Raw genomic sequence first — 72,089 nt, 5'->3', positions numbered from 1 at the left:
AATTGAGATTCGTAGTCTGCGAAACAACTTCTGATACATCTATACGTGGTACTCGATGTATGTCTGTCCGTTGTGCCGCCCTTGGTAATCGGTCTTGTTCTCCAGAATCAATATGAGTTAGCCTTTAAAGGGGCCCTTTCACAGATTTTTGGCATTTTGGCCTTATACTGTAAGCTCATTATACAAGATTTTCCCGAAATTCAAACATGTGTTTATAATTATGAAGTTTATTCACAATAATTGGTTTACATGTATTTGATGATTTCTAATTCACTGTGGTCTTGTATTAACTTAGGCAAAGTAAGAAAGTATCGGGTTATTGTATTAAAATTAAGCAAAAATCTTGAAGTCTAACACATTTTGATGAAGCTTGATTATATTTATTTCAGATCTATAAATATGGGTAGCGTGCATATCAGGAGATTAATGGGCGAATTAATATAAATTATTGCAATTCCAGCTGATCTTATTGACAGTAAAACGTGCAGCGTTGCGACTGATAAGCTAAGCAAGGAGTTTGTGTTTACAATGTCAATTAACACAGTTCATATCATGACATCCTCTTGGCTGTAAAACTTGAGCAATCTTTTGTTATCCGAGGCAATGTTTAAAAAACATACACGGTAACTAAGTCTAAAACACACTTAAACCCTTTGTACGGTTCTGTCGGTACTCTCATGTTTGAAGTGTTATGATGTTCTCGTCTGGAAAACATCAGGTTTGTTGATAACAGTTTACGTAACCATGAGGCAGCGGTGTTGAAGAATTCGTGTCTTGCTTGTAAATATGTCTTATCTGGTTTGATAAAATTGTACTTGATTTTCTAATGGTCTCAGAGGTTCAAAAACAAATAAGAATTATTAAAACTTAAGAGTTGACGTAAGTTTGCTATTTTCAGTTTTCACGCATATTTAATTTTTAACAAACATTATTAAATAATTGTAGTATCGGATTTTCATCATTGAAAACTAAATCTACGTATGATATAATACATTGTTAGTGAACATATTTCACATTTTTTGCGTGCGTAATCAACTTACATTTGAATGCTCACATTTCCTTAACACAAGCCTGCTACTGTTTAACTACGAGACTTTTCTCTTTAATCATATCCGAATACAAATTAACCCATTTATGCCTAGTGGACTCTCCCATCCTTCTAAATTGGATCAATTTATTTCCAAAATTAGGGATGTCTGGTCTAGTTATTTCTATATTTAGAATATTTCTTACAGAAATTCCTTTAGTTTAAACCTATTTATTTTAGCTCGATTGCGTCGAAAGCCTTAGGCTTATATAAACGCTCTCGAGAAATTCCTTTAAGCGAACGGCGCAGACCCAGATGAGACGACGCATCATGCGGCGTCTCATCTGTGTCTACGCTGTTTGCCAAGGCCTTTTTTCTAGACGCTAGGTGTAAATGGGTTAAATGATAAATTCGATCCGATTTTCCAAAGAAGAACCATATGCCAGTTAAAGTCGAAACTTTTCCACTAATTCCATTTTCACATACAACAATAGGTTATCACGCTCGCATTTGACTCAAAGACGTGAATGCAATTATTTTATTCGAATTGTTTTTGAGCTGCAATCAAACACAATGGAACACTATCAAGCCGATACATTGACCCATGCTTTACAAACTATGTAAAATATAACAAGAGCACCGCATAACGGGTGCCAACGCTCGGCTGCGGGTGCAGTTTTTAATAACTGAAAGCTTGTCAGAATTTGTTTTAGAGGTCACAGTGACCTTGACTTTTGACCTAGTGACCCAAAAATGGGTGTGGCGTGTAGAACTCATCAAGATGCATCTACATATGAAGTTTCAAAGTTGTAGGTAAAAGCACTTTGATTTTAGAGCAAAATGTGCAAGTTTTAGCACGACGTCGGTGGACGGCGGACGACACGACACGACGAGCTGGCTATGACAATACCTCGGGTTTTCTCCGAAAACGCCGAGTTAAAAATTGTTACGTTTGAACTTACATTTAAGTGTACAATTCACAGGCTAAAGTAGTTGGCGTTCATGCAAACAGACAGGTTAAGGTTTATTAGATACGGTAATAACATGTCAGAGAGATTTGATCATTGGTATGAACAACGTTTGTCCTTTACAAAGTGTATTTAAATAATTGTACCGAGATATGATATGTTTCGTGTTCTGAGAAAACTGGGCATAATGCATGTTCGTGAAGTGTCTTCCCAGATTAGACTGTGCAATCCGCACAGGCTAATCAGGGACGACACTTTCCGCTTTATGGCATTTTTCGTTTAAATGAAGTCTCTTCTTAGCAAAAATCCAATTTCGGCGGAAAGTGTCGTCCCTGGTTAGCCTGTGTGGACTGCACAGGCTAATCTGGGACGACACTTTACGCACATGCATTATGCCCAGTTTTCTCAGAGCGCGACTCGTATCATCGCGCTACATGATCTGTCATAATGTGCATAGGAACTTAAAACTATTTTCAGCCAAAGCTGCGAGATATAAAATGTTTTGTGTAAAGTGGTTCTCTTAAAAGTGTGTTTAAATTATTATTGGATTGAAATAAACGACGCCCAATGGGGTAACATTATTTTTTTTACAGAATTTAATAGTTAAAGTATTTAAAAAATATTCTCTGACAGAACATGGAAATAAGATGCTATATTTGAAATGTGAAATGATTTAATGGTCCTCATTTTGTCATTATTCCCAAAACCTCCGCCGCCTGTGGTGTTATAATGCTTTATGTTATATTGTATTATATACCACAATACCTTAAAAGAAACCACAAAGAACACATGTCTGAAATTTAATATGCGTCATCATTATATGCTGGTATTTAAGGTTTTTAAATCTTTTTCTATGTAAACATATTGTGTGTGGTTATCCATCAGTCAAAGATAACTAAGTGTTTATTTATTATGACTTAGTTTGAATGTTTGAGATATTTTCTGATAAGTCGTGTTACCTAATTATGCAACATAAACAAACAATAAAACATTATAAAGCATTGCAGACCGTTTTTTTATAAATTGAGATTTTTTTTGTTTTTACAATCTTTTTAAGAGACTACAACTTTTTGTTTTAGAAAATCGAAAACTGTTGATTTAATGGACGATACCTGTTGATGTTCATTTCAAGAATTTCGATTGGACTTTATTACAATATTTTTATTTTAAAAGTTTCCGGAGTCAACGAATTTGATTTTTTGTAGAACGCGACAAATTTCCTATTGTCGTTTTTAATAATCTAAATGACAAGTTTTCAGAAAAAAAATGTTTTCTTGTTTGAAGCAACCATCGCACCATTAACAGCTTTATTGTTCATTTGAAATATAGTTAAGTGGCGTACTGTTCGTTATCTACACACGTTGATTTTGTTGTTGGTGTTCGCTTTTTAAATATTAAGAATATTTAAATGTTTTTTTTTAAAACTGTATTTAGGAGTGGTTTCTGTATCTATACGTGGTTTTGCTTTTTCGACAATACGTCAAATTTTACCCGCATTCCATCCATACAAAGATGTGAATACCCCGATCCCATCAATTAGTAGAACGATGACAGGTAATGCTATCTATAGCTTTTTGAACTACCATTAACTTCGCATATACAAATAACAAAAAGCCTTTTCGTTCAGTTATAGTTAACTCAGTTGATTAAAAAATACCAGTCACAAAAATGGATTTAGGTCTTTGGCTATTATCGCAAAAGTAGCTTTAATAGTTGGCCTGTTGTTTGGGAACTATTCGATGGTAGATTAGTTAATTGCTGTTGAGAACTCATACAATGATATCGAGTTAATGAGTTGTATTCAAGGTTTTTGTAGATTACGGTCGATTTTCGCTTGTTTGAAAGAATTATCAGAAAACACCACAGCTACAACTTGACCGTTATTTAACTGACCAATATATGTGTTAATCTGAAATGAAAGTACAGAATTGATAAAAATAAACGAACATATTTACGTATTCTATGTTAACTATTTACAGTCGAATCAACTTAGGTCCGGTATAATTTATATTACTTTATATTAGCAATATGCAATTTTAGGATATTGTAGGATGAATGGAAATACAATTTTATTATAATTTGCCATTTGATTTTAAAGACAACGAGTGAAATCACTTGCAAAATATAGCAGTCTTAAAGGTTTTGTTAAAATGATTATTTAATAAATGTTAATTTACGCCACATGATGTGTACTAAATAAAAGTGTGCAATTAAGAGTTGTACTAAAAGGGATACTTCCTACAAAAAATTGCTACTTGCTAAAATATATAACAAAACAGCATTAGTTCCAATTGTATACCATGCGAGATTATATTTGTGTAATTGGTGCGATTTTGAACTAATGGTTATCATAAACACCGGGCGTAAAATTAGATTATGATACAGGCTTCCTCCCGCTATGGCATTTATTATTGCATCCCAGACTCCTGTGTTACTCGGATGCCATATCACTGGGGAACGCATAATGTGAACATGATCATTATAATTAGATTAGTATTCATGAATCTATGGAGTTCCTAGATGTAATTAGCAATTAGTCATAACACTCATATAACATGTTACATGTCCAATCCTATTTATGAACACATGAGCGGAACATTTTATTATGACTTAAGCATATAATTTTCATCGTCATGAACATACAATTACAATAATGAAATGCTTTTGAAATGCATTCCACAGATACATTATTTCGAAGATAAATCGATGGTTATAAAACAACAAATGCACACATGTTTTGTGTTTTTGTTAAAGAAATTTAATACGTAGTTACCACATAATGTCAAACGAAGTTTAATAAATGAAACAATTATACATAATTGTGAACCTAATTTCTTCACTGAAAAAAGCAATAAAATACAAAAATTATGTATATGATATGTTTGTTAATACATTCAAACGTTGTTGCTATTGTTTAAAGCGAAACTATATTAATGAGAAGTCAGTAACCATATCATACCATAGATTCAGCTCTATAAGTGTACGTTGTTTTCATTTGTTGTTAAATACAACAACTGTAGATCACAGAATATTTAAATGCTCATAACTTTAAAGCTATAAAATGTATAAAAATCCATACTTCACGTAATGGTAAATAATTATTGTTTTTGTTAAGTATAATCCCACTGTTGATCACCTATACGAAAACGAAACTACAGTTGCTTTAACATTTTAAGCTATATTGTTCTACAGTGAAATAGTCACAGTATGCAGAAAGAAGTGTATATGGTCTAGATGTAATATCAACATATTTATTCTACATAACAAAAAATGCACTTGCTATACGTAAATAAATATATAAGATCTGAAATTAAATAGTATCGTTTGTTTAAATCAACAATTGCGACAAAGTTACTTCAAAAAAATAAAAACACCAGGAAATGCTATACATATAGTGTAGCAAATGAGATCCTAAATATGGGACCAGAGTAGTCTATGAAAGCCAACAGCAAGTTTTATATATCAAAATGTAGGTCTAAGTCTGAATTTTATTGAAATGGGTATTTTTTTTTCCATAAGTGTTGGAGTTGCCATGGAAACTAAATGGCGTCAAAGATGGCCGCAAAAACCAAAAACACACCTTAAGTTGAATAGTTGGCCATATTAAGCATTGTTTCATTACAATTTCTATATTTTATTCCATAAAACATAACATTATATATTAAAATAGACGTTTTTAGTGAAAACAGCAGTAAAATCCTTGTAATACATATTTGTTTACAATTTATTTGAAATAAAATGAATAACAAACACTCATGAGGGTTCTGTTTTTAATGATATATTGATATGTTATAAAATATATTGAAAAAAAAAACACAGTTTAAATTATGATTGGTTCAATTATCTAACTTTATTTTCAAATAGTCTTTTAAAGTATGTAAAGTATGCATTAACATCAGGATCTCGTTCAACCCCTTGTCCCCCCCCCCCCTAATTGATCAAATAATTGAATAAGATCACGCAAGCGAGACAATGGCATACATTACTCTGAGATATATTAACGGTATAGAGAAAATAATGTTTCAGTTTCTAAAATTAACTTTTAAATAGTAGCTTTTACCAGTAAGATATGTTAGTCTAGCTTAACATGTATTGAATAAGTCATAAAAAACTAGTTTACACAGACATGTTTTTTGCTTTGCTTTGTTTAATTTTGTTATGTCATTATAAATGTTGAAATCGTAATAAATGATGAGAAGTCTTTATATTAAAAAAAACAACAATTGCAAACTATTTTGTTTGCGTGGTCTAAGTTCAAACATAGCTGTTTTTCACCTCAGACAGTAAGTGTGTGATTGCTTTCCTTTGTTATTACTCAGACATGACATTGATGTCCTGTCTGCAGAAGATGAAACAAAAACAAACTTTGGTAAACATGTCATACAAAATGTATGTATATAGTTTGTTCTATTTTTTTAAGGCTAAGCCTTATATAATTAATACAATTTCTTTAAAAGTGTTGCATACATAGTATGATAGTACACCCTATCTCTGTACATAGGGAGCATTTATGCGTTGCTTTATCCGTCAAACCGAGTTATAGTTGCCATATATACAGAATACATGGCTAGTTTTCGGGACGAACGGAATAAACTTTCTCCATCTCGGCACTTACCATGTATTCGATTTATCCTGCTTCATTTTAAATTATGTCTTTAACATAGTGTCATTTTGTTAAATTTAATGATTTTTCATTGAAAAATAAAATCAATTGCAGATGACCGAAAATTATTGTGTATTAGTGGAGTGTAACCTTTCTATTTACATAAAGAAAAGCATTGTGTCACACCGGTCTTACTGACCTGTGTGAATGCGCGCTATGGATTGTGGGAAACGGACTTTTTTCCATCATGGCGTTGGTAAACATAATAAACACGGAAGTGAAAAATGGTAATTAATTATTATCAAAAACAGGCCCCATCAAACCGGGCCAGCTGTAATATATACATGGATGCAGTTTGTGCTTCAAAAGGAGCCACTTTTTATGTCAGTCTATTGTTTGTAAGAATCACTAAACACGTAACTTAGACTAACTAAACACGTTGCAAGACTGTATCTTCGAAATAGTAAATAAATCAAAATCATAAATAAATATTTATAATTAAATACCTGCTAAAATTTGAGAACGTGAACAATTTAAAATAAACGCTGTGAACATTACAAGGAATCTTACATGTAGGCCTCATGTGTGAGAGGATTAATCAGGGATAAAATAAATGGAGTTCAAAGGATCTAACATTTTGAGGAGGACGTCATGGTATCTTGGACATTTGGCACTTTCATATATTTATTTAGTAGATACTGAAAATGCTGAATGTGCTAATTGCAACATCAAAGACGAGCAGGTGAGATTTTTACAGCTTTATTTTTCTTGACAATGACATAATGTATGTTTTCCATTTAATTTATATGGCGCTCTAGTCTTATTTATAAGACGCGCAAAGAATTTAGAGATACTTTTTATATGGGCTAAATTCTTTGCTACAAATATTACCCATATAAAAAGTAGCTTAATATTTAATAGCGTCAAAAAATTGGACTAATGGCGCTCAATTTTAGCTCGGCTGTTTTCGGGGAAAACCCTAGGTATTGTCATAGACAGCTTGTCGTCAGACGTACGCGTCGTGCTAAAACCTTTACATTGGCTCAAAAATCAAAGTGCTTCCACCTAAAACATTGAAACCTCACATGTATATGCACCTTGATGTTTTCTACACACCACACCCATTTTGGGGTCACTCGGTCAAAGGTCAAGGTCACTAACCTCTAAAAATCCTTTTTATAAATTTCATTTATTCAAAACTGCACCGCAGCCTAGCTTGGCACCCATAATGTGGTGCTCTTGTTTATATATAATTTTAAAAATGTATTAATAACCAGAATAGTTGATGCATGTATAAATAAAAAGATACAGCCATGAACAGTGTGTTTTAATTTTTAATAAATATGCTTTGAATGCGTATATGCAAAACAATGAAGTCCATATATTGTTAACTGATTTTTTTAATGTTGAATGTCACACATTACGTACCAGTCCGTTTATGTACCGACACTTTATGTACCACTATCTGACACTTTATGTACCATAGTTATAATATAAAGAGATAACTAATTTAATATGAATGTGTGTTATTGATGAAATGTATTTTGTGTGATAGTATTTATGAATTTAGACTTATAGATCTATATTGGCCATAGATTTTATATTTTGTCAGATTGTCTAAGTGTCACTGAGTGTCTTAGTTTAATTTATTAGCCCAAGTACATGTAGTACTTAATAAATGATTTATTAGTCTTACCTGAAATTGAAGTAAATTATAAAAATTCATTTGTCTCTTATCTTATCCTGACTAAGGATTATAAAGTCTAAAATGTTTGTATTATATTTTATAATTGAAATGTGATACTTTGAAGAGAAGAGAGAATGATCTTAATGTTCAAACTGTAAAAAAATCAAATTATTTCCTTCTTTAGACTTTAAGCATGTTTAGAGAATGACCTTAATTCATTAGGACTGCTATGAATGAATGGAAATAACACCTATATTTTATGTAGGTGGTACGTAAAGTTTCAAAGTGCCGGTAGTACATAAAAGGTCTGGTACATGTACATAAGGTGTTACACCCTAAAATGTTCATGGTATCAGTGTTTCAATAATGTAGTGTTTCTTATTATGTATTGCTTAGGTTGTTTTGTTTCAAACTTCAAATTTGCATTTATTTTAAAGCATTTTCATTCATTTTGTGTATTCCATGTTTTCTGTAATAAGGTGAATTATGTTGTACATGGCATCAAATATTAATTCATGGTCGCTATGGTGTAAAAAATGATGTCCGCTGGGCGAGGGTTCGATCAATACTCTGGGAGTTCTCATTATCGTCTCCATGGACAACAAGTTCTGGTGTACCAAGTAGTAGTAGTAGTAGTAGTAGAAGTAGTAGTAGTAGTAGAAGTAGTAGTAGTAGTAGTAGTAGTAGTGGTGGTGGTGGTTGTGGTGGTGGTGGTGGTGGTAGTAGTAGTAGAAGTAGTAGTAGTAGTAGACTAGTAGTAGTAGAAGTAAGATCAGTAGTAGTAGTCGTAGTTGTTGTTCTTGTTGTAGTAGTAGATAATTAATTAATTAGTACATGTAGTAGTAGTAAGAGTTGTAATGGTTGTGTTTGTATTTGTATTGAATTCTGATAATACAACACAATGATGCTGCTGCTAACGATGATGATGATGAATATGATAATGCTGCTGCTGATTGTGATGATGATTATATGATGGGACTTTGGTATTATAAAATTTGTGAGGTTCAAACACAAAACCTGTTGGATAATAAAACTTCTCATTTTATGACAAAAGAGCTAGATTGTAGAGTAAAAAATAAGTATAAAATTCCCTAATAGGAAAGCTACCATTAAAGGACCATGACTTGTGGGCTTCAACAAAAGCAATTCATGAAACAGTAATATCTCTTTCAAATGCATTCAATATTGCTGTTCCAATTGATATGCTCAGAAATGCTTCTGGATGGGCATACACCAATAAGTACTTTCCTTCAGTTATTTCTTCTAAAGACACATTAACAACACTGTCGCCCTTAGCAGGAATTCCGGACGCCCGCCCTAAGATGTTCCCTCACCAGACATTTCCCCCATTTTAGTTTTAGTGCTTACATTACCCCCCCCCACCCCACAATAAATTTATAATGGTTTGGTTGAAGTATAATCTTGATTTATTATCAAAATGATTATTTTGCTTATGTAATCTTATGTAATAAACTTTTTATATGAAGCAGCTTGTTTGTTGTTTTCTTTGGATTAATCATTCATTATTTTTGTTAAACTGTTTAAGGAGTGCATGTAAATCATTAGAAAGACGTGCATGTTGGTGTACTAGAGGAATACATGGGATATTCTCAAAATCTTACACATGTTGTTTTTAATATAATTAAATAGGATCAATTGATGAATTAATTCAGTTTGAGTCAACTTGGGCTGGGTTGTAAAACTATAGTTTTTTGTTGTTTTTAATCCAATTAAATAGGGTACTATGTAACTGTCAAAGAAAATATGCATTCATACGCATATAAGCCAAGTTTTGGATGTCACTGATATTTTCAATTTTACTAGTACCTAATTAAGACTAATTAAAACAGAATTGGACTTTCCTTGCAAAGTATTTATTATTAATAATATAATAAGCTAATGTAATCAAAACATATTGATATTTTAATAATTTAACTCAATTATATTAATAATATTTAAATTTGCCCCAAAAAACTAGGGCAGGTAGATAGGAAGGATTTTTTTTTTGAAAACCAGCAGTGTTGTCAGTGTAAAATATTTGTAAAGCTTCTTCAATTTCAGTTTTACATTTTATGACCTGCAACATATTCTATGCTACTTTATTTTACTATGGTAAGTCATTAAAGTGTTATTTATTTTTCAACTATGTAATGTGCTAATCTCATATGATGAATTACTACCCCATTTAAAGATGACACCTAATCTAAATTCATTTATACAATAGTTATAATTGTTTTATTGTAACATACTATTCCACTAAAAAATGACCATCATAGAACATCAATGCTGTGCGTTTACTAAAATTTTCATTGATCTCAATTATTTAAAGAAAAAAATCTATCAGGCACTTATAAAAAAATATATAATTAGGGTGTCAAAATTTAACAAACTGAACGAGTCAATTTGAACTTCTCTTGCAATTCAAATGGAGCCACTTGAAATACCAAATTGTTCCCATACTAATCGGCAATATAGCTATGACATTGTGTGTCTATTCATAACATGCATCAGATACACCTTCTGAAACTTTTTTAGCGGTTTTGAAAACGCTATTTCATTGCAAACTTTCGTCAATAAAGGATACATGTTGTTATACAACCGAAAGTGAAAGTACAGTTTAAAAAAAAATGAATAAAGAGCGAAATTGTTGAAAACTTACGAAAATTTTAATTGATACTTACATAAGACCGTAAGACTGAACAAAATTATACTTAAATTTTAAATCATAACATGAAAGTTTACTTATAAAGCAAATTCTTCATTCATCCGCGGACTTCTTTGTGTCGTAGTCATAAATGCCTCCAAATGGAGGTGCGTGATGCGTCTAAGTATAGAGGTGATAATAACGTAGTGACGTCACCATCTATGTATAGAATGAAAGAAAAGCCGTATATTGAAGGTTATGAGTAAATAAATTTAAAGGCGAAATTGATTACTTCATTGCCATATGTTTGCTTAAATTAAATGCATATTTATTGCTTTAATTATCATTTTGTTTTGACAAAACATTTCGCAGGAACTTCGCATTTACATTTTGTAAAAGGTCAAATATTAGAACATGTTAATCGGCGCGAAGGATAACGAACTTAAGGTTTAATCGTGGTCACGCTAGGTACTTCCCTAGATCAACTAGTTTTTTCGACCCTGCTTTATTTGGTTAATGTTTGCAACAGAGGCAGGATAAAATGAAATTGAGATTCGTAGTCTGCGAAACAACTTCTGATACATCTATACGTGGTACTCGATGTCTGTCTGTCCGTTGTGCCGCCCTTGGTAATCGGTCTTGTTCTCCAGAATCAATATGAGTTAGCCTTTAAAGGGGCCCTTTCACAGATTTTTGGCATTTTTTAACTTATTCATTAAATGCTTTATATCGATAAATGTAAACATTGGATCGTAAAAGCTCCAGTAAAATATCAAGAATAAAATTAAAAAAAGGAAAAGAACATTGCCCTGACCAGGTTTCGAACCAGTGACCCCTGGAGTCCTGCCAGAGTCCTGAAGTAAAAACGCTTTAGCCTACTGAGCTATTCCGCCGAGTACATATTCTTAACGTATTTTATACCTTATATAAGCAATCTTCGTAGTTTCACAAAATTTAACGACAAAAACAGAACTCTCCAAATTATTCAATCGTTTCGCGTTGCAACGCTTTATAATTTTTAGGTTTTAAAATCGTCAAAAGATGCATATAATGGCTATATTAGACCATGGTAAATGTTCAGTATTACTGTTTTCTCACAAATATCATAACTAAAACGAAAATTTGCGAATCTGAAACAACTTTTTTCAATTTTGTCAGTTTACCAAAGCGTGAAAAGATCCCTTTAAGAGAGCAAACGCGCATAAAGTCACGTGGTGAGGCTAAATAAAATGCAAATTGGTTATTGGCGTCGCACTGAAGTGCGGCGACTCGTATTTAATACTTTTGTTTTCGCTCATGGGAGGAGAAGTTATTTTACGGATCAATGTAAATATTTTTGTTGTCAGAATATCTTGCATAGTGGTGATTTTTTGTGTAAATATGTGTAAATAAGCAACGCATTTGTGCCTATTACATTTACTACAACATTTATTGCCAATAATGCAAAGCTAATTCTTTTAATTAATAACTGATCACAGGGACTGGGCAATAATAAAAGATCACAGGGACTGGACAAATACGCGAAACGGTGAAACTTTCTGGTTTTGTATAAAAACAAAACATAATCAAAATATATTTATTTTGTGGTTTTTCTAACAATAGCGCAGACTTAGTTGTTCGAGTTTTGGTTAACGCGTATTTTCTCAATATTACAAGACGACAGCGATTACACAGTTTATTGCTTTATTGATAACCGTTACACTACAGTCACTTATTAATATCTTAGTTAGAAGGTGATTTTTCACGCGGTTCCATAGTGTAGTGGTTACACGCTCGCTTCATATGTGAGAGGCCGAAGGTTCGAGCCCCAGTAGAATCAAATTATTTTATTTGTGTTCTATGTTAACTTTTTGTTCTGATGTAGACATTTTAGTTTAAATAAAAATGCTGTTTTATTGTAACCATTTTTTTGTTTTTATTATGCCCATGAAATATATGTGTGAGAGGGTGGTGGGGGGGGGGGGGGGTTCGTAATCACATTAAAACTTTTACAGTGTTTTCATATCAATGAGTACTCAACCCCTATCGTAAATGAGCAACGTAAGAATAAGTTCAGAATCGTCTCCTCTTGAAGTTGAGAAAAATATGAAATTACGCTTTCAAGATGAAGCAGATTTTTTAAAACCTACACAGTTCTGTTCCATTAATGAAAACTGCACACGGATGCCAGTTCAAAAAAAAGAAACTAATGTTAATAAAATGAACTATGAAATATTTGGAGGTTACAATACAAGATCATAGATAAGGGTTATTTGGGGGTTATAACACAACATCATAGATAATGGTTATTTGGGGGTTATAACACAAAATTAAAGATAATAGTTATACCAGTACCTTTTTCTACTTTGTTTAAAATAATCGGCCAATATATTAATATTTACAGTAGAAAAAAATTGTTCCATGTAACTTCATTGAGTGCCTTTTACACTGAAATTCCCGACGCCCGTTGATGCTTTGCATCATTACTTATCTTGTTGTGTTTTATTTAATGACATCAACGACAGCTTTTCTATTCAGGACCATGCACATATTTAAAGGGGCCTTTCCACGTTTTGGTAAATAGACAAAATTTTAAAAAGTTGTTTCAGATTCGCAAATTTTCGATTTAGTTATGATATTTGTGAGTAAACAGTAATACTAAACAGTTACCATGCTCTTAAATATCCATTATATGCATCTTTTGACGATTTAAAAAAAATCTGAAAATTATAAAGTGTTGCGACGCGAAACGATTGAATAATATGACAGTTCTGTTGCTGTCGTTATATTTTGTGAAACTACCAGGATTGCTTATATATAGAATAAAATACATCTGACATTGTATGCGGAAGGATGGTCGAGTGTCTAATTAGGAGACATTTTACGCCAGAACTCCAGGGGTCAGTGGTTCGAGCCCTGTTGAGGGTTACTTTTTTTCTTTTATTTAATTTATTCTTGATTTTTTACTGGAGCTTTTTAGAGAAAATGTTTACATTTATCAATAGAAAGCATTTAATGAAAAACTTCAAAACATGCCAAAATCTGTGAAAAGGCCCCTTTAAGGGATCTATGGACAGCTCATCTGTCAAGAATTGATTGTCGATTTCGTTTGTTGCCACCCTTTAAATCATTCAATACATTAGTTTGACCATTTGTATTTACTAAATGTTAAAATTATGCATTTTAATTGGTAAAGTTTGATATTTTTTTAGTTATACTACATATATCCCGATTAAAATATCTCTTGACGGGTTATATACAAGCTCGTGTAAATACGTTTATATGTTAAATGTATGTATTTAGACAAGTATTTGAAACAGCAAACATTTAATATTTTTCTCCATCCGACGTCATTGCAAAACCAATTCATAGTATAACATACAATTCAACTTTAAATGATGAGTATGTCATTTTTCTAGTCAGTGGTTATTCCTGACGATCCGTTTAAAATTCATACTTTGATGGAAGTGTACCATTCTCCATAGAAGTGTAGCCGAAATGAAGTCCAGTGTGTTGTTGTCAAATAACATGCACTGTTGTTTACCGTATTTTTATTTCAGGATTGCGGCATCTCTGATAATAATTGAATAACCCAAATTTAATATGTTTCTTCTCATTTGTTGCCCTGCTTGCGTGAACTGATGTTAATATTTTTGGAAAAATAATCTGTATTTTCGTTGCTAAAATCCGTTTCGTTTAACAAAAATTGCTACTGTTAAAGTTAAAAATGTTTCAACTGAATTATATTAAGCTCCTAAAACATGCCTTTACGTTTACATTCAAGAATTAATCGTTTAAAAACAAAAAACTGCTCATTATTTATGTAACCATAGCCTAAAAATAACTTACCTTACTTAAAAATAATTTCGAGCAATTAGACGAAATGTGTGTGTATTATCTGATTATTTACCGGCTAAGTGGGAAGTACGGCGTGCCTAAATCCTGCAACAACTGCTTCAGTTCATCGACCGCTCCAATTCTACATGTACCTAGGTATTCAAGTACATTTTGTTTGGACAAGGTTTGTTATTGGTCGACAGGTATCTTAAGTGCAGTAACAACGAGTACAATACAATCAATCAAATAATGCCATCGCTTAAAATGTCTTTAAACACATCTCTTATCATCTACCTGACTGATTTCAAAGAATCCCCGTGAATAAAGGCTTAAACTATAAAAACACTTAAAATGATAAAGGTAAATCTAAATCGTTGAAAACCACTTATGTATGCGTGATATTATTGAAATGTTGGAATCTTGATTTAGTAGTACCCGATGTTTTGTTGTTTATTTGGCTGATTCAAACTGTCCATAAGATAAATAATCGGTTGCAGTTAAAACACTTTAAAAATTAAACACAGTATGTAAAAAATAACAATGATCTTTCTTATTTGCATTAAATTGTTTAAGACACATTACCATTAAACAGTAATGGATATCAATACAAACTAGTTATTGTTAAAATCGTGATATCGATGAAAAAGTCAATTATGGAGTAAACATTAACGACACTAATGACGTGTCAAGAAGAAAGTCACTGACATATTAAAAAGAAGTCATATATCCCTAAATATATCATGGACAAGCTAATTGTGATAAACTTATTTCCAAAACAATAACACTGCCTTTCAGAAAACAAGTATTTTGTAACACATGTCAACCATTTACTAAATTTCAAACCTGTTCTTCGTTGTATTAGATACTTACCAAGGCTTAAAAGTAATGGATTTCCAAATCCGTTAATTGTATGTATAAGATACTATATGTATTCTAAATTGTCAATACCATTTCACTCAAGAATATCACTTAAAAAGATATGCTTTTTGTAACGTCCAACCATTTTTATTTGTTTTATACATTGTAATTTAACTCGTTTAAATTAGCCGGAGAGCAGATAAATAAATTAAAGCTAAGCAAGTGAATATGCCAGTGTTTACAATCATATTGAAGGATACAACGAGAAATGTGTTCCACGTAAAGTACTTCACGCAGAAGGTGGTCTTGTCTATGTTGATGCGATAAGATTTAACAAAGCATTATACGCAGAACTACTGTACACTTTGTATATCTTGTATTACCGGTTTTATCTGCAATTTCAGCGTTTAAAGGGGTCTTTTCACGGTTTGGTAAATTGACAAAATTGAAAAAAGTTGTTTCACATTCGCAATTTTTCTTTTTAATTATGATATGTGTGAGGAAACCGTAATGCTGAACATTTACGATGCTCTAAAATAGCCTTTATATGTATCTTTTGACGATTTAAAATCCTGAAAATTATAAAGCGTTGCACACGAAACAATTGAATAATTTGGAGAGTTCTGTTGTTGGCGTTATATTTTGTGAAACTACCAGGACCGCTTATACGAAGTATAAAATACATCGTCAATTGCATAAGGAAGGATGGTCGAGTGGTCTAAAACGTAGGCTTTTTACTTCATGACTCCAGGGGTCAGTGGTTCGAGTCCTGCTGAGGGTTATCTTTTTTTTGTATTCTTGATTTTTTACTGGAGCTTTTTAGATCAAATGTTTACATTTATCAAAATAAAGCATTAAATGACAATCTTGAAAACATGACAAAATCTGTGAAAAGGCCCCTTTAAAAGCGTTCTCACATTTCTACATAAAACGTTAAAGAATAAGTTATAAAAACGAAAGGTTGGAAGAAAACTGTGTATAATTAATTCGTGTTTAATTATGAATATGGTATTTTATTTCGTAAAAAGAGCAAACGTCCAAGTAATTAGTGGCAAACTTCACGTGATATTTCATATAAATTGATCATGAACGATGAACATGTGATGTCTATATGCGATACTTTGATGCTAGTTCAAATCGATTTCAAAATAAATACCAAATGTGGATTCGTCTATTCTAATTGATATGTATTAAAGAAAGAATGGGAACGACAAGTGAAAGAAAAATAGATGTATACAGGGATGACCGATATTTTGAGAAGACCCTGCTGATTGCTGGTGCAATCAAAGGTTATTAATTTTAATGCTTTCTAAATCACAAACAAGATCTGCCGTTATACTATTGGTTGGTCAAATGGACCAGCATTGCTTGTTCCGAGGGATAAGTTTGGATTTGAAAACTGATTAAACCAGTCCGTTAAGATAATAAAAGTCGCTACATCACAGAAGCAGTGTTTCTTTAAATAACGACGTTCATTACATAATCACTCATACTTGGCAATAATGTCCAAACAAGACTGAGAAGAAATATGCGCCGAGAATTTGATGTTAAAAGAATTGTGGGCTTTTTTTTTCGGCTATCAAGCAGTGAGTGAAACCAGAGGGATATCGACAATTGTCTTAAGAAACAATATAAAATCGGTCGAGAAAAAATTTCAAGCAGTTGCCTCGCGCACCCAGTGGTTCATGAAGTCTGCTCATTTGTCAATTTAAGAGATTGGGGGCCATTTGAAATATATTATATAATTGGACTTATTAGTTTGCAAGTATACTGATGGAAAATTTAGACATCTTTTAAATACCTCGGAGATATTGTGCTCTGGTTAAGAGAGAAAAATATAAATTAATACCAGAACGTAACGTTCATCGCCAAATCTGCTGGAGAGCGCGTGGTGCTGCAATTTTAAATCTATCGGGGAAAGAGTTCGGGTTTAGAGAGTGTCGTTTTTTTAAATTCATTATTGAGGACGATTCACGAATAGTGCAAAGACAATCTTTCATTTAAAACCAACGTCAATAAATATTTCTGAGCAATTATATATTGGCGTTACATAGACTATACTGATAAAAAAAGGTAAGTAAAATTATATATTTGTTAGTAAATATAAATAATGTTATTTAATTTACTTTCACTGAAATATGAAATTAAACTTTTGTTGGACACATGGGTAATCATGTGACCGTTATTTACGCAAAGTTTAAGTTTATGATTAATATATTTAATCAATTCTGCTAACCAAATGTTTACTTTATTCGTATTGATGTATTTTTAATGTTAAATGTATACAACGTGAACTTAGATGTAATAGTGTTTCTTGATGTTAATGCATTAAAGCAAAATGTTTCCATTTTTTTTCGACAATAAGATCTTACCAGAAGGCATTTTCTTTAAAGTTTCGATATAAGAAACTAACAGTGTTTGCATGAAATAAAAAATACAAATTGAACATTTATAAAAACAGAAATGTGCATATAAGTTTCTTTATTATTTTCTATTGTGTCGCACATATTACAAATCTAATTACATAATCTATAGTATTTTACTGTTAAAACTACACCAATAAAACAAATGTTCAAGGCTAATTGTATAGTCAGTACAGTCCAAAGCGTCGCGTTTCAAGCGTATATATCTTTAACTATTATTCGTTAATTTTAAATTTAGTATTTACAGACATTAAAGGTCACCGACATCGCTAAAGATATTTTAAATCAATATATTTCTTGTTTTATGTTAGTTAAAATATACAGTATATATATATATATATATATATATATATATATATATATATTATATATATATATACACAAAGGTAAATTTTCCTTTCACTTTAGCGAAACGGATTTGTACCATAGTTTCGAATGATACACTTAAACAAACACGTTTAAAAGAACTTGAGCATTCACTTATACAAAGAAAATATCCAAAATCTATTATAAATACAGGTATTTAAAAGGCTCTTTCCATCCCTAAACATGAATTACTTTCAAAATCAACACAAAAAGATAAGAGTAATATAATTCCATTTATTTCAACACAAAATCCAAAAAATAAAGAACTGTTTGGCGTATTAAAAAAACAACATTGACATTTTAAAAACGGACCCGGTTATGAATAAAATAATTTCGGATCAGAAGATAATAAAATGTAAGCGACAGCCACCTAATTTAAAACGTCTGTTAACCAAATCTTACTTTACATCTCAAGAACCAAGAGTATCCAAATGTAATGACCCTAGATGCGCCCTTTGTGGTTATATAATTGAAGGAAATTCTTTTGATTTTAATCGCAAAGTGTTCAAAATAAAAACGAATATGTCAGAAATATGTCATGTGATATACAAAATGTGATTTATGTATTAGTATGCATTGGATGCAAAAAATATTATATAGGCCAAACTGGCGATAAACTTAGAAATAGACCATATGTCCATGAACAACAAATTCGAGACCCCTCAACAAGACAGATGCCTTTAAGTAAACATTTAGATGAATGTTCACATTATGAACCAAAATTTAAAATATTTCTATTTTATAAGCTATTTTCGAACAATATTTCAGCTAGGTTAGCCAAAGAACAACATTTTATACATTTATTTAAACCCCAATTAAATTTCATTTGAATATTTATTGACGTTATGACGTCATAATTGATATGACGTTATCTCAATGACATTTTGACATTGTAATATATTGTATTATGCCCTGATGAGCGATGCGAAACGCGTTGGTTATATCAGTATATATTTAAAATCCCAGACACGTGTTTTACTGTTATTATATATATATATATATAAGCATACACTATCTTCTGCTTATATGTGACAATTTTCTGTACGATTAAATCTAAATTACAATCTTTTCTAAATACTTAAATCTTAACCTCTCAGAGAAAAAAAAAGACACTTATTCGAACATCTTATACTTTCAAACACAAATGGAAATAATGAAACAAGTGCTTATAAACGAGAAGTTCTTCCTATAAAAGTCTCGGGTTTTTTATTTAACTTTTGTTTTACAAAAGCACTACAAAAGTCAGACACTAAAATTACAATATCATAATTGCACAAAACAAACATCGACGTTCAAAATCATCGACAACATACAATAGGTTTCTCATTGAGCTTGATTATCGCGTACGGAACTAATAACAGCTAAACTCAAAGTTAAAGGCTACGTATGAGTCATAATAAAATTGCTCTTAAAGCCTGTACGATACATTTTGTAGAATAATTTGAGATAAATTAATCGTAAAGCATCATATTGTCATCTTACACGTTAAGTAGGTTTCATAATAGATATGCTATGTGTGTAACCATTATTTGAACATTTTCATTAAAAAATCTGTCACACCACATAACTGACCGCTTCTGACAAGATGTTTAGATTGGTTTGGATATTGATTACATTATTGTTTCTCTATAATGGTTTAAGATCCGCTACCTGTCACTGTGGACATTAAACGAATTGTAAGAAACTCCACATGTTTTTTCTGACGCTGTTCCTCATCCGACGTATTTGAAGGCTGTCCAATCCACTTGACATATTAAGTGTCACATGCCTGACGTTTAAGTCAATAACGCCCAAAAGTATTTGATGATACTGTAATATAATAATGCGACAAAAATGATAGTTTGCATCATGATTGGTCGAGAATACCAAAGAAATGCACGCACGTCTCACGCACACAAATTGTACCACGTAACACCAATTTGTAAACTAGAGCTTTGTAAAAAACTAGACGAATACCCCACATGCCACATTGATACAGCATATTTTGCATGTTGTCTTCACAAAAAGTGACCCCGTGATCTATTTTTTGACCCGGCATGACCCATATCCAAACTTGACCTAGACATCATCTAGATACAACATCTGACCAAGTGTGGTTAATATGGGATTAAAACTACTTGAAATAGACAGCGGACACCATACTCAATGTTAAAAACGCACTTAGTGACCCCATGACCTAGTTTTTGACCCGGCATGACCCATATTCAAACTCGACCTAGACATCATTAAGATACATTAAGATACAAAATCTGACCAAGTTTGGTGAAGATCGGATGAAAACAACTTGAATTACAGAGCGGACACTTAATACGGACCGACCGACAGACCGACCGACAAGCTCACTCCTATATACCCCCCCCCCCGAAACTTCGTTTGAGGGGTATAATAATGTCTAAAGAGAAGTTGTCAATCTCCTTAATGGACATTTTAACAATATCAATGCTACGATTTTACTTAAAGCATGTGCTCCGAGTAAAAGACCCGCATTTAGACAGATAAACGACGATTTTCAGAATCTTAAAAATAAAAAAACAAGTATTGTCTTAAAAATGAAATGTATCATACCACCACATTGCTATCTGCCTGTACTCTTCCCATTCGTATTGCAAACAACTTTTTTCTCTATACGATGTGTAAAATAAGCGATTATTCGTGTCGTCTTTCGAACGCCGTTGCTACATGTATGTCAACGTGTAAAAGCCGGTTCAGCAACATCATCGGGGATCCATAGATTTTAAATATAAAACATGGATTGTTTTGCAGATTTGTAGGAAAATGTGGATTGGTAAAAAAGAAAATTAGGTTACTGTCCCATCGTTTTGTAATATATCAGGCTCGGCACATATAAAATAACGGCTCGGCAAGCCTCGCCGTTATATAATTCTAAGCCGCGCCTGATATATTATAAAACGATGAAACAGTAACCTGTTAGTCTCTATGTAACACTGAAACACCAAATTATTGACATCTAACGGTTTCAGAAAGTATTTCTACAGTTGGTTGAAATTGACCCTCTTTATGTATCCCTATGATGGTTCAATATCAGTTATGAACTTGTCTATGCTGCAATTATTAGAATGGTAAGACACAGCAAATATGTTATACGGTGATGTCCGATATAAGGCGGATGTGAGGGCTTTCCAATCCACTTGACAGATTCACTGTCACACCGCTGACGTTAAAGACGATAAAGCCTGACAGCTGTTTTATAAGACTTAAAGAAAACAGCTTAAATGATCGATGCTATTTTTGTTAATAATCTGTCTCCTTAATGGAGTTGTTCAATATTCAGATTGTTATCAAATAAGTGCTCTGAGAAACACGTCTACATTCAGGCACAAACAAAAACACAGGCACTAGACAATGATTTTCAGAATCTTAAGAATAATAGATGAATACAACATAATAGTAGCAACATCTTTGTATTAAGAATGATAAATATGATCAGTATATTTGTTATATATTTTTAGCGATTACACAAGACTTATATTGTGTTATCAGTCTTAACAGCTTTAGTTTGTCTAAATGTTATTAGATTGCAAACCTTGGAGTATTGTAGCTGGGAACAAACATGTCATTAGGCCACTCCAAATTGATCTGTTGGTCGACGGATTTGCCGCACCTATTTTTTCAAAATGAAAATAAAACATTTACCGCTCGCACTCATTTTTTTGTCATTCTGTAACCATAGCGCATGTTTATTTTTAATTTGTGAAAAAAACGCGATCTAGCAGAAACGATTTTGACGCTGAATACGAAATGCCAAATAAGGTGTTTCGTAACCTTTTTAATCGATAACTGCAGACGCTAAAAAATTCGATCGAGACGACTTGCAAAAATGGCTTCCTGCGCGAGCAGTACATGTTTCGCTGTCGTGGCCGTTTTAACAAATTGCGATGAAAAGTTGCTGCAGCAAACCTTTAAAAATATAAACACATCTTCTACGTTCTGTAACTTATTTGAATTTGTTTGTTTACGTTAGAACATGCAACTATCAGCAGATACCGGTGAAGCATGTTCAATTTCAAACAACATCGGGAAACATGACGTAAGATTTTTTATACTTTTTCTTCATTTAATGGGCATATGGACGGTTTTTCCCTATATGAAGGCACATTTTTCCTAAAACACAATTTTAAGTGAACATAAAATAAACATATAATCATTAAATTCTGGTTCTAAAAAATTCACAGGGACAATGTTTTATAATTTTTTAAATACATGGTTGACGGAGCATGTTTAACAGCAAGGTCTGGTATTTCATAAACATCAAATAAAATCTTTGTTATGTATAAATTTACTTCAAAATACAATACCGTACTAGCCATCGATATGCTCCTTTTAAAATAAGGTAGCGACAAGGGATTATATGCATGGCCTTTGTCCGACTGTCTGCCATTATCATTTTGATGATTGTCCCTCTTCAAGTGCTATTGCAACATGGTATACCTTTTCACAGCTTGCAACATGGTATACATCTCACTGTTTAAAATTTCAAACAAATATAAGCAGCAGTAGGTAGGCATGTGTCCCTCACTTAAATGATATGGTTACATGTATATTTCGTGGTCAAAGGTCATATGCTACTTACTCCTATAAATACAAGGTCGATATATATTCTTTGTAATAGAATTGATTTAAATGTAAAATATAGCTGTTTAAACCTGTATCTCTTGATAATGCAATATTTTTCTATCTAAATGTGATTTTTTTTTATTCTTCGCTCTTCGCTCGCTCGAGAATTTTCCTGTTTTCAAACAAAATTTATGTTTTTTCGCTCGCCTCTTCAACTTTTTTTTTAAATCTGTAGACCAACAAATCAATTTGGAGTGGCCTTAGATTGATCTACAGGTTGTGTCCGTAGTCAATACATATGTGTTTCCAAAAGTTTATTACACACATTGAATGGTAACAATCATACAGTTTCTTTTAAGAATGCAGTGGTTACACACTCTGTCAAGTGATTTGTTTTGGTTTGATGCTTTTTTAACAAAATAATTGTGTATATAGCGTTGTCGTTAACGCAATTGTTAAAATCCATACATATGAGATGCATACACACATATACACCGTGTTTTATGTGCAATATAATCAGGTGTGTAATAATTAGTAAGAACGTATACAAAAATAGAAGACGATGGTAATAGTTTGCAAAACATTTTTCGCATAAGATAACAAAACAAATGAAACTGTTTCGGTCTTTCAAACATATTCGAAGCGCACTTCATTCAGTTTGTTACATGACAACAAAATATATGGCCAAAGAAATCTGCCGACCAAATGTATGTAGTGTGTCATATTAGTCCGGCAGAAAATGACATATATACGAAATTGAGGTGTTAGTAAAGGTTAAATTGTTTTAGTTTGGGGACATGTTACTGATGAAGAATCCAAATGATGCCGGGCTGGTATATTTGGGTTTAAAAAAAATCCAAGATGGCGTCCAAAATGGCCGCCGTTGTCAGCATTTTGACGTATGTGGTGATATTATCGTGTTTTTATCTATTATTTTGATTCTGTGCAGCCTAAGTTAGAATGACTTCATGATGGTTAATAATTTGGAAGTGAAGTAATCGAAATCAAATTTCAGATTATACGCAAGATGGCTGTCACAACGGTCGCTTATGCAAATAATTGCAGTTAAAATTTCATTGCACTACTTTGATTCGGACTTTCATGCTTAATGGAATTGTGTAAAGACCATTCAATATTATCCACTATAATCTCATAAATGTATTATTTTACATATACATGAAGATATTACAGACAAGGAAACTACGAAACCATAATTAACATACAAATGTACTGCATAATACAGTAAGTACAAACCTCATGTACACATACTCGTTGAGCACAAATGATTAACACCCGTTTTATTTACATCGTGCAAGCATGGGCTAAACAAATAAATAAATTATATCTCTTAATTTTGTTTCTTATACAATATATAACAGCTTTTACAAGCTAGTTCCCTTTGATAAGTGAAACGTGTTTAAAGATTAGTTCATTCCCGTATTGCTGCTTTTACCATTATTTATTCAGTTGAAATATGTAATTTTCAGACATTTGATGATCAGAAATATATCATAACAACAAAGCATATGCCAATCGTACGTCTAAAGTGTGTGCTAATTGTTTGATTAAGTCAGAATTTCTTAAATTGTAGTTACTTCCTTTGTTGTTGCTTACGCCATTATTGTTTTAGTCGAAATGTGTAATTTCAGACATCTGATGATCTAGAATGTATTTTAACAACATATCATCCGCCAGACGTACGTCTTAATTATGGGTTGATTGTTTGATTAAGGCAGTATTTCTTATAATGATGTATGTTCGAGCAAAAAGAGAAGATGATTGGCCGCTGCACTTGGCATCCGTTAAGCTCCTAATACCAAGCTTCTTTGCATACCCAAACAATGCGGGATACGGCCTCTGATACTAGTATCTAAGGTCAATGAAGAAAATGCATGAAAGCGCAAAAGACGAGTTCTCAAAGGGTGAGTATGTCACGAGACATGTTCTAGGGGTATTGAATGGCCTATGGAGCGACATGTTCATTTAAACAACTTAAATGAGATATTGCCATGGCCAGAAGGGAATTAAAAGTTCAACACTTAAACATAGAACTATGAGGGTTTAAGTTTGAGCCTGCATATTGGCAGCAGCATGGAAGAAGATCTGAGAGATAGGACGCCTTATTCATGGGATTTTGTGAATATAACACACATTTGCACTTCTGTATTCATATTTTACATGTATAATAATAATATCAACATAACGTTAAAATAATATAATAATGCATATCTATATGTTTATACAAATAAGAGAAAACATGGCCGCCATCTTGGACACCGTCTTTAATTTCTCAAATCCACAAAAGACACCAGTTCGGCATCATTTGTATTCTTCATCAGTAACATATCCCCTAACAAAAAACACTTTAATATTTACTATACACCTCAATTTAGGGTTACGTGAAAAATGGCCACTTTTCTGCCGACACTATATTTCTAAGGAAACACTATATAATCCTGTATATTATCGTAAAGGAATAATTTATATTTGCCTTACGTTTATTTTGGCTGCGTTTACTACCAATAAGCGTCGATTTAATGTCAAAATACCCTCACCATAACCGATTTGCATAAGCCAGTAGCTTTGTTTTCATTTGTCTACAGACAAACGTATAGTTTTCATCGGCAAAACATTAAGCCGACGTTTAACATTGTTAATTTTATTTTACGCTAGAAACATATGTCTTATGCATTATTTTTCCTTACGAACAAGAATAATATTTTGCTTGATGTTTTACCCAATATTGTTCTAATTAACAAAATCATTTACTAACTTGTTAAAAGCAAGAATTTAAACATACACTTATTTATTTGCTAGTATCTCTACATGCACTTATTGCATTTATTTTACAAAAACTGATACGGGTAGTTGGGAACAGAAATCCCGCACCACTGTCATGAAATCCGTAATGTGGATTTTAGAAAAACCTAAACAAAACCACAGACAAACACGATATTAACCATCTTTTGGATTTACTTTACTGCGTAATACTTTACAGACAGTGTAGTCGACAGAAAAAAAATACTGTAAATGTAAACAAACCCCGAACATCCACTGAGATTGCATTACAGCTTCACCTGTGGTCCGAGTCACTCAGCATCTGAGCCGTAATGAGATAATACTAAACATATATTCATATGCTATATGGTTATATATTTAAAAAGATCGTTTTTATTTTCTAGTTTGGTTGATTAACGGCTTGAGCTTATGTTTTTGTAGATAATAATGTCGTAACACAAATTTAAGTTGCGATGATCCGTGAACAAAATATGGTGATGTCGTACGCACCCAAAATATGTCTAATAGATATGGAAGCGATGGGAAAAGAGGCTTACACATAATGTAAAACGACTTAATTTGATATACTGAGAGATAATGAAATAAATTACAGACAGACAGACAGACAGACAGACAGACAGACAGACAGACAGACAGACAGACAGACAGACAGACAGACAGACAGACAGACAGACAGACAGACAGACAGACAGACAGACAGACAGACAGACAGACAGACAGACAGACAGACAGACAGACAGACAGACAGACAGACAGACAGACAGACAGACAGACAGACAGACAGACAGACAGACAGACAGACAGACAGACAGACAGACAGACAGACAGACAGACAGACAGACAGACAGACAGACAGACAGACAGACAGACAGACAGAATGTTTTATTGACGTAAATTTTAAACATTTCTAAACATCTGTAAATGAAAATGTTTGTTTTATTGCTCTCAATTAAGTTGTTGTTACAAATTACTCAAAATCACCTATATTATATTAATTTTGCTACATATACAGATGAAAAATTAATTAAGTCAATATTATCTTGTACAGAGTAAATGGAGGAATAAAAAAAACATAAACATAGGACAGTTGTTAAAACGTTATATTATACCAGTTGATATGAATGTGCTACATAACGAAGATAAATGAATCAAGTAATATCAGTGGAACTATATATCGGATTATTTAAATTTGATTATGCATTGATAATGAATTATTTAAGTTTTAAATTGAACAACAATTTGATTTTGCTACACAAAATAAAATAAAAAAATATGCAAATAAAGTTATATGAGCTTTGTGATACAATCATATATAGATGATGAATTTCATATTGAGCTTGTACAGTATCATTTAAAGGAATGGGGCTAGAGACACAGTACAGTCGTTAAAAAGAGACGAGATTATATAAAAAAATGATGAAGGGAAACTAGTTAGTTAATATTTGAACAAGTATATCCGAGATAAGTTAAATTTGAACTTGCGTTATGACTTGACATGTGAACTGGCTCAGGTGTTTACCTATTTTGTTGTTCGAAGTTCCCATTTATTCAACAAATGTAAACATACTTGGTCTTTTATAATAATACGCTTTGAAATTTCTTTTCGAAGTGAAGTGAAGGATGGACATATCATAATGAAATGGAACTCCTCTTATATATCACTGATTACATTTTTTTTAAAGCGCTGATATCATTCTATATTTATATGTCTACTTGGTTCAATGGCATATTTAAGAGATTAATCGTTATTTTGAAAGGCAAATTTGCTATTTAATTTGCAAAAATCAGGATAAGGTTTAAACGCGAACGTGAATTTGTTTAAAACAAAAGATGTATTTGTCAGAAACACAATGACCCCTACTGCGCCGCTTTGATTTTTCTTTATCATTTGGCAGGTACAGATAATTTTTAAAAGAGAAGAAATATTTTTTAAAGGGATATAATAGAAAATATTACCTTCCTTGTAAAATAATCTGTACCTGCCAAATGAAAAAATAGAAATTATCTCCCTTTAAAGCTTGTTACTTCCCTTGGATTATGTTTTTGACCTTTGAACCTTGAAGGATGAACTTGCATGCATGCCAAATATCATGTTTAATATTGCAAAAGTGATGGGCAATGTTAAAGTTTTCGGACGGACGGACAAACAGTTCAAATGCTATATGCCACCATACCGGGGGCATAAAAAGATATTGCCCTTTACTAAAAACCAATATAGAAGGTATCGAGAATACCTGTTATTAAATACAAGCCCCCAAAGATCACACTATTCACTTAAGTTTTCAATACATTTTTGAATGTCAGTAAAAAAAATTGCCGATTATTACCATATCATTAGCAACAAGCAAACGTAAAAAATATCAGGTCATCATTTGATGTATTTTTCTAAAAATAGTTTAAGATCATCTCAAATTAGAGGGGAAAAAAGCACCGGCTACCTCTCCCTGTTTGAGACCAATCACATTATTAAAGAAATCTGAGTATGAATTAAACTTTTTTACACAGCATTTAACTTCAGAATACATGTCTCCAACAATTTTTAATAATTTACCGAAAATAACTGCGTTATAAAGCATATACCAAAGTCCACATAAAAAGACCGAATCAAATGCACGTTTAATGTCGATAAAACTACAGTTTAAGCGTCCGTTAGAATTGAAGACATTTTGAATAAAAGCATTAAGTACAAATATTGCGTCAATAGTCGAACGGCCTTTCGGAAGCCGAATCGTGCGTCACTTAAAATGTTTTCATTTTTAATCCAATTATTTAAACGATTATTTATAAAAACAGAAACAATTAAACCCTTGGCCTGATTTGTAGGGAAGTGCCCTACATTAATAACAGCATTAAATATCTGTAACATATATGATGTTACTGTATCAAAACTTTCGATGACGTATTCGTTTAACAAATTGTCACATCCAAACGATTTTCCTGCGCGTTCAAGTCGATAAGCGGCCTTTTCTATTTCGTCTATTTTTTTGTAATTGGGCCATCTAGTTCTTCTAAAAAGCCGTTATCAGTGTTAAAATAATATAAACTGAAATAGTGTTCTGCTTGAGTACAATGTACGGTTATGAAATCATTCTGGAGAGAAGACAAATAATCATAAAAATCATCGACGGATAACGAATCATTCTGGAAAGAAGACAAATAATCATAAAAATCATCGACGGATAACGAATCATTCTGGAAAGAAGACAAATAATCATAAAAATCATCGACGGATAAGGAATCATTCTGGAGAGAAGACAAATAATCATAAAAATCATCGACGGATAACGAATCATTCTGGAGAGAAGACAAATAATCATAAAAATCATCGACGGATAACGAATCATTCTGGAAAGAAGACAAATAATCATAAAAATCATCGACGGATAACGAATCATTCTGGAAAGAAGACAAATAATCATAAAAATCATCGACGGATTACGAATCATTCTGGAAAGAAGACAAATAATCATAAAAATCATCGACGGATAACGAATCACTTGTGTTGGTTTTATTAGGCTTTGAGAGTCTAAGATGTACGATATCTTTTACGTTCATGCTTTTGTATTGTTTTGTTTTGATTTAATATACTTTTCTGTAACGTTTTCTAATTGTTCATAACCACTCTATTTGATCTGTAGTATTGTGCTATTAGTGTATTCCATTAGAGCTTTAAAATAAGAAGATTTTGTTAGATGACACTCGTTATCAAACCACTCTACTATCTTTAAGGATGTGATATAAGGGTTAGATTGCCGACATTAAACGATCTTAGAAAATTAAATCTCATCAGCTTCGTTCAGTACTTTCGCAAATCTCGCCACGTATTAATCAATACTGGCAACGTTATTACAATCGAGATCATCGCGTATACTGTATAATACATGTAAGGTTGACATTAATTTTTGTCGAAATTCGTATTAATGCTAATTCCACCTGATAATGCGTGTTGTAATCGATTCCTTATTACTTCTCGCTATTACAGTATTACATATGATATTTAATAATAACGGTCACTTATTCAACATTAAAATATTTTAAAAGATTAAAGTAACGAGTAATCAATGACACTAGAACCACGTTAATTCGTGAAAATAAAAGCGCCTTAACAATCGTCGTTAATATGCCATATGTTAAATTACAATGAGTGCGATTTGCACTTTTTGATTAACATCGTACCAAATCAATTAGTATGCGAATTCATTGAATTTCTCGGAAGTTGAGTATCACTCATGTAACGTTGGTCATTTAAAAGATTAAGTGATCGGTCACAAATATTACTATAAATGGCGCGGCAGAGGCCGACGCGTATCCCCACTCCGCATGTTTGACCCAGGGGCCACCCCAGAGTTGGTAATGGGGCCATGCATAGTTGAGATTAACCGTATTGTCATAAGAGATGCTCAGTATCAATTGGAAGTGAATCGGTGTAGAAATGAAGAAGTTACTGTAAAATAACATAAAACAAGAGATGTGTTTGGCATGCGCCGCTTTAATTTATTTAAAAAAATCATTTGGCAGGTTCATTGCTTATTTCCCTTTAAAGCACATTACTTCCATTGGATTTGTTTATTTTTTACCTTTGACCTTATATGATGACATTGACCTTTCACAACTCAAAATGTGCAGCTCCATGAGATATACATGCATGCCAAATATCAAGTTGCAATCTTTAATATTGCAAAAGTTATGGCCATTGCACCATAGGGCATACAAATGAGTGAAAATCTCTGACCCGGCCCCTCTCCAACGGTAACCCACATTACTCTTGACCCAGGGGTCAGATCAACATATCAAATAGTGCAGGGTCGCACATATGCTCATAGCTACCATGTGTGCTAGTTTCAAGGTTCTAGTTCTTATAGTGTAGGAGGAGAAAGAGGCCAGGACGGACAGACGGACAGACGGCAGATATAACCACAAATATCTTGCTTTTTTCCTTCTCCAGCGGTCCCATTTCAAACTACAACACTTAACCATTCGTTTAAAATTGATTAATTACATGTCGAAAGATTATAAATAAATTAACATTTAAAATAGTATACATAGGATAATGCTCGGGCCAACTTTACACACTAGCCAGAAATATGTATTTCGATTGATTAAAAAATAGTTTATCTAATTTAAGTCACACAATTGCATCATGATAACTTTTAACAATAAACAATTCATTTGCAGTCGATTGCTTAACATAAATATCATAGCAATATAAGATAGTTGCCCATGTTTGAAACAAAAAAAATCATATTTAGATTAAAGATAACATAGTCGTCATCTTTAAGTTTGATATAAGTGAGTCCTTGAACATTTTAAGAAAGCACTACCGCTACAGATGTTTGTTGGTGTCCTGTCGGGTCGAACCGGTACACCGTCAACATACAGTGTGTTGTAGCTAAGCCTCGTCATTTTGCCATCAGCGCGTGATTTCCGGAAGACAGGCATTAAGCTTTTACGCCGGTCGGCAACGTCGTTTTGGAATTGCCTACTAACGCAGTATTTGGTTTTCTTTAAGGTTCCATGTTTTACTCATAATTTCAGAGTTGGGGGGTTGTCTGACCTGTGGCACATTTCCGGTCTCTCATTTTCTTGGTTCGAACACTGAGTTTTCCATCATAGAATCACATAGCACATAATAAGCACCATGAATAACGTCACGTACACTTTAATTCGCGTTGCATGTATCACTATACACTCCTTTTGTTGAATCTTTAGCTCCCCGAGAGCTACCATTGTTGTTATCCAATTGTTACTACTAGAGTTTTTAATACTGCTTCTACGTTTGCGTAATTTTCTCGTGGACTGTTTGCTCAAATATTAAGACAAATTTAAGACAGGTGAAAATTAACAAAAGAAAATATTAAGACAATTGCAAAAGAAACACAATTACTATATATTATTTATTTATAATATATTTTATATTAAAATTAATATTTGATATATTATATCAAAATTGAAATCCGAACGAAAAAAAATATTTTTCTTAATGTTTCTTAAAGCTAAATCCATATTAAAGCTTTACAACTTTAATGTGTTGTTAATGGTGTATATGCTTCAAGAAGTATTGTTAAGACAATTAAAATAGAAACATACTATTTATATATAAAATATTTTATATTACAATCCGTTTTCAAAATTGAACTCCGCACGTGAAAAAAACTATAAAATTGTCTTAATGTTTCTTTAAGCTAAATCAATATTAAAGCTTTACAACTTGAATGTGTTGTTAATTGTGTATATGCTTCAAGAAGTATTGTTCAATATCAGAATAACCCATATGACGACACACTTGATAAACTGCATTTCCCGTGTATTAAGTTATGCATCAGGACACAGCTAAACGTTTGTAAGAGGTAATAGAACACGATTATAAACCCTAGAGTTTTGCCTTCATTTCATGTTTGGTTTGGCACGCAAGCGACATTCAACAATTAACCCACTCAAAAACAAATTCAAAATTTAATAGCATATACTCAAAATATAATCAAAACGATTCGTTCTCTGTCATCATATAAATTAAATTCATTTGCATTAAATTGTAATTTGTATGCAGACACTCGGAACCTTTGAATCAAGATGAACGAGGCTGTTTATTTGTGCAATATCACCTGAAATCTCGTTGAGACATCTTGATTCAAAAGCACAATACTTGAGAATAACATTTAGTTAGCACGTTGTGATGCCTTATCAAAACATCGCAACCAGGTGTGGCATGTTGCAAGGCGCGCCCTGATAAAGAGGCGCATTTTTTTTGTCCCAACGGGTGTCACGCTTTTTCAATGAACCTCATCAACCTAGAAATTAAAATTACTAATATTTAACCTTATTGTACTAATTTTTATTTGAAAGTGATGTTAACGAGGCATGTATAGATTTAATACTAGAATTAGATTTTGATTGTCGTAATCTGATGTTCTAACTAAGATATGTGATGTAGGAATATAAGAACCAAAAAACACCGTAAGTTAAGCAGATGAACCTGCGAGGTTAATGCGTGTAAAACATTAACATAGTTTGGGTTAAGTTCGTTTAATTTCAAACATATATCAAACTTTTAATAATGTAGAAACAAACACGGATTTGAATTTAAGAAGAATAAAGTAAAACATTTCATTTAGTTTTCTTCTTCTTTTATTGTGAAGGTTGATTCTACCGTTTACCCGCCAGGGGACTGCGAAAAGTTTAGTGGTACTTAAACAGGTGAATGCCATTTTTGAAATTCGCAATGCATGATTATGCAAATATAAACGTAGTTTTATCTTATGGCTATTTTTATTTACAATACAGGAAGGGGTTGTCTCCCCTTAATGTTAGACGATAACACTTGCGACAACAAATAAGGGTTTCAAAATTAACAATTCTTATTTCATAGAAATAAATAAAATTTCATACAGAATTTGACATGTTCTTTAGGGTTTTAGTCCAAATATGGATGCCAGTGAAAGCAACTTATAAACAAACATACAAAATAAAACACATAATTGAACCAAAACTTCTAATAGGCTAAATGACACAATTAAGCATATATTATACTTAAAAAAACATATTGGAATAAAGAAACAATTTTTTAAAAATAAGTTTTTTCTACAAAATCGTGTTATTAAGATTTGGACGTTAAAGTTAGTTCCTTTCATCGGATCATAAACGTTTTTTACAAATTGCCCCAAAATTCATTAACCAAAATTTACAATATCATAATTATACAACACAAACATAGACAAAATTTTAACACGTTGTATATGCATCTAATTGAGATTGATTATTTCACAAGTAAATAATACCAACTAAACCCCATTATTCAGTCTTTGTTCAATTTAATTGTCTTCATATTTGAATGATACATTTTTTCAAGAAAAAATGTAGATAACTAAACCGTAAAGCATCAGTCTTTATTCGTAGACATTTTGGTTGGTTTTGTTCTATGTGCGATGTTTGCAACAAATATTTCAAAATGTTCATGACAAAATAGTCACACCAAAGTTTTACCACTTCGGACAAGATGTCTACATTGGTTTTGATATTCATTCTTCTTTTGTTTCTCTATGATGGTTCAAGAATCCGTTATTAACCTGTCACTGCGGCAATTATACGAATGGGAAGAAACTGACGCTATCCCATATCAGACGTATTTGAGGGCTGTCCAATCCACTTGACAGATTCACTGTCACACGGCGGGCGTTGAAGTTATGCGGCGGATTTGACGGCTCTTCAATTCACTTGACTGATTCACTGTCACACGCATGACGTGAAAGAAGATAAAGCCTTACAGATGTTTAATGAGACTTCAAAGAAAACAGCTTAAATGATCGTTGTGGCTTTTGATCGAGGGTGTTTTTAATACCAGTTTAATGCCCGTTCGTCGTACACCAACACACATGTCATTATACCATTACATTTTTATAGAAATAATAACTTCAGCTCAAATCTGTCAATACAGTATTTTTCTATTAATTATTTGTCGTAGTGACACATTCCGCTTTAACTTGACTTTCGGTAAAAAGGGACTTCCTTTAAACGAAAAGTACCATTAAGCGGAAAGTGTCGTCCATGATAAGCCTGCGCGGACTGCACATGCTAATCTGGGACGACACTTCACGCACATGCATTTTGCCAAATTTTCACAGAACAAAACACATTTGTTAATTCATCTGCAATTTATCATAGTTTGTATATAGACGCTTAGAACCTTTTTATCCAGATGAACGAGTCTGCTCCTGGATACAAAATCACCTGAAATCTATCTGATAAATCTTGATTTAAAAGCCCGTTACTTGAGCATAATATCATATAACCTACGATTTAATGTCTTATCAAACATTGGCAATCACTTTTGGCATGGTGCAAGTATCGCCCCTGATAAAAAGGAGCAAGTTTTTACCAACGTGTGTCACGCTATTGCAATGAACTCTGTACCAGCTAGCAATGATAGCTATGCATGTATGGACTAGAAATAAAATTCGTTTATCTTCGCCCGAATTTCTTATCAAGATAGATGGTATAAGCATCTATTTGATAATCACAAAAAACCATAAGCTACGCAAATGAACCGGAAATTAAAATTGGCTTTATGTGTGGCAATGATGAGTTTCGGTCAAACCTTTTCATTTAAAACGTATTCAAAACTAAAAAAAAAAGTATATTTGTATGAAGGAATCATCATGAAAATATATGTCTTTATATTGCTTGTTATCTTTAAAAAAAAATACATTATTTATTCTCCATAACTTCATATCTCCAATGAAGAACGAATGGATCCCACGAAACGTTATCTGCAGAGTAATTATAATTTTATCAACAGCTTGGATTGTATTAATATGTAACAAGTGTTACAACTAAAACAATAAAACATGTTACACAAAGTACATAATAGGACTTACTTTGTAGTGCACTCTTTCCTCTTACATTTAGCAATAAACAACAATTGAAACATAAATCTGGGAATCTGGTATTTCAGCTTTCATTCATTTGTTAGACAATGTAAGTACACGTTAAACTTGTCAACATCATAAACATATATAAAATTAAAAACTAAGTATATTTGTGTAAATTTAAATTGGTGTGACAAGTGGTGTGTTTTTCCGGTAAGTTTACACAGTAAAACTCCAACAATTTTGCACACTGAATAAGTTATTCAAGTAAAACTATTCGGAAGCATGCTACCTATCCTCATTTTTCACAATATGTTTATGTTCAGTGTGTACACTAACCATTTTCTTTGATTAAGATGCCGTACAGTACAACATTATTTTGTAAAACAATCCAATTTTAAGAAAAGCTGTCGACTTTTGTTGGGCTACATTAACATGAGCAACAAATAGGTATTCAAACGTCATGTCTTATCAAAATATTATTAAAAAGATAATCGTTTATTGACTTTATTAAATGCATTATATGTGTCTTGTTCTGAGAAAACTGGGCTTAATTCATGTGCGTAAAGTGCAGTCCGCACTGGCTAATAAGGGACGACACTTTCCGTCTAAACTTGATTTTCGGACTGCACAGGCTAATCTAGGACGACACTTTACGCACATGAATTTAGCCCAGTTTTCTCAGAACAAGACACATTTGATCTAAAGCATCATGCTTCTTTACAAATAATTAAAATGTTGGCCGCGCTCTGTGGAAAGTGGCTTCAAGCATGTGCGTAAAGTGCTGTCCCAGATTAACCTGTGCAGTCCACACAGGCTAATCAGGGACGACACTTTCCGCTTCATGATATTTTCAAGAAAGTTTCTTCTTAACAAAAATCAAGTAAAGGCAGAAATTGTCGTCCCTGATAAGCCTGTGTGTACTGCACTAATCTGGGACGGCACTTTACGCATATGCATTAAACCCCATTTTAACAGAGCACAGCCCATCAATGGTCTTCACCATCTTCATTTTAATAACACCATTAAAATTCACCACCTTCATTTTAATAAATACAATATAATTCATCACCATTATTTTAATATCACCAATACAATTAACCACCTTCATTTTAATAACTACAATATATTTCACCACCTTGATTTTAATAACTACAATACAATTCACCACCTTCATTTTAATAACTACAATACATTTCACCACCTTCATTTTAATAACTACAATACAATTCACCACCTTCATTTTAATAACACCAATACATTTCACCACCGTCATTTTAATAACTACAATACAATTCACCACCTTCATTTTAAGAACACCAATACATTTTACCATCTTCATTTTAATAACTACAATACATTTCACCACCTTCATTTTAATAACTACAATACAATTCACCACCTTCATTTTAATAACACCAATACATTTCACCACCTTCATTTTAATAACTACAATACAAATCACCACCTTCATTTTGATAACACCAATACATTTCACCACCTTCATTTTAATAACTACAATACAATTCACCACCTCATTTTAATAACACCAATACATTTCACCACCATCATTTTAATAACACCAATGCAATTCACCATCTTCATTTTAATAACACCAATGCAATTCACCACCTTAATTTTAATAACTACGATACAATTCACCACCTTCAATTTTACAATACAATTTTCAATATTCATAATTTTGCTTTGTTGACTTCAGAAAAAAAGATTATACACTTTATATAACAAAGAATGTCGCTCCAAATATCTTGCATGAAAGCACGTTTATCATTAAATTATGGATGCTCTTACAAATCTTAATAAATGTTTGTAAAAAAGATCAAGAATATGCTGCATTAAATAACAGTATATTTATATGTATGATATTAACTAGCTATGTTTCTTTGCAATAATTGTAAGATGATGATCAATTAATGTATTTTCTGAAAATGCAATACTACTGGTAACAGCAATATGCGTTTAACAAGTCATAAATATACAAACGCCATTAATATGCTTATTTAGATTTTTTATATGGGAATCCTTAAACGCCGTCTACAGAAACACAACGTTAACAATGTTATAGGTCTAAACACGGCTTTTTAGAATCAGTCGAGAAAACAGGTGCGTGAAGTTGGCTCGCCGTTCGACGTTCGACATTAGTTCAACATTCAAATTACCGAATGTCGAGCTGGCTCGGCATTCCAGCTCGACATTCAGTTCGGCATTCGCATATAATGTTGTATGCTTATTTTTGAATGTCGAGCTGGCTCGGCATTCCAGCTCGACATTCAGTTCGGCATTCGCATACAGTGTTGTATGCTTATTTTCGAATGTCGAGCTGGCTCAGCATTCCAGCTCGACATTCAGTTCGACATTTGGATATAGTGTTGTACAATTTTTTTTTGAATGTCGAGCTGGCTCGGCATTCCAGCTCGACATTCAGTTCGGCATTCGCAAATAGTGTTGTATGCTTATTTTCGAATGTCGAGCTGGCTCGGCATTCCAGCTCGACATTCAGTTCGACATTCGGAGATAATGTTGTTTAATAATTTTTGAATGACGAGCTGGCTCGGCATTCCAGCTCGACATTCAGTTCGACATTCGGAGAAAGTGTTGTTCAATAATTTTTGAATGACGAGTTGGCTCAGCATTTCAGCTCGACATTCAATTCGACATTCGGATATAGTGTTGTACAATAATTTTTGAATGACGAGCTGGCTCGGCATTCCAGCTCGACATTAAGTTCGACATTCGGAGAAAGTGTTGTACAATTTTTTTGAATGACGAGCTGGCTCGGCATTTAAGCTCGACATTCAGTTCGGCATTCGCAAATAGTGTTGTATGCTTATTTTTGAATGTCGAGCTGGCTCGGCATTCCAGCTCGACATTCAGTTCGACATTCGGATATGGTGTTGTACAATAATTTTTGAATGTCGAGCTGGCTCGGCATTCCAGCTCGACATTCAGTTCTGCATTCGCAAATAGTGTTGCATGCTTATTTTCGAATGTCGAGCTGGCTCGGCATTCCAGCTCGACATTCAGTTCGGCATTCGCATATAGTGTTGCATGCTTATTTTCGAATGTCGAGCTGGCTCGGCATTCCAGCTCGACATTCAGTTCGGCATTCGCATATAGTGTTGTATGCTTATTTTCGAATGTCGAACTGGCTCGGCATTCCAGCTCGACATTCAGTTCGACATTCGGATATAGTGTTGTACAATAATTTTTGAATGTCGAGCTGGCTCGGCATTCCAGCTCGACATTCAGTTCGACATTCGGAGAAAGTGTTGTACATTTTTTTTTTGAATGACGAGCTGGCTCGGCATTCCAGCTCGACATTCAGTTCGGCATTCGCAAATAGTTTTGTATGCTTATTTTGGAATGACGAGCTGGCTCGGCATTCCAGCTCGACATTCAGTTCGACATTCGGATATAGTGTTGTACAATAATTTTTTAATGTCGAGCTGGCTCGGCATTCCAGCTCGACATTCAGTTCTGCATTCGCATATAGTGTTGTATGCTTATTTTCGAATGTCGAGCTGGCTCGGCATTCCAGCTCGACATTCAGCTCGGCATTCGCATATAGTGTTGTATGCTTATTTTCGAATGTCGAACTGGCTCGGCATTCCAGCTCGACATTCAGTTCGACATTCGGATATAGTATTGTACAATAATGTTTTAATGTCGAGCTGGCTCGGCATTCCAGCTCGACATTCAGTTCAACATTCGGAGAAAGTGTTGTACAATAATTTTTGAATGACGAGCTGGCTCGGCATTCCAGCTCGACATTCAGTTCGACATTCGGATATAGTGTTGTACAATAATTTTTGAATGACGAGCTGGCTCGGCATTCCAGCTCGACATTCAGTTCGACATTCGGAGATAGTGTTGTACAATGATTTTTGAATGTCGAGCTGGCTCGGCATTCCAGCTCGACATTCAGTTCGGCATTCGCAAATAGTGTTGTAGCTTATTTTTGAATGACGAGCTGGCTCGGCATTCCAGCTCGACATTCAGTTCGACATTCGGAGAAAGTGTTGTACAATAATCTTTTAATGACGAGCTAGCTCGGCATTCCAGCTCGACATTCAGCTCGACATTCGGATATAAAGTTGTACAATAATTTTTGAATGACGAGCTGGCTCGGCATTCCAGCTCGACATTCAGTTCGACATTCGGATATAGTGTTGTACAATAATTTTTGAAAGTGGAGCTGGCTCGGAATTCAAGCTCGACATTCAGTTCGGCACTCGCAAATAGTGTTGTATGCTTATTTTCGAATGTCGAGCTGGCTCGGCATTCCAGCTCGACATTCAGTTCGGTATTCGCATATAGTATTGTATGCTTATTTTCGAATGTCGAGCTTGCTCGGCATTCCAGCTCGACATTCAGTTCGACATTCGTATATAGTGTTGTACAATAATTTTTGAATGACGAGCTGGCTCGGCATTCCAGCTCGACATTCAGTTCGACATTCGGAGAAAGTGTTGTTCAATTATTTTTGAATGACGAGTTGGCTCGGCATTTCAGCTCGACATTCAGTTCAACATTCGGAGAAAGTGTTGTACAATAATTTTTGAATGACGAGCTGGCTCGGCATTCCAGCTCGACATTCAGTTCGACATTCGGATATAGTGTTGTACAATAATTTTTGAATGACGAGCTGGCTCGGCATTCCAGCTCGACATTCAGTTCGACATTCGGAGATAGTGTTGTAAAATGATTTTTGAATGTTAAGCTGGCTCGGCATTCCAGCTCGACATTCAGTTCGGCATTCGCAAATAGTGTTGTATGCTTATTTTTGAATGACGAGCTGGCTCGGCATTCCAGCTCGACATTCAGTTCGAAATTCGGATATACTGTTGTACATTTTTTTTTATAATGTCGAGCTGGCTCGGCATTCCAGCTCGACATTCAGTTCGACATTCGGATATAGTGTTGTACAATAATTTTTAAATGGCGAGCTGACCGATGGACGATCAACCGAAGACCGATGGACGATCGTTGGACGGGAGAGGGATAACCGATGGACGACCGACAGAAAGATAAGGGACGACCGATGGACAACCGATTGGCGACCGATGGACGACAGATCGACGGGAGAGGGATAACCGATGGACGACCGACAGAAAGATAAGGGACGACCGATGGACGGCCGATGGACGACCGATGGGCGACCGATGGACGACCCATTGATGACCGATGGACGACCGAAGGACGACCGAATGACGACCGAAGGACGACCGATGGACGACCGATGGACGACCAATGGACGACCTACAGAAAGATAAGGGACGACAGATGGACAACCGATTGGCGACCGATGGACGAGCGATGGACGACCGATGGACGGGAGAGGGATAACTTATGGACGACCGACAGAAAGATAAGGGACGACCGATGGACGACCGATGGGCGACCGATGGACGACTGATGGACGACCCATTGATGACCGATGGACGACCGATGGACGACGGATGGACGACCGAAGGACGACTGAAGGACGACCGACGGACGACCGATGGACGATCGACGGACGTCCGACGGACGACCGATGGTCGTCCCTGGTCCAACTGTTGGTCGTCCATCGGTCGTCCATTGTCTGCCCTTGTCCTCCCTTTGGTCGTCCATCGGTCGTCCCTTATCTTTCTGTCGGTCGTCCATCGGTTATCCCTCTCCCGTCCATCGGTCGCCAATCGGTCGGCCATCGGTCGGCCCTTATCGTTCTGTCAGTCGTCCATCGGCCGTCCATCGGTCGTCCCTTATCTTTCTGTTGGTAGTTAATCGGTCGTCCATCGGTCATCCATCGGCCGTCCATCGGTCGTCCCTAGCCCAATTGCTGGCAGTCCATCGGTCGTTCATTGTCTGCCCTTGTCCGTCCGTTGATCAACCATCGGTCGTCCCTTATCTTTATGTCCGTCGTCCATCGGTTATCCCTCTCCCATCCATCGGTCGTCCATCGGTTGCCAATCGGTCGTCCATCGGTCGTCCCTTATCTTTCTGTCGGTCGTCCATCGGTTATCCCTCTCCCGTCCATTGGTCGCCAATCGGTCGGCCATCGGTCGTCCCTTATCTTTCTGTCAGTCGTCCATCGGCCGTCCATAGGTCGTCCCTTATCTTTCTGTCGGTCGTTTATCGGTCGTTTATCGGTCGTCCATCGGCCGTCCATCGGTCATCCATCGGTCGTCCATCGGTCGTCGCTCGGCCAACTGTCGGCCGTCCATCGGTCGTCAATCGGCCGTCCATCGGTCGTCCCTAGTCCAATTGCTGGCCGTCCATCGGTCGTTCATTGTCTGCCCTTGTCCGTCCGTTGATCATCCATCGGTCGTCCCTTATCTTTATGTCGGTCGTCCATCGGTTATCCCTCTCCCATCCATCGGTCGTCCATCGGTCGCCAATCGGTCGTCCCTTATCTTTCTGTCGGTTGTCCATCGGTTATCCCTCCCCCGTCCGTCGGTCGTCCATCGGTCTTCGGTTGGCCGACCGGTCAGCTCGACATTTAAAAATTATTGTACAACACTATATTCGAATGTCGAACTGAATGTCGAGCTGGAATGCCGAGCCAGCTCCACATTCAAAAATTATAGTACAACACTATATCCGAATGTCGAACTGAATGTCTAGCTGGAATGCCGAGCCAGCTCGTCATTCAAAAATTATTGTACAACTTTAAATCCGAATGTCGAGCTGAATGTCGAGCTGGAATGCCGAGCCAGCTCGTCATTAAAAAATTATTGTACAACACTTTCTCCGAATGTCGAACTAAATGTCGAGCTGGAATGCCGAGTCAGCTCGTCATTCAAAAATAAGCATACAACACTATTTGCGAATGTCGAACTGAATGTCGAGCTGGAATGCCGAGCCAGCTCGACATTCAAAAAACATTGTACAACACTATATCCGAATGTCGAACTGAATGTCGAGCTGGAATGCCGAGCCAGCTCGACATTCGAAAATAAGCATACAACACTGTATGCGAATGCCGAACTGAATGTCGAGCTGGAATGCCGAGCCAGCTCGACATTCAAAAAACATTGTACAACACTATCTTCGAATGTCGAACTGAATGTCGAGCTGGAATGCCGAGCCAGCTCGACATTCGAAAATAAGCATACAACACTGTATGCGAATGCCGAACTGAATGTCGAGCTGGAATGCCGAGCCAGCTCGACATTCGAAAATAAGCATACAACACTATATGCGAATGCCGAACTGAATGTCGAGCTGGAATGCCGAGCCAGCTCGACATTCGAAAATAAGCATACAACACTATATGCGAATGCCGAACTGAATGTCGAGCTGGAATGCCGAGCCAGCTCGACATTCGAAAATAAGCATACAACACTATATGCGAATGCCGAACTGAATGTCGAGCTGGAATGCCGAGCCATCTCGTCATTCAAAAATTATTGTACAACACTATATCCGAATGTCGACCTGAATGTCGAGCTGGAATGCCGAGCCAGCTCGACATTCAAAAAGTATTGCTCAACACTTTCTCCGAATGTCGAACTGAATGTCGAGCTGGAATGCCGAGCCAGCTCGACATTCGAAAATAAGCATACAATACTATATGCGAATGCCGAACTGAATGTCGAGCTGGAATGCCGAGCGAGCTCGACATTCGAAAATAAGCATACAACACTATATGCGAATGCCGAACTGAATGTCGAGCTGGAATGCCGAGCCAGCTCGACATTCGAAAATAAGCATACAACACTATTTGCGAATGTCGAACTGAATGTCGAGCTGGAATGCCGAGCCAGCTCGACATTCAAAAAACATTGTACAACACTATATCCGAATGTCGAACTGAATGTCGAGCTGGAATGCCGAGCCAGCTCGACATTCGAAAATAAGCATACAACACTATATGCGAATGCCGAACTGAATGTCGAGCTGGAATGCCGAGCCAGCTCGACATTCGAAAATAAGCATACAACACTATATGCGAATGCCGAACTGAATGTCGAGCTGGAATGCCGAGCCATCTCGTCATTCAAAAATTATTGTACAACACTATATCCGAATGTCGACCTGAATGTCGAGCTGGAATGCCGAGCCAGCTCGACATTCAAAAAGTATTGCTCAACACTTTCTCCGAATGTCGAACTGAATGTCGAGCTGGAATGCCGAGCCAGCTCGACATTCGCAAATAAGCATACAATACTATATGCGAATGCCGAACTGAATGTCGAGCTGGAATGCCGAGCGAGCTCGACATTCGAAAATAAGCATACAACACTATATGCGAATGCCGAACTGAATGTCGAGCTGGAATGCCGAGCCAGCTCGTCATTCAAAAATTATTGTACAACACTATATCCGAATGTCGAACTGAATATCGAGCTGGAATGCCGAGCCAGCTCGTCATTCAAATTTTATTGTACAACACTATATCCGAATGTCGAACTGAATGTCCTGCTGGAATGCCGAGCCAGCTCGTCATTCAAAAATTATTGTACAACACTATATCCGAATGTCGAACTGAATGTCGAGCTGGAATGCCGAGCCAGCTCGACATTCGAAAATAAGCATACAACACTATTTGCGAATGCCGAACTGAATGTCGAGCTGGAATGCCGAGCCAGCTCGACATTCAAAAAACATTGTACAACACTTTCTCCGAATGTCGAACTGAATGTCGAGCTGGAATGCCGAGCCAGCTCGTCATTCAAAAATTATTGTACAACACTTTATCCGAATGTCGAACTGAATGTCGAGCTGGAATGCCGAGCCAGCTCGACATTCAAAAAAAAAATTACAACAGTATATCCGAATGTCGAACTGAATGTCGACCTGGAATGCAGAGCCAGCTCGACATTCGAAAATAAGCATACAACACTGTATGCGAATGCCGAACTGAATGTCGAGCTGGAATGCCGAGCCAGCTCGACATTCGAAAATAAGCATATAACACTATATGCGAATGCCGAACTGAATGTCGAGCTGGAATGCCGAGCCAGCTCGACATTCGAAAATAAGCATACAACACTATATGCGAATGCCGAACTGAATGTCGAGCTGGAATGCCGAGCCAGCTCCACATTCAAAAATTTTTGTACAACACTATATCCGAATGTCGACCTGAATGTCGAGCTGGAATGCCGAGCCAGCTCGACATTCAAAAAGTATTATTCAACACTTTCTCCGAATGTCGAACTGAATGTCCCGCTGGAATGCCGAGCCAGCTCGACATTCGAAAATAAGCATACAACACTGTATGCGAATGCCGAACTGAATGTCGAGCTGGAATGCCGAGCCAGCTCGACATTCGAAAATAAGCATACAACACTATATGCGAATGCCGAACTGAATGTCGAGCTGGAATGCCGAGCCAGCTCGACATTCAAAAATAAGCATACAACATTATATGCGAATGCCGAACTGAATGTCGAGCTGGAATGCCGAGCCAGCTCGACATTCGGTAATTTGAATGTTGAACTAATGTCGAATGTCGAACGGCGAGCCAACTTCACGCACTTCGAGAAAACTTGACAAAAATATGTGTCGCGTTCTAAAAAAAACCTGGGCATAATGCATGTGCGCAAAGTGTCGTCACTGATTAGCCTGTGCAGTCCGCAAAGGGTAATCAGGGACGACACTTTTCGCCTAAATTGGATTTTTGCAAAGAAGAGACTCCATTTAAACGAAAAATGTCATAAAAGCGGAAAGTGTCGTCCCTGATTAGCCTGTGCGGACTGTAGAGGCTAATCTGGGACAACACATTACGCACATGCATTTAGCCCAGTTTTCTCAGAACGCGGCTCATATTATTAACAAAACTCTTGAATCGTTACCGACAAGTCGCAGACAAATTAACGCATCGCACGGATCTCATATTGAACACTTACATCAATAAAGGTACTTTTGCAAATTTTATTTTGCGTCATTATTAGTGTTGAAATATAGTCTGAGCGCCTCTCGTATGCAATATATATGATTGAAGTCCAATGCAAATAAAATAGAGAACGTTCGTGATAACCTCTCGCTGCATTGAAGATCATTAACAATCTTGTTATCCTGTATGGAAAAAAAGGTCGCAGCGTGATTTCCGCTTTGAAGTCTCAAAATAATTAGATAAGGAAAACAACGCTCGTGCATAACATTATAATGTGATTTGCTTTTGTCCATATTGCGATCCATTAAAACGCAATTTAAGCCCCGGACCTCACGCTTTCATGAATCCGGGCAGAACAAATGTTGAAAATACTTCAAAGCATTGGCATTCGTTGCAAACTATTTACTGCGCTCCATCTGATTACTGGTTAATCATAGAACGAATAAACTAAAATTTAGCAAGTTCCATTTCTTAACCCTATTATGCCTAGCGTCTAGAAAAAAAGCCTTGGTAAACAGCGTAGACCCAGTTGAGACGCCGCATGATGCGGCGTCTCATCAGGGTCTGCGCTGTTTGCGTAAAGGAATTTCTGTAATAAATATAGAAACACATATACCAGACATCCCTAATTTTGGAAATAAATTGATCCAATTTAGAAGGATGGGAGAGTACACTAGCCATAAATGGGTTAAACTCTGAACAATCTTGAACAATTAACCAACGTTGTATTTGTTCTATGGATTATCCTTAACAAGAAACTCTCTCAAAGCATAATCCATTAGATAATTACTACAATATTATGTTACATATCAGTTTACATTTACACTTTAACAAAGAATTCGTCCTGACAGCAAAATACCATGTCTATGATACATATCGTGTTACTATTGTTCTCGGCTTATATGTATTATTACGTATCCGTAACATAAGCAAGCGAAAAAAGTTCAACGTTATAAAGAGCTTTGCAAATTGTGTAGAATGCTAGCGGTAGGCCATCTTATATATACAATTATACAGTAAATCTTTGAATGCCTCATTCGCAGCCTTATTTAATTTGGAAGGCTTTTTATTTTGTCTATGAATTGTGAATAAAACACAAACAAACAACGTCCCAATTAGTATTTTCAAAATATTTCAGTATAACTATGTTATTGATCATAAACTGCATACGTTATTGGATACTTTATCCGCCGGTCTCATCAATTATCTTATATATATATACTTTTTTATTGAATGTTCATTATTTTTTTAAATACTGTCAGGGACCAAACTGTGCGCTAATTCACACACGAATGTAACATTAAATTTCTATACAGAGGGAGTACTAGCCAGACAGACAAGATGACGACGTTCAAACCGAGACAGGAATTCACACCGTTTTATATCCTTTGTTACTGGTACTACTTGTTTAAATGCCGCTCTCTATCCAGCCGTATCAACAAGAAAGTGATCGGCGTTTATTTCGTATTAATATTTGCCCTTTATCTTTCCGATATGGCTGGAAAGTGAGCGCCTTACTAACAATTGTGTCGTGTTCTAAGAAAACGGAGCATAATGCATGTGCGTAAAGTGTCGTCCCAGATTTGCCTGTGCAGTCCGCACAGGCTAATCAGGGACGACACTTTCCGCTTTTATGACATTAAATGAAGTCTCTTCTTAGCAAAGATACAATTAAGGCGGAAAGTGTCGTCTCTGAATAGCCTGTGCGAACTGCACAGGCTAATCTGGGACGACACTTTACGCACATGCACTATGCCCAGTTTTCTCAGAACGCGACTCAATTAATCAAAGTCATAAGGGTATCAAACGGCAAAAACTGCCTGTCTCGGCATGGACGTCGCCAACATGTTAGTCACATGAACGCCCCTCTGATGTGGCTTGCACAAAAATCATTTGTAATACTACGCGTCCTATGTTCAAAGAGTTACTTTTCCCACATACCCACATCAGATGTCCAACGTCTTATCAAGAAGATATTTAATATCACAATTATCAATTTGAGTTGGCAAGTCTCAATTTTAAACGTTTTCTGCGTTAAATAACAATCTAAGTATGATTTCATTATATTGTAGGAATTGTTATTATTATTATTATTATTATTATTATTATTATTATTATTATTATTATTATTATTATTATTATTATTATTATTTTTATAAGTAGTAGTAGACGTAGCAGAAGTAGGAGTAGTAGTAGTAGTAGTAGTAGTAGTAGTAGTAGTAGTAGTAGTACTAGTAGTAGTAGTAGTAGTAGTAGTAGTAGTAGTAGTAGTAGTAGTAGTAGTAGTAGTAGTAGTAGAAGTAGTAGTAAGTAGTAGTAGTAGTAGTAGTAGTAGTAGTAGTATTTGTACAATTTATATATTAATATTGGTTATGAAACGTGAAGATTTATATAATTGACGCCAATTTTATATACGCTATCAATGCTAATACAATCATTAATTACTCTGTTATATTTACTAAATGCATCATAAGAAGTCAATATATGGATTGGTAAGTGATATGATTAACGAATGAAACAAGTATGTTTTAATAAACTGTTGAGAATACTTAGAAATGGTATTCAAAACATAACATATAAAGGATATTTGTTAATGTCAGTCTAAGATCGTTTGTTATTTCACGAGTGATCATAGAAAATATTATTTTTCTATGATCACGAGTGAAATAACAAACGGTCTTACACTGACATGAACAAATTTTCTGATTCTTTTATGCGCCTTTTTCAAGAAATAAATTAACAGCTGTTTCCCTTTTGCTGAAAACTTGCCCTTTCTCAGAGTTTCTCCCGTGGCGTGCCTCAATACATTGATATGACGTCATTTTGTTGACGAAATTACGTCATTATTCCAGGGAATTTCTTCAGTTAAACTCTTTTACAATGTAAATAAGCGGTAAAAAAAGCATAAAACTAAAAGAAAACGTGTTTATCGATTTTTTTCACTCGTGATCATAGAAAAAAATATATAAACAAGGATATAAACAAGGGAAGTACATCTTGATATGATAATCTAAAATAGAAAAAGGAATTCCGAAAATTTGTTCTTTTCATCGGGGAAAACAACAATTGTGTTATTTTCACTGCTGTTATTTCACTGCAGAAATGTCATATTTTATCATAAGGTATAAAAAAATACATGTATGTATGGTATTTATTTCAATTTAGAAAATAGTGTTTACCTGAAACATTTTTAATCACAGTATACACATGGAAAACTATTTTAACAAGAATCGTACAATACATACGTAACGTAAAACGCTATTTAAAGTTCGTATGTGAGCTCTCATTATATGAAGGAATGAGCCTACGCTCTTTTTTACTGGGAATCTCTTTTTGTTAATGGATAATTGCACGCGAAACGTGCTACCTTATTTCAATTTTCGTTTGGTCCAATCAACATGCCAAGTGATGAAGGATGTTTATCACATTATCATCTGCAGCAATAATTCGAATGTTTGTTCGTAAGTTCCACGGATAACATGCCGTAAGATATATCTATGGAAATATATTTCGTCATAATTAGCAATTATATTGGTAAGCCTTTAGATAATCTTGACATGAGTTCATTGTTAAAGGATAGAAATAAAAGATACCGCATGGCTTTAGTTAAGTAGTTTGTGTTAGTATGTCAAACACATAAGAAAAGTCTTTGTATAAAATAACGTATTAGAAAACCATCACATACATGAGAATTAAAACTAAATTATTTTCCGAAACAAAGTTCTACAAGGAATACAAGCAAATACGTTTCTATATAAATTTTAAAGTTTTTTTGTATAGAGCTTCAAAAGTTAGAGAGTAAAAAAGAAGCAATAGTTATGTTGTATCAAACTGTACATTTACAAAGTTGTGTCAACTAGTATAGTTGAGACTTACTTCCACCAAACCGTATACAACTTGTAAAATACATTTTATTATTTGCAATAAAAATTCGAACACTGAGGTCCAAGTATAATCGACTTAGATTTTATCATGTTTTGTATTCATTTAACACAAGAGCATATACTTAAGACAAGTTATAATAGCGTTATTTCTTCACATTATTATACCCCTACACCAGGTACACTTGACATTATTATACTCCCTTCACCTGTTACACTTAACATTATCATACTCCGTACACCTGTTGCACTTAACATTATTATACTCCCTACACCTGTTACATGTGCATGATTGCTGATAAGCGCAATGATCTATTTAAAGGAATCACATGTTATTTTACACATATGTGTGCTTTAGGGTGCTTAGACTACAAAAAAGCTTTAAGAAGTGTTTTCTCTCATTCTTTCAAACAAGAGAATATCTTTGAATTGTAAGTCCGCGAAAGTTATTCATATGCAAGAAACCACGAAACTGCAGGAAAATCAGTGGGTTAGAATATCCTGTTAATCATTCCATTTTTTTTTATCTTTGAACACTCCGAAAAATAAATGTAATGCCTAACTATGCACGTTTATTTCTTTTATGTTTTTTGTTGCGTTCGAGATCACAAATCAAAGTGAGAAAATAAAATATCTTGTTTAACGAAATTCTATATCGAATGTCCCGAAATGACTGAAAGCATTATGAATTTAACACTTTTACCCGCGGTTCCCCGGTGGATATCGCCGAGAAAATAATTATTGTCATCAGCATTCATCCATCACGCGCTATGCAAATTATTCTTCCTTTTCTATTTTTAAAGCCACGTAAATTATACCGCACCCCTGGCAGGAAATGATTTTTGCAGATTCATTTCCGAAATGCACCATGTTTCAAAGCAAAGCCCTGGGATTCGGACGAAATAAGATCAATTCAGAATTCTTTTTTAGAGTATTTAGGGCAGTGCTAAGGTTTTCAAAATATCAAATTTTCAAATAATTTCACATGCGTGTGTTACTGGAAGATCTTAACATTGTTATATAAATACTATAATCATAGGACAGATAAAGATCTGAATAAACAGATCGTATGAGGATAAATGACTTTCAATCTAATATATGTTGTTTTGTTTCATAAGTATTGTAAATAACTATACATAAATAGCAGAATAGTGCTTTAATCGTTTTAATCAGTGATTGTCATTAAACTTCATGCCAATTTTATTTTCTGGAATCAGACGAATCTTAGCAGCTAAGCCGTTATCAGCATTTCCAATCTTCTCAGCCAGCCGATGCGAGCAATCTTGAACAACGCTCTGTGTTTTAACATCAGTAGTAGTAAAACTAGGCTTCTGGGACAGAACCGTTTCCCATCCGTTTCCCATCCGTTTCCCATCCGTGTCCCAGGAAATTCTATATATAAATGTATAATATCTTTTTTAAGATATTATATATCCCCCAGGAAATTCTCTATATATATAAATGTATAATATCTTTTTCAAGATATTACATATTTCCGAAAAGTCAAGCTCGGGGCGGCATCCCATTCGCAAACGCGGCGGCTCGAGGACTTTTGACCACTACCATTATTCGTGAAGGCCTTTGAAAAATATTTCGTTTATATGTTTAATTTCAAAGTCTTGGTAAACAATGTCGTTTGGTTTGATCATTCCGAGTAAGAATGCCGTGGTAATAGCACCTTTGCGATATTTTTTCTCCTTTATATCACACTCTAAGTTTAACACGTATTTGTCAATCAACCTAAGTTGATTCCGTTTTTTAACGTTCACCCACTGTTTCATTGACTCTTTAATGGTTGCTTCCATCTTTTCAAACTCATCGTTTTTAGTCCAGAGCATTTGATTAAGTTCATCATGCAGTTGGACGCTGTATGTTTTTGGTATTTTAAACGTTTTATTGAATTTTAATAAGGTAGACGTTCCATCGTCTTTGTCAATAATCATACCACATTTTCCGAACCCTAGAAGCTCCAAATACCTCTTATTTTCCTTATCAGTTTCACGCTTACTACATTCTAGAAAAAACGGATAAAATCTCATTTTTTATATTAAGGATGCTTTAGTTAAATTAGTTTGATAAAGCATACATTTGCATATATTGAATACCAATTTCCTCATCAGGTGCACCTGAGCTTATAGTAAGTCTATAAAATTTATAATCATCAATAGTTGTAGAAGGTGGAAAAGGTGGTATAGAAAAAAACGTAACAGCAGAACTAGTACCATACAGCTTATCCTTAGATTGAAGAAGAATACACCATTCTCTAGCATTTTTGCTACCTTCAAAAATCCATTTTGTAACAGTTTTATCTTTTACAGCAAATAGCCCAATTCTCCAAATTCTTACTGGTTCAGGACACTCAATTGTAATCGATCCTGAACCCCGAGTAGCCCACCCATTATCAGTAAGATTGTTAAAAGCATGATATGGTTTAAACGATTGACCAATTACTGCGCTTGAAGTAACAATAAACCCAGTTACACTAACATTTCCTTCCAAAATAGGAATATATCCACTCAAACATGGCACACTTATGTTTTCTTTAGCTTTACTAATATGCTTATCAACATAATGTTTAGTTGCAGCGTCTTGATCGTCTGAAGGATCCAATACATTGATTATTTTGTTAGAGTTTATATTTAGTACACCTGTTAAAGCACCACCTGCTAATGGAAGATGCTTATCAACATAACTTTTAGTTGCAGCATCCTGAGCATTAATAGGATCACCAACACTTCTTATTTTGTTAGAACGCATTTTTAGTTCACCAGTCATAGTATCTCCAGACTTTGAAACAGCGCGAGTATCAACATAATTTTTTGTTGCAGCATCCTGAGCATTCATAGGATCCAATACATTGATTATATTGTGAGAATCCATATTAATATTTGCGTCAGCGGCATTTTTACAATCTCGCCTTAAGAACGTATTAATGGCCTGTGATAATGTAACCCCTCCTGAAATCACTCTTTGCGACGATCCCGCGTATGTTTTACCAAATACGTTTACAGACATTTTTATATACACATTTTTTTTTTTAATACAATGAGTTTATTACATGTTGTAAGCTTACGCTCTCACATTGTTTAAGAATGTAAAGACATAGGTGACCACAAAATACCTCACCATCCGTTTGTACTCTTTCGCTATTATAATACACAGGATTCCTTATATAGCTGACGAGTTCAACAGGCGGTGCTAACCCATAACTGTCAAAGTACAGTTTTTCATGACCGTTTTTGATCCATGCAGTCCAGTGTGTACCATTTCCTCGCGAGTCGCATAGATTTAGAATTCCATACTCTTCCTTTTTAGGGCTTTTCGGAAGTTCATCGCGAACATAGACACCCCTAAAGTGTTTAATTTTTAACTTTTTAGCGGCATCTATTAACTGGAAATTGGAAAGAGGTTCGTTTGGTAAGACAACTCCTTCAACATTAATATACTTTTCGGTATTAAAACTCATTTTTATATAGTGCTATTAATGTTTTGTTTTTGATTCATGCCGTCCAGTGTGTTCCCGGCATATTGGGATAATTGTCGCGCACATACCTTACTCTAACGTTTAAGCTTTTTAGTTGCTTTGCGACATCAATAAGTTGTGATGTGCTTGAGAACGTGCTGTATATGGGGATGTGGGGGATAACACGCCCACCCACGCTATTAAACTTTTTTATTATTATTTTTTGATTGTCTGTGAGATTATTGTTCATTTTGTTTTTTTTTAAGGAGGTTATGTCCATAAGCCATTGTATGAATACCGTCTTTTAGTATAACACGCTTATCATCATTTGCGCTAAGAGCTACCTTATTGACCGTTTCAGTATATATTTCATGAGCGTATGATCTGATAACGTTCATTGGTCTTAGCACTTTTTGACAAGAAAACAGCGTGTTTTTATAATCGTTGTGCGTAATGGTGTTTTCGATAACGCTCTTTTTTACCCCCTTACACTTTTTGTTTTCCTTTCCTTCATACATTTTACAAGAATACAGTTTAGCTCGGAGTCCAACAAATTCCTCTATTTGTTTTCCAGCTGCCTCATCTTTAAACATTCCGATAACCTTTTTGTTCACACCCGTTTTAATTCCTGAGGGGTGATCTTTTGGATAATCGCTTGTATCAAACAGTCTTTCAACATCGTTTGAAATGTCTGCATAAAAATCTTTAGTTTTAATTTCGTAGACAAGACTGTCTGTGTCGGTAAACAATAGCTTTGCCATTTGTCCATATTTAGCCTTGATGTAATTATAGTGAAACTCATACATGATTGTCTTGCTCAAGTCTAGAATAGACATTCCGAGATAAATGGGTTTGTTATAACATAACTTGGTTTTTCTCATATGTACTGCTATTAAATTTTCATCAAATATAGTCAAGCGGTCAAAATTAACCATTGCAATGAGCTTTTCCGCCTGTGTATTATTATTAACCAATCGGATATCAACACGATTTTCGATGTTCTCCATTGTTTTTCCAAACACACTGTTGTTCATCAACTTGAAGAAGTCTTTTTCAAAGTTGTTAGCTGCAGCTGTTCGCAATTTAGTGTTCAAGTCGATATATGTTTTTAACCAAGGGCTTTCATTAAACCTAATTCCTTTGTGAATTTTGGTAACTCTGAGCCCTAGCTTTTCATACTGCTGTAAGTTTTCATAATGTACTACATACTTGGTTTTGTTTTTCAAGTTTGGAATAAGCTTTTTAACTTTTGATCCCTTAGGTATAATGTTTTCAGGGGCTAATGGATAGTCATTATGAAGATTATGTAATTCATCAGGATATTCCAAGTCAACTTCTAAAATACACCCCTGTCCTTTTGTGCATGAAATGTTTTTCCAATCGTTAAGCTCATTTTCATTCATCCACTTAAACCCCCCGGTTGGAAGTGGCTTACTCATCGCGCTTCCGTAGAGATTGTTAGCATCCAGATAAATGATAAACGATGAGTCTTTGCTTTCATCATAATCATTACCCATATACTTATTGTTTCCAATACCAAAACGCGTTGAAATTGTACTAACCCCACCTCGAATACCTTGCTTTAACATTAGCAACACGTCATATTCGTTTATAAGCTCAAGTTTTACCTTTGTCAACTTAAGACACGCATCCATAGATAGTCCAGGCGCTGTATAATACCATGCCGGATCTAGTTTATAGTATTTATTGCTGGCATCTCTGAAGTTTTCGAAAACGTCGGCTAGCAGCAAGACATCGCTTTTTATGTAGAGTTCAAGGTAGTCTCTTATTGATTTACAGTTAAAAGCCTTCCATACCTTGTTAGCAAATTCATATTCATCATTACTAATAGCCTTACCCGAGAGATTTGAGTAGAATGCTTCCTTTGGGGGTAATGACGTTTCTTCGAGTTTTTCAACAGAGCTCACATAATCATATGGAAAGATGCCCTTTTGTTTCAAGAGTGTAAACTCATTACCGCTATAGATCTTACCCAATTCATGAAACTGATCATCGGTAAGATTTCCTGATAAAGAATCCAAACTAAATTGCATAAACCTATAGGTATCGATAAACCTAATATCACGATAAATAGGCTTTTTCCGTCCTTTTTTGTTTGTATACGTGTCAACAACAACCTTTTTACTGAACGAAATATACTTTTCCTCGTTATTTGGAATGCAGCTAATTTTTCCTCCAATACTTAACTTTTTAATAAATAGATGACAGTCATATCCAGAAAGATTGTGTAGTAATACTGGAATAAATTTAGGGATTTTATACCCTAAATTACACTTTGAATGTGCCGCTCCTCTAAACTTTCAAGTCAAGTGACAATGATTGCGAACCTTTGTATAGCTATCAGTGTTGTCTTCTAACCTAAACTTGCCTTTGTCACCTTCGCATATACAACATGTGGTTGCAGCATCGTATTTAGCTTGATCATCTTTTGTGAATATTTTTTCCGCGGAAAATTTAAATTTGTTGTAAATATCCTTAGTGGTTTGTTCAACAGAGTTAACAAATAATTGCGCGACATCATCTGTTTGATTCTTAGCTGAATACACAACAGGCTCTCGACTATACAATGAGCCATCAGAGCATACCACGTGATAGCAAAACGCGCTAGGCGTATGCTTTTGGAACTTGTGTGTAAACGACGTCGCAGGATTCGGATTACAAGAACTAATAGGCTCGATAAACGATTCGAAGTCTGCATATATTACAAACGGAAACCTCATTGATCTACAGTAATGCTTGAAATACTCTGTGGCTCCCTCTGCTGGCATCACTATTTTTTGTGCGCCGTGTAATGAACAATATTCATTGTGTTTTTGAAGACCCTCAACTGTTCGATAACCTGTTAAGCACCTTTTACAATAATACATTTTATTGTGACTGGTTTCAGTTCGTCCTGAAGCTAATTTGTTAAAATTTTTAATTAAGCAATAATGTTTTGTTTTTCCATTTGAAATCAGCAATAAATCAATAGCCTTTTCACTTTGTTTTTACTTATTATTAGTGGGAAAATATCCATTTCTTTAGAATTATAACCGAATATATTGATGTTCAAGTTGTTGTTTCTTTCAAATTTACTTATTACATTTTCATCCACTGCAACTGGAAATTTGATACCATCCCAATTTAACGACTTTGCGTGTTTCTTTAATTCTTCGGTTATTCTTTCGGAATGTTTTACAATAGGATTTAATGCTCTCGCGATGCACCACTTGAAACATTCGTTATCTTCATTTTTTATGTTAATAATTGCCTTTTTAGCAGCCAACTCTTTCGGCAATGGAATGTATGATTTACCTTTTAACGGCTTATACGTACCGGTGTTAATTTCCAGTCTAATGACGGACTTTAGCCTCCAATTGCTTCCCTTCATTTGAAAATTTGCAAACGATTCCAAAATTCTATCTACCATTTGGGTAAATAATTCAGCAACATCAGTTCCCTCCAATACTATTTCAGTTTTTGAAACAAAGGGTATTTTTTCGATTACACCAGTTTCATGTTCCATAGAATGCCGCTCCATTTCACACACTAGCACTAGATTTATTTTTATTTGACGATGTTTGCTCATAAACTTTACAACTTCTGGTTTAACAATATCTAAAAATGTTGGAGCATCAGTTTTTTCAACCCCATCAATAACATATTGCCTTGCAAAACGTTTAAGTGCAGTTTTACTTTCTTTAATTACTATGGCACTTTCACTAATTTTAATGGCACTTTCACTAATTTTAATATCACTTTTTTGCTGCTTTTTATAGTAATTATTATAAATAGATTCGACTTCTGCTTTAAACGCATTAGCCTTTTCGCTTATTGCTTTTCTTAATGGCTCTGGTGTATGTGTAATAATCCAATCATAGCTATTTTTTACAGCAGTCTTTACAGTCTTTACAGGTTTAACAGCCCAATTAAATAACCTATTTATTATAGTAGGTTTTTTAGCAGGTTCAGCCCATGTATCCTCCCTCGCATTTTCCCATACATCATTATCCCATGCATCCTCCCTTGCATTTTCCCATACATCATCACCCGAATCCTCATCGTTGTGTCTGCTCAGCCTCGCTATCAACTCAGCTTTTGAGAGCTTCGCATATCCGCACAGACCCTGATCTTTTGCGGCTTTTTTCAACTCTTTTACAGTTTTGTTATTCATTTTATATATAAAAAAAAATATTTAGATCATTTCAATTTTTTTTTATAAGCATGTGTTTTGCTTATAAAAACATGACCTCATACCTCATTCCATTTACCACTTGTCCGTTGTTTTTCTTTTTTATATTACAACCAAGCGCTTTTATTGCGTGGTATTTTGAGTTATAGGTTGTTTCCTCTCCAGTTTCAACATTCGTTAACTTAACAATTACTTTAGGCGAAAACTGTATTGGTCTGCCCCGCGGTCTTTTTTCATTAGGTTCTGGTATAACAACATCTTCTCGTTTCCAATCTAGTCCGTTTTCCTTTGCAATTAACATTAACTCCATTATACTTTGATTAGTCGTAGCAGGAACGTTAATACTTTCGAGCATTTTAATTAATACTTTCTTTGTGTACTTCATTTTTTTTAATAATAAAAAAAAAAAACTTAAGCTAATTTATTATTTCATCACTATATACATTTTAGATCCGTCAGAGGTAAATTTTATCATTTGGTCGGAAATAACAACTGCGTACGCTTCTGTTCCCGCTGGCACATTCTGGTGGAATGTTGCCTGGATTTGCATTTCTACCGATGCATATTTTAACCGCTCACTTTGTTTGCTGACATCAAACACCATAATAGGAAACAGGTCTTTGAAATCCATCGGTGTAATGTTACTCTGTGTTACCAGCGGATCCATTCCATAAAACTTTTCGCTAAATCTAGCCGCTTCATAGTAAGCTCGTGAGAATTTTGGTTTGGAAAAGATAAGTTGTAATCAGCCTCAGGGTATCGTTGATTGTTAACAGTCACGTACATGTTATGAAGATCGCGATGATCGAATATCGATGTATTTTCTGTTTGATTATTTCTGCGATTAGTTTGGAATCCTACCAAAATGTATCGCGGTTTTTCGGTTGGTGTTCTTACACTTAGTCTCCAGTTGAACGATGTAGACTGTGGCACTGTAATACTTTCGCAATGTCTAGACCTAAAAGGAACGGGTACTGTTACCTTTGATTCAATTGATTTGTACAGTTGAAATTTTTCACTATCTGCAGGTAAAATCTGAGGCATAAACCATGACAATTTATCAATGCTTACTTTACCCGCATCTTCGTCATTGTGTCTAAAGATGGCATCGTCGTCAGTTTTTCTAACAAGTGCGAGCGTATGTTTAAATCCATACACAATCTTGTCATAGTCATCACAAAAGCCGAAAATGTGTTTCAGCGGAACAACGAACGAGAATGTTCCCTTGGGGTTAGGCTTCTGAATAAGGTATGCCTGCCTGATTTTAAAGCCTGCGTTATTTTCCAAATGAGCTGTTATCGTCGTATCTTTACTCCAAAGCTGATTGAGTCCTTGCGCTTTTGAAAACCCATCCGGATACTTTAGCATTCCAATCATGGTCGTAGCCTGTCCAGGATGATTTAACGATTCTATTTGTTGATCGGATAGCTTATACGTAATATTGGAAAACAAATGCATAAGCCCATTGTTTGTTAACGCTATTACGTCATCGTTTGCGTATGCATCCCCATTAGCTTTAGTTAGTTTACCTTCAATGAGTAGGTACGATTCCGCAGGATGAGCAAATACATCATACATCCCGATATCGATATTTATGGTACCCGGTGAATTTAAATTCGTACCATTTACAGACTCATACGCCTTAAACTCATATTTTTCAATGGATTCATCAACGGTTATAGCTTCTGTAAAATTTAATATTTCGCTCGACATTCTTACTTTTTATAAGAAAGAATAATTTTTTTTTAAGCCAGACGAAGACCGGATCCTGTGTTCAACCTTTTTACAAGATCTTGAATTGATATTGCGTTTGCCCTTGCGGTACCTCTCTTCACCCCGATGCCGTAACCCGCAAGCAAGTTGTTAATGTTTGTTTCTTTAATAGAACCCATATTTACGAGAGACGCTAACGCATCCCTCGATTCTTGCGTTACTTCGTGATTTTTTGGCGCATTATATCCATCAATCAAAGCTTTAGCTTTGGCTATAGCTACATCTTTTCCAACATCAATAGCTTTTAAACCAACTTCTTTTACAACCGACTTTCCGGCTTCGATAGCCGTTTTACCTATTTCTGTTTTCGATGCGCTACTCACTTTTGATGCCACCGTTTTTGCGACATTTGCAGCAGTTTTCGCAGCCGTTGATCCTACCATTCGCTTAAAGAAATTTGAGACGGTATCAAACATTCCAGAACCGCCGATAACGTATTTTTTTTATACCTGCGTTTAACAATCATTTTTTTAAATACATAACATTAATTTTTTATAATATTCTTTGTCTATTACCGCTTGTCTCATCAGTTCATCTGCTATGTCTATGATTTCATTTTTTACTCCAGTATTACCTGCATTATAACTATTAACTCGTAATATAAGCATTTCAACGAGTCTGTTTGGATCAGAAGGCATTAACGCTATTCCTTCTCCTTTCTTCTTGAATAATGAACTTATTTTGTGTGTCTTTTTAGGTTTTAAATATGCTTCATAGATTGGTTTAATAATTTTTCTGTACTTTTCTCCTGAACTTGATTTAACCTTTCCCGTGTCAGGATTCACAATAGCATTGGTGTTTAGTAAAATTGTTTTGTAGGAGTCAATGTCTTGTGAAGTATATTTATCGGAATCAGGATATTTCGATGTTATTAGCTCCCAAAGTCCTTGGGTTCCATTATATTTTGTTTCTCCAACAATTATATCATCTCCAAATAGTTTTACCTCTGAATCTCCAATATAAAAAGCGCCACCTTTATCATACAGTCCAAATGTTTTATCGGTTAATTGTTTGCCTGCCATCGATCTCAAGTATTCAGTTGCTATTGAACCTAGTTCTATTAATGTTTCTTTCGGTCTTTTATCCTCTTCTGCTTGTATGCTTGGGTATTGAGGGAAAGTAATGGCATTTGGTGTTGTAGCTGCTAATGCTGCTGGCAGTGCTTGTATCGCACTTGACGTTGCTTCTTTTAACTCTCTTTGCGAATCGGTGATAGGTTTGTAAAGTTTTGTTAGTTCTCTGTGTTGATCAATGTCTCCTAGCTTTTCAGATAAAGAGTCTTGACGAATTTTATTTCTTAACATAAGATACTCATGCACCATGGTGTCCCTTTTTTCCGGATCTGTTATCTTTAAAAACGACATTTTTAAATAGAAATAATAATGTTTTTAGACGTAATTTGAGACGTAATTTTTGACATAATTTTTGACGTGATTTTTAACGTAATTTTTGACGTGATTTTTAACGTAATTTTTGACGTGATTTGAGACGTAATTTTTAACGTATAAAATTACGTCTATTGAGGGGTGTTCGTCTGTTTTTCTTTCGGTTTACTAAACATGTTTTGAAACAACAAAATTGCATCTTCACGTCCTTTCGCAATAAGGGACTGTTTTGTTTCCTCGTCTATACCTACTCTTATTTTCGATCTTATTTCTTCTTTCATCTGATTGAATTTGTTTAGTTCACTTAGAATCAGTGAGTATTCTTTATCGGAAATTTTATCGTCTGCCAATGCCGTTGATATAAGATCACTTATTGTGTTTAATTTTGCTTCTGCAAGTGTTTTAATTTTTTCGTGTTTTTCAGCTTTTATTAATAGCTTTTTATTGGTTTGACCTCCAATGATAGACAATAGTCCTATACCTATTGCAGCTCCCTCCATTGCTATTGCAACTGGTGCCGCAATGATTGTGCTCAATACTCCTATCCCCGCCGCACCTAGCACCATTGAAGAAACAACAAGAGCGTTGTCCACTCCTGCTATAACTCGCACTCCTCTGTGATACTTTTTAGACAAGTTTGCACGCTTGTCTTTTTCTGCGGCAATTTCTTTTTGAATTTCGTTTATCTTTTGAAGCCTGTATGACTGAGCAGTTCCTTCATCGCTGGTCGGTTCTGGAGCAGACGGAACGGCAACTGGTGGTAAAGATGGATATAATTTAGCGTTACTTGCATACGTATCGTATGCATTACATTTAGAATCTTTGTACTCCATTTTTATATTTGAAAAGATATTTTTTTAAAGCGACTGATGTGTAACAAAGCATAAAGATTCACCTTCAACAATATCAACTGCAACGTCGGAGTTGTTTTGAATTGTAACAATTATGTCGTCAACAGATTCAGCAATAATTCCATCTTGTAAACTACATCTCTTTTCCTTTAAACTTTGTTTGAGCGATACCGAACAAACACCTTGAAATAGCCGTAAACCTATTTTTAATTTAATAGGAAGTGCTTCTTTCGATTTAATATTGAGCGATTGCTGCATTGAAATACACCATTTACCATGCAGTGGTTTTGCAGGATGTGCAAGATTTTCGTGTGGCAGCCATTTAACTGGCGCTGGTGTTGTTCGTTTATGCTTGTGGATAAATTTGTGAATTGGTTGCATACTATGTCTTTGCATTTTTATATATGTGAATATTTTTTTATATGTGAATATTTTTTATAAAAGCATCCCTAGTATTGGAATACTGCTAAATGGTGAATTCGGTCCTAGTAGCAATCCTGATCCTGCTCTCATGTACATTCCTTTTCCAGATTTAAGATACAGCCCCTGTCCTAACGAACTACCTTTCCTCCAAGGAGCTAAATACAATCCTTTACCTGCTTGAGTTACTTTACAACCGCTTCCGTTTTTCTTTAAATACAAAACACCCGATCCACTAATTTTGTCGACAACTTTACTACCGGCTGCGGCTCCTACGCCGGTTAGCAAACCGGTTGCAAGTCCTGGTAAAACGCTTGACATAAGAAACTTACCCGCGGTAGCCAACATCGGCAAAATAGCTCCAATAAATCCACCTTCAACTTTTGCGTTGTGTTCTATTTGTGTTTTTGACATTTTAATCGTCACTCCTTTACCACTTTGGTAAGCTTTTGTCATTTTGTTAATCTGTGCTTGAGTGAGGGCTAGCACGTGTTCTCCAGATAAATCCTCGTGTGATAGGCGAATAGACACGGGAGCTCCTGATTGAATAGCTTTTTTGATTTTTTCTCTCTGACCTTCGCTAATATTTACTGGTACATTTACGAAACGACTCATTTTATATATGATAAAAAAAACTTTTTTACTTTTCTTTTATATGAAATTTAATAAAAATATTTTCACCACGCATATTTACAAGTTTTCCGTTCTGGTCAATGAGTTTTGTCTCAATTGACGAAATTGTCGACAAATTAACAGGTAAATAAACCAAATTAGCTGGTGTTTCCATAATTTTATACCCAGGTCCAACCGAAGGGAAAAAGCTGTATATTACGTTTTCAGTCGAATTGTTAACATATGATGAGCTAATTATATCACTAGTTACTTTCAAGCTACTAATACTTAATATTTCGACAATATTTTCTGCCTCATTATATCCTGATGAGTATATTTTTGCATTAAAACCCAATACCGATCTTATAGAGTTTGCTGGTGTAAAGTCTATTTTATAATCTGGTGCTATATTTAGTACTGTTCTGAGTGTGTTGTCGTTCGGCTCTAGGGTTATATCGTTCTCGCCCGTGGCAGAATTGTAATGATTATTCTCCTTCATTATTCGTTGAATGTAATCGCCTATATCTTCCAATTCGTATGAACCTTCGGGAATATCTATATCATACCATTTATTTCCGTTGTTAGGGCTATAGCGAAAGTTATTGTTTGAAGAGTCTATATTTGGAAATGAATAGTAGGTCTCCAAACTAACTAAGGCCATTTCATATGTTTTGTCTACATCTAGTTGAATTGGTGGTCCTAAAGAAGTACAAATTCTTGAGCTATTACCCTGCAATATAATGTAAAAAGAATTTTTCGGACTGGTATTAATTCTAATTTGTTTTATTTCCGCCAACATTTGTTCTAGTACTCGTTCCATTTTATATATATTTTTTTTTTTATTATTGAGGTATGTAAAAATAGTCAAATCCTGATCTATACTTACCATTATTTTTTTTACTAGTAAGATCTATAACAGCAAATCCATGAGGACGGTCCCAGGCTACTTTACAAAAATTTCTAAATTCTTCTTTTGACATATCAGTTGAAACGTGATCATAGTAGATGTGATTAATATTTTTCATGTCCTGTGGAAACAAACACATAAAGTTTGCATTTTCACGTATTGTTTGTCTTGGAAGTTTAAAGTAGTTTTGTGCGAGATAAAAGCAGTCTACATTGCTGTGGCGTCCTCTTATGTAATAAGTTTCACATTTGTTTTGTTTTTCCAACTGAAGGTCGTCAAAAATCATTAAATTCTTTTTAGAGCTATTCAAGTCTCTAGGATCAGGTACATCATCAGACGTTTCAAAAAACTTACATTCAATATCAGCTGGCTTATCTAAACTTTTAGCAATTAATTCAACTAAAAGAGCTGGTGAAACGTCATTCTCTATTATATAGTCTTGTTCGGCAAACAATTTCAGAATCTCTTCTTTAGGCAGCTTTTCTTCAAACGCTTTCTTAATAATTCTGTACTCCGGCTGAAATAGCGACTTGCCAAAAACTTGCAAGTTGTTGTAGTCTAACCATCCTGGTCGTAGTAAAAGGTTTAACAATAGTATAGTTTTTCCGCATCCGCTTTTACCAATAATAAGACCTCGTATTGATCTCGGTAAAAGTCTACTGTTGCATCTTTTTGAAATATCATCATTCCACGAAAGATCTGTAACTTCCATTTTTAAATATAAATTATTTTTTCATAAAAAAATGTATTGTGTAAGGTGCAAAAGCAAAACTGAAACGGTTGATGTAAAAAATGTTGTCAGTAAGATCAATAAACCAATGCTTCGCGGAAAGTGCTCCGTTTGCGGTTGTGTTAAAACACAGTTTGTAAAAATGCATACTAAAACTGGCGGACACTTGGTTTCGACGTTGAATAAGGTGACGAGTAAAGTCAAGCTTCCGTGGGCTAAATTTCCCGGTGAAATGCATATTCCAGGAATGAACTTTGCAGGACCTGGAACTAATTTAAACGAGAGATTAATTTCAACTGGCGCATATAAAGACTGGAGTAAACCAGTTGATCGAGTTGATAATGCCGCATACCTTCATGATTTAGCTTACCAACACTTTCCAGATACAGCAGGTAGAAACGTAGCTGATCAAATTATGCTTGAACAAATGGATGCTATTAAAGACCCAACACTCCGTGAAAAATTTGAGCGTAGTATAATAAAGCCGATAATATCTACCAAGGCAAAGTTTGGGTTGGGTTATAATGGAAAAAAAAAGTCGTGGCTAAAGAAATAAAATGGTCTGATCAGCTCGCAGTCGAACTGCATAGACCCGTTGTAAAACGTTTTAGAAAAAGAATAGTCGTTGCCCATGGCATTGATAACATATGGGCTGCGGATTTAGTTGACATGCAAGCTTTTGCTAAGTTTAATAATGGTGTAAAATACTTGCTTACAGTTATTGATGTATTTTCAAAATATGGATGGATTGTTCCATTAAAGAGTAAAACCGGAGTTGAGGTTGCTAAAGCATTTAACAAAATATTTAAAAACAGACAACCTCAAAAGTTGTGGGTCGATAAAGGAAAGGAGTTCTACAATAAAAACGTTATGGCGTTGGGAGTCAAGTTGTATTCCACAGAAAACGAAGAGAAAAGTTCCGTGGTAGAGCGATGGAACAGAACAATGAAGGAAAAAATGTTCAAATACTTTTCAGCCAACTCTACCAAAAAATATGTTGATGTCTTAGATGAAATGGTCAATGACTATAACAACACAAAGCATTCATCAATCAAAATGACACCTGATGATGCTAGTGATAAAAAAAATGAAAGTGTTGTTTGGGTAAATTTGTACTCCAAACACCCACAAAAGTACGGTAAGCCAATATTTGAAGTCGGCGATAAGGTAAGAATAACTAAGAAAAAGGGAATATTTGAAAAAGGATATACACCTAGATGGACTGAGGAGGTGTTTACAGTGTCACAAGTTCAATATACAGATCCGCCAACGTATAAAATCACTGATTATAATGATGAGGAAATACAGGGTACGTTTTATGAACAAGAACTTCAAAAAACAAGTCAAGAAGTATATAGAATAGAAAAAGTTATTAGAAAACGCGGGGACATGTCGTTAGTCAAGTGGCTTGGATATCCCGAATCGTTTAATTCATGGGTTGACAATAAAAACCTAATAGACTTGTAATAGTCATTTTCATACCCAAGTGAGGGTTTGGAAATGGACCTTAATTCTTTTTAAAATCTACTAAATCCATAACACGTTCATCATAAATCCAACTGTTTTTAACAAATGTATGGCTTTTGCATTGTTTGCAATTAAATAATTTTTGTGTAAATTTTAAGTCTTGTAAAAATTTATTTAGATGCACCTTTGGTGGTGGATTTTCAATTTGCTGAATACGCCGTTGAATCAATTCTTGTACCGTTTTGTCATCCATTTTATATATTAAAAAAAATACTTAAGTCATTTTTATTTTATTTTTTATTTTTGTAAAATGCACGAATAATGGTAGTGGTCAAAAGTCCTCGAGCCGCCGCGTTTGCGAATGGGATGCCGCCCCGAGCTTGACTTTTCGGAAATATGTAATATCTTGAAAAAGATATTATACATTTATATATATAGAGAATTTCCTGGGGGATATATAATATCTTAAAAAAGATATTATACATTTATATATAGAATTTCCTGGGACACGGATGGGAAACGGATGGGAAACGGATGGGAAACGGTTCTGTCCCAGAAGCCTAGTTTTACTACTACTAACATCAGCAGAACAAAAACGCACTTTAAACCAGTTGTAAAACGAATCATTCCTGTGATTTTGTAGGAAATAGAATTTCATCTACAGAAATAGTTGCCAGTGGAAATGGAGAAGGACCTGTGATTAATAAATTATTATCAATTGCGATTACTGTTTTTAAAAATACAAGAAAAGCTTTACGGCCTTTCAAATGACAAGGGATAAAGTGATATATGAAGGTAGTTAATTTAAATGTGTTGTGTGGCATCGAACATGATGTAATTGGATGTTACAGCCATAAGAAATATTCGGGATTTAAAGATTAACTAAAACTTATGAATGATACAAAGAGAGTAAATGATTTTGAAAACCTGGTCATGAAGTGTAAATTTCCTTTTCACGAAATTCAGAAAAAAATAATATTAAATGATTTCTAATTAACACATCTTATTAAGTATACATTGATATGTTACTTCAAGCGAATTTTAGCCGTGTTATTCTGTTAGCACATAATCAACGAAGTTGCACTTTGCTTACGTGTGTTTTTTTCTGGATAAGCATTTAAATGTGGTTCTACCAAATGATCATTAAAACACATTCTTTAGGATTTCCAAGGGTCAAACAGTGCCTCGGGTAGGTACGGCGAGTCAAAAGTTTAAACCAGGCTGATTAAGTGTCAGGTATTAAATAAGATAGTACTAAAGTTAAACTGCAGTTAAGAAAATATTTTAAAAAAGGTTATGCGCTGTGTCACTACCGCAATACTTAATTGTAATTTATTTCATTACGGCGGAATACCATATATTCATCCATAAATTGTATTTATTCATTTTTGAACAATGGATGCAACAACGCGTATCTTTTTGCAAAATTATGATAGAACAAACTAGACCGCATTGGTTCTTAATGCCCTTTTAAGTTTCAAGAACCGCTTTAAAATCCCTACAAATTGCTAGATACCGTTAAAATGCAATTAATTTTAATAAAAGAATCAATAATATAAACAATAGCGCCAGACGTTGACAAACGTGATTGACAAAAACACTGCTAAAATATTAATTAAAAAACGTGTGTTTTTGCATGCGTGTGTTTTAAATATTTAAACAAGGTGTCGTTTACAAAAAAAAGCTCAAATTTAATTTAAGTAAAATTACAATTATCAAACATTGAAGTATATTAATACAGCCGATTACAAATTACAATTATCAAACATAAAAGTATATTACTACAGCAAATATATCATCGGACGGAATGAACAATCAAATCAAATACATAAACATGATTACAAATGGTTGTATGGAATACATAATGTGGAATATGGGTTTAAAGTCAAGAAAGGACACCATAAACTGAACTTGCATTTGGAGTGCATTTTGTTTCATACAAATATGTCAACAGTTATATAATTATACTGGTTTGCATTTTTCAGATGTGAAAACACACATTTTCAATTCTTTTTTTTCAGAAAAGGGTGTGAAGAGCGTTTTCAACGAATCGCTTAAAAAACAACGACAACGACATTAAATAAACGTTGAACCACCCGTCGTTGCTACGATGGGTGATTACTACGAAGATGACCTTCGTCAATCAATCAGCAACCTGACGATGCAATATCCACATCTCTTAAACATCAGCATGCCATTCGATTACAATTATGAAAACGAATGCCCAAATTTAACACAGAGTCGGCATGAGAGTATACCAGGCTATAAACTCTGTATGCATACTCTTCTGCCCATTATATGTGTCTTTGGGATTATCGGAATAATTGTGACAATTATTGTGCTGAGTCACAAAAGCATGTCCACATCGACTAATAATTATCTTATATCGCTTGCAGTGACCGACCTGCTGTTCTTGATAGTTATAGGTGTGCGAATCTTCGATACCCGGCTTGATCGTTTTATCCACCACTATTACCTTGTGATAATGACATACGGGAACATCCTCTTAAACATTGTCCTCTTGGCCTCTGTGTGGCTGACCGTCATGCTAACCGTTGAACGATACATCGCTATTTGTCATCCACTGCGTGCAATAACACTGTGTACCGTTGTACGTGCCAGGATTATCATTATATCTATCGTCTTGATTGCATCTCTGTATCATGTCGTGGACATATTTAGATACGCCATTCTGTTTCACCCCGACCCATGTGTGGAAAAAGACGTGCCTGCGATACAGTTCACACATCTAGGACTAAATCAAGAATTTCGAAAAGTGAAAAGCTGGATTGACTGTTTTCTTTTCGCAATCGCCCCAATTATATTGGTTCTTGTTCTCAACATTTTACTGATATTAGAAATCCACCGCTCAACTAAGTATTTGCGGCACCACTTGGCGAACGACTCCAACGTACGGACTATAATTTCGTGTGAGGAAAAGAGAATCACATGGATGCTCATTATAGTTGTGATTGTGTCCGGTGTGTGCCAAGGACCATATATTATATTAGGTATTTTTAAGACTCTCTTTCCGGGCATTATTTTCCCAAACTTTAATACAATGACATATGTAACCGTGTTGTTTTTAGTGTTAAGGTCTTCTTTCAACTTCATAATATACTGTTGGTTCAGCGAAACGTTTTGGAACACCTTCAAAAAGATTGTCTGCGTAGCAAAGTGCAAGCTAGGCTGGTATCCAAACATATGGAATCATATTGAGCATGTGCACAATTATAACAGCCGTCAGCTATCTGTTATCCATACCAAAGAAACTACTACGTGTTAGAACAGAGATTATTTGTTTAATTATGTTTAATATTCGTATAAGACAGTTCGGCACAACATGTGACATCATTCTGGATTACTTGGACCAACCTTTTTTTAAAGTCTATGTAAATAACCGAATCTAGAAACGCAATGTATGAGGTGCCTCGTTATACTATATATAGCGATTACTAAAATCAGATTTAATTGCCAATAAAAAGTCACATGAAATATAAAAAAGCTGTTCATACTTGCACAATCATTAACATTACTTTTGTTTGTGTAATTTACCAATTTTACTTTTATTATGGTTGTGGTAATGGTATTATATAATTATAACAGAAGTTTATTTAATGATGAACTATATTTTTTTTGTTACGTTCTGTTAAATATCTATTTGAGTTTAAGAATTTGCTGAGCAAATTCGCTTTGATACCGGTTAAATATGTATTTGCTTTTATTGCGCCATTATTAACAAGTATGTACAATGTTCAAGAACCAACTCATTAAAATAAAATTAGTGTATAGATGTATTTTGGCGATGTTTTAAATATCTCAAAGCTCATCTCAATGATAATATTCCGAAACAAGTCTTAAGCATGTAACATCAGCATAGCAATACTTATAGATCATTTGTAACCTCTAATACAAACATAATTTATCATAAATAACATTTAAAAAAAATAAAAAGTTGTTTTTCACATGTATTAATTATAACATGTTTTGCATAGAAAACAGTATATAAAGAATGTATCAACAAAACACACATTTTAACCAGCCTTCATCACAGTTTTGTGATCAATGTTGTGTTAAGATGATAAATGAATATAGAAATCGTTGCCTCATATAACGTCACTTAAATTTGCGGTTAATGCACATGAAAATAATAAATTTGTATATTTAAAACGATATCAAGCAAAACAATACTATGTTTTAGGATGTATGTTTAAAAAGGTATGTTTATCAATTGTTTATTTTCTACGCACACTATTACATTGTTATAGTTGGCATGACCGATTAAAATGTAGGTCGCTCTTGCGAAGTAGAACCGCCTATCGATCGGGCGGTCACGGGTTCGATCCCCACGGTGGGAGCGCTCTTTAGATCTCCACCAAAGAAATAACGTACTGGTTTAAGTCCCAGCAAACGGACTCCAGAGCGTTTTAAGTAACAATTAGTACTGTCAAATCAATCGAGTTAATGAAAACTAATGTTAAACAATAACAGAAATAAATATTATATTATTTTACTCCTCAGAGATATTGGTCCTTTTATATCTATATTATCGGTCAATTTAGTGCAAATGTATTGGTGTGTAACCCGAACTATATTTTCGGTGTAATATCTTCCGCCTAGAGGCGTTAGACATATCCTTCCACCAAATACTACCGAGAGACGATCGCCCTTATGGCGGAATTGTCCGAGGATTCCCGATTGCCCAAATATACTTATTTCGCTTTCGTGATATATCGACTATCTCCGGAATCCTCCGTAACATAGATTTAAAAATAATCACCCTGCTGATCCCGTATCGATAATAAAGTAAAATCTATTTTTTATGGCACTGGCTTAAACGCAAACGAGAACACGCAAACGCTATACGTGAAGACGAAAAAACGCATACGATATTTATAAAGAATGAAAACGCGGACGAAATAGTGGTTTCATAAACTGGGTTCTTGTTGGGTTTTTGTTAAAATATCGAAAATGTTTCATATACCTATAAATCCGATATGTTTTTGGAAAACAGCAGCATGTATTTCTGATTTAACCGATAGTTTGGACAAAATAATATATTTAAAAAAAAGAAAGATCGCATGTTATATGAACGAGTGTAATACTTAGTTTTTTGGGTGTAAATGGCGTATGAAATAAAAATATAAATGGAAGAAGATTTACGTTTGTGAAACACAATGTCCCCTACTGCTACTGCACTTTGAAGCCGCGCAGCAACAATTTCAAAAGTCAAAGGCACGTAATTTCTTTAAAAAAAAACAATTGGCCGGGACGAAACTCAAACTTGATCTGTAAGTCATGTAGGTACACTCACACATTAAAATAAGGTCATTCATTATCTGAAAGCGTTTCGAAAAGATCGGAAATTCCTATACAGAAAAGTCAAATGTCCGTTACTTGGTAAAAAATAGATCGACCGGAACGAAAGTCATGCTTGATCTAAAAGTCATGTAGGAAGACTCACACGCCGAAATTCATGTCAATATCTGCAAAGATTTAGGTAAAAGGTCTGGAAAACTGACATTTTAAAGGAAATGTCTAAGTCAAAGGCAAATTACTTCGCGAAAAATCAATGGAGAAAACGAAAATCAAACTGGAATCAAACTTGATAAACCGACTGAGGGACAGACAGACGGACGGACAGTGCGACCGCTATATGCCACCCTATCAGAGACATAAAAGATGTGTATTTTTGTGTCGATTAATAATAAAATGTCGTGTTTGTTAAATACATCAAATTTTAATAACTATTAATTATTGTTACATCTGGCCAATTATTAATACGAAAAATTATCTAAAAAATTAATATGTTTAGTTGTACATAAATAATTATATTTTTATTACGTTACAAATAATACACATTAAACAAAAAAAACATGATTTTTTTCCCAATTTGTGTGATTCATTATTTTCTTCTTAATTTCATGGTGCGGAGTGATGTCACTGATAATGGTTAGTTGACCGCAACACCCTATGTTACCAAGGTCGCCATTAGTTTAATATCCTCTCTATCAATCGCACAAGAGAATTTGTCTTTGACCACAGGCCAACACTTGCCCTGCTGGGCCCACGAGATTTCCCTTTTGGTCCCGTGGTGCATGATCGTCGAAGTTCACGCGAAGATTGTTGGCTTTTTACATCGTGAGGAGAGTGCTCTGAGAATAATCGTAGACATATGAGCTTCGTTCCGTAAAAAAAATTGGCATTTACATAAAATGTCATTCCTGGTTAGCCTATGAAATCCGCACAGCCTAATCATGGATGACTCTTTCCGCTTATAACGAATTTGAAGTATAGAGGAGGTCTCTTCTAAACGAAAATCCAGAGTATGTGAAATGTGTCGACCCTGATAAGACTTTGGGAACCTTAACAAGGGTAATTACATTTAAATTGGTTGAAATAGTTATCTGTTCCATAAACACCTGGTATAATTTTGCGTTTTGATTAATTAAAATTTTAATCCAATAAAGCAATGTCTTTTGTTTGCAAATAATGACTAAATGGAATTTAATTAATACACACAGCATAATTGGAAATCGTTCGATTGTTTTAACACAAAAAATATTTTTGCAAAATGAGTACTTCAATTTATCAATAATAGGGTTGTCATAGATACCCCAAACATATGAACCATTTAGTATCATCGTCGCAACTTATGAATCGCACAGCGCTAGATTTGTATTGACACCTAATTTGACACGGCTGATAATATATACCAGATGATGATACTTGCGTGTTCATTTAATATTTTACAGTATCAAGACATTTTCCAGCGAAGTGGAATTTTATACCCCGCACACACTTAAAATAAAACTTCAAAGAAGTCCGAATATGACATAACCAGACTGTTTTTATACATGATTAAACATTGGCATATGTACTTTGTATCATGTTTATCATTAAAATCTTATTTAATCAATTGTATTCATAATGCTTCGTGGATAACAATATAGAGTGCCTTTTTGTAATCAATAAAAGCACAATATAATTTGTGATTTTGCAAAATAACATTTTCACTGTATCAATATGAAAATTAATTTCTTAACTGAATCCACTCATGCAATTCAAAAATAAAAATTAAATATTTAGTTTGCAGCAATGTCTGCTACATGTACCGACTTCATTGAAAATATAAATTGCAATAAACAAAACAAAAAAGACCGTATACTTGAACACGTGAAAAGGATGGTCTTAGCGTGAACTGATCGAAACAAAAAAGATATCACTGTTTTGAGGAGATTATTGATATATAAGATTAATATTGAACCCGTTCAATTTGCTATTTAACTTTATTAAGATAAATAAGAAAGTTTGAAGTACAGATTTCTCCGGTTTAATATTTTATTCAGTGCACAATCTTATCAGAACACGACAGAACGATTGTGATTGAACGGGGTAGGTGGGCTTCTTCAAAACTTGGATTTGCTTATTATCTA

The 72,089-nt window shown here is 34.6% G+C and overlaps 1 protein-coding gene across 1 annotated transcript; it reads left to right on the top strand.

Moving 5' to 3' along the window:
- The first annotated feature begins 17,284 nt into the window (after positions 1 to 17,284).
- On the top strand, positions 17,285 to 68,470 carry LOC127844666 (FMRFamide receptor-like). Its single transcript, XM_052375067.1, has 2 exons — positions 17,285 to 17,676; positions 66,675 to 68,470. Exon 2 carries the CDS (start codon positions 66,764 to 66,766, stop codon positions 67,937 to 67,939), a length of 1,176 nt encoding a protein of 391 aa, XP_052231027.1. The 5' UTR covers positions 17,285 to 17,676; positions 66,675 to 66,763; the 3' UTR covers positions 67,940 to 68,470.
- The last annotated feature ends 3,619 nt before the right edge of the window (positions 68,471 to 72,089 follow it).

This window comes from Dreissena polymorpha, chromosome 9 (genome assembly GCF_020536995.1).
Source record: "Dreissena polymorpha isolate Duluth1 chromosome 9, UMN_Dpol_1.0, whole genome shotgun sequence".
In the NCBI taxonomy this organism is placed as follows: domain Eukaryota; kingdom Metazoa; phylum Mollusca; class Bivalvia; order Myida; family Dreissenidae; genus Dreissena; species Dreissena polymorpha.
Note: the sequence above shows the minus strand (reverse complement) of the source record. Positions and strands in the feature narration are given on the sequence as shown.

What these genes read in the sequence shown, in the direction of transcription:
- LOC127844666 (XM_052375067.1), top strand. Translation starts at nt 66,764, where the DNA reads ATGGGTGATTACTACGAAGATGACCTTCGTCAATCAATCAGCAACCTG.